At 45.1% G+C, this 72,089-nt stretch overlaps 1 long non-coding RNA gene across 1 annotated transcript; it reads left to right on the top strand.

Moving 5' to 3' along the window:
• Positions 1-18,131: 18,131 nt before the first annotated feature.
• LOC109567785 (uncharacterized) lies at positions 18,132-38,840 on the top strand. The gene is made up of 3 exons (XR_011570059.1): positions 18,132-18,380; positions 33,284-33,366; positions 35,733-38,840. It is a non-coding gene; the product is annotated as an uncharacterized lncRNA (long non-coding RNA).
• Positions 38,841-72,089: the final 33,249 nt, after the last annotated feature.

Here is a 72,089-nt window from a genome sequence, read left to right on the forward strand (position 1 = left end):
AAAGCTACAATATAATCTAAAGAAAGGAACACATTCAATAGGAGAAGGAGTTAACTAATTCTTGTCCATCTCTATGAATAACACAGTGAAATGGGAAGATCTGAGGACAAAACTTAGAAACTATGTCTATACCTAGAAAAGAGAAAAATAATCGTCAGATTATGCATTAAACATCCAAAGGTGGTGATGAGAGACAGTGGGCTAGAGATCCTTACTTTGTTTTTTATTTTACTTGTTTTTAAATTTCTGCAATATTTTATTTTGTATAGTGAAAACAAACCATGTTTAGCATGAGAAGAGGTGAAAATACTAAACGGAAAAGCCTGGTTTAAGATTACATATCAAACATGATTCCATGATCATAATTTTCACTTATCTATCCATCAGATCAGATCAGATCAGTCGCTCAGTCATGTCCGACTCTTTGCGACCCCATGAATCACAGCACACCAGGCCTCCCTGTCCATCACCACCTCCTGGAGTTCACTCAGATTCACGTCTATCGAGTCAGTGATGCCATCCAGCCATCTCATCCTCTGTCGTCCCCTTCTCCTCTTGCCCCAAATCCCTCCAAGCATCAGAGTCTTTTCCAATGAATCAACTCTTCCCATGAGGTGGCCAAAGTACTGGAGTTTCAGCTTTAGCATCATTCCTTCCAAAGAAATCCCAGGGCTGATCTCCTTCAGAATAGACTGGTTGGGTCTCCTTGCAGTCCAAGGAACTCTCAAGAGTCTTCTCCAACACCACAGTTCAAAAGCATCAATTCTTCAGCACTCAGCCTTCTTCATAGGCCATCTCTCACATCCATACATGACCACAGGAAAAACCATAGCTTTGACCAGACGGACCTTTGTTGGCAAGGTAATGTCTCTGCTTTTGAATATGCTATCTAGGTTGGTCATAACTTTCCTTCCAAGGAGTAAGCGTCTTTTAATTTCATGGCTGCAGTCACCATCTGCAGTGATTTTGGAGCCCAGAAAAATAAAGTCTGACACTGTTTCCACTGTTTCCCCATCTATTTCCCATGAAGTGATGGGACCAGATGCCATGATCTTCATTTTCTGAATGTTGAGCTTTAAGCCAACTTTTTCACTCTCCACTTTCACTTTCATCAAGAGGCTTTTTAGTTCCTCTTCACTTTCTGCCATAAGGGTGGTGTCATCTGCATATCTGAGGTTATTGATATTTCTCCTGGCAATCTTGATTCCAGCTTGTGTTTCTTCCAGTCCAGCATACATAGAAGTAAATACATCCAAAAAAAAAAAAAAAAAAATCATGGTAATGATCTGAGGGAATGTGTTACAGGAACTTTTCCATTTCCTTTTTACTGATTTTTATACTTTTCAAAATATAAACTATTTTATCTCCTTTTTCTAATAAGAAAAAAATAAACCATTTTTTATTTTTATATAAAGATAGATCTCAAGGAATCTGCTTTCTGCTCCCTGCAGGCAAAATTTAAGTGTTTTTACTGCATGTGGTTGCTGTTGTTCAGTTGCTAAGCGGTGTCCGACTCTTTGTAGCCCCACAGACTGCAGCAAACTGGGCCCCTCTGTTCACCACTATCTCCTGGAGTTTGTTCAAACTGCATGTGGGGACAAACCATTTCATCAACTTGCATCTCCGGCTTAAATTCCACAGGCGCCATCCCACTCCTGTTTGTGTCTTGTCTAAATTTCCAGGAGGAGGTGGGTGCAGCCTTAGGAGGAGGGGCTCCTTGTCTATGCATCTATGTTTTGTGATGGATGTCTCCACCACATCCCGCAGGTGTGGTTGAAGGTTGATTGCTCAAGGGAAACAGAGACAGGCTGTGGCTGGCAGAGCTGTAGGAATGCTCTGGCTCAGATGGACGTTACCAGAAGAATGTTTAGAGCCAAACTCTGGAAACCATGACCCCAGGAGAAGCTCCTGGATGGAGAATGGTACCATGTTTCCATGTCCTACAACTAGGATTTCTGTTACGTGTTGCTGGCAGCATCCAGGTCTAAAGGTGAGATGGACTTGACCATCACTGTGATGGGATTTGCTGAAAAATTTAACCCTGATGTTTGTATTTGAACACTTGCTGCTTCTAACAGCTGCAAGTTCCCTTCCTCTCAGCTGAAGCCTGCCAGCGGGAACTGCCTGCCTGTGGGCTTCTGTAAACGGCAGAGTCCAGGAAAAAATGGGGGTGTCAATCTGCCCAGCACCCATCTATCAGCAGGTCACACTCCTTCCCTACAGGATGCGTCTCCCTGCCTCCTCACTCCCTGGACTTTTCCTGACTTTGCTTTTCATACCACATTAATTCATGCCTTACGTGCCTTTTTCTATCCTGCTGTGTGGCTGTCAAACCTCAGGTTCAGTAGGTGGCCATGGAATTGTGCCTCCAACACTGGAAGGAGAGTGGAGGTGGTGTCGACACCACTCAAGACAGGATCTTTCAGCGCCAGTTGTAGGGGCTAATGATGCAGAGCTAGCATCACTTCCACCACTGAATGCCTGGTACCTCCTTCGCCCAAGCGGGCCAGGTGGTCAGACATCATCTGTGTTCCAGGAGGTGGTTCCTCTGCACCCAGGATTGACTGAGCCGTGTCCAGAGGCCTGACAGCCAAACCACAGCAGTCTTGCCAAATGTAATCTTCCATTGAACAAATCTCTATTCTGTCTACACAGTGGTGTTGCTGGCAGCTGTCCCTCCAGACCTCAGCTGCCACATGGTGGGGATCCCCAGCTCAGAAGTCTAGCCGAGGTTCTGTGCCTCTTGAACCCCATGGGGAAGGGGCAGTTCATGGGGATCTGCTGGCTGGTGGAAAAAACAAATGTTCAGTTGTGTTTTCTAGAGTGAGTTGGCTGGCAATTCCAAGCTATGGATTTACATTTTAAGACCCACTTACACGACAGTTGCATCTTCTTTTATAAACGACTTGAAGAGTGGTCAGAAGAGCTGATTAGAACCTGAGGCCCAGCAGCCAGTCTGGGAGATAAAGGATTAAACAGCAAATTACATAGGCAGACTATTAACTGCAGACAGTAAAGAATCTGCTTGCAATGCAGGACACTTGGTTCGATCCCTGGGTCGGGAAGCTCCCTGGAGAAAGGTATGGAAACCCACTCCAATATTCTTGCCTGAAGAATCCCATGGACAGAGGAGCCTGGCAGGTTATAGTCCACAGGGTCTCAGAGTTGGACGTGACTGAATGACAACATATTAACCCCAATATACAAAGTGTTTTAAACACTTTCATCCTTCCTAAATCCTTTCTGCATCCCTGAAAAAGTGACAGAAAGTATAAGCTGTTTGGCTTTTCTTGGAAAATGCAGGAAGATTGTAGCCTAGAGTAGGCTTTGAGGCTATAATTCTAACCAAGAGAGAGGCTCTGCCAATGGATGGAGCCCTATAGTTTCCCCAAGGATCCCTCTATGGTCAGGGTCCTCGTCTGTCCTGTAACAACTCTGCTAAGTCCCTATTCTTTCTTCAGTTTTTCTCATGCCCACTCTCTTTGCCTCTGACTTGCTTCTCTGATGAAGACTGCGGATACAGAGAAGTGAAGTGTGGTAAGGATGGGCCAGGTCTTGCCAGTGGGCGCTGAAAGGTTGTTTATTTTAGCACAAGTTTTACATAGGGTTCCCTTCAGAAGCCTCTCCAACTGGGCTGTCCTTTGAGAGGGGAGTACTTACTCAGAGAGGAATAGAATTTAATATAAACATTCCTTGCCCCCCAAAATGAACCAACACGAAAGACGAAAGCCTGGTCTCAGATTGTCTATAAAACTGGCTGTTTCAATACCTAAACTCACAGAATTGCCTTCCAATTAATTTTGAGATTGGATGGAAAACATGTTCAAACTTTTGCCCTAAATCATTCAGCCAGCAACTACTTCTGTGCCCTTCATATAAGCCTGGTACTGTGTACTTAGGTTTTATTTCTCCAGAGCCAAAAAAAAAAAAAAAAAACAACTACGAAATTGCTGCCTAGATTGGTACACCACATGCAGAAGCTGTGGTTCCCTCATAGGGCATCACAGAGCCCCTTCTCCCCCTGCAGAATGCAGACCTTGTCTTTTCTTAACAGAACTTTGTCACAGTTCTGCAGGTGCTTTCTTTGACAACAGAAGGATTCTTATTTGAGGGAGAATTTCCAAAAGGACTCAATCCAGATTTGCTCTGAAGAACTGCAGGATGGTCCAAGATTTGCCTGACAATAGCTTTGAAGGAATGGCTGTGCCAGAAATCCCTGAATCTCATTTATGACCTGACCTCCCTGACAGCAGAGACAAACGAAATGACACCAGCTCTCTGACGCCAAAAGGAGAGTCCAGTCAGCAAAGGCTTGGGTTTAATTCCATCTCGTCTTCCCTAATGAGGAAAAGTCATCTAGCGTAAAACTCCTTTATGTTATCACAGATCTTGGTCCCTGATTTGAAGCAGTCTATCTAGGAAACTCCAAGTTTGGGGTCAAAGTAGTGAGGAGTGTCCTGAAATGTGATGAGGTGGGAAGTGAGCGACATTTAACTTGTAAGAAAATCTACCAATTGAAACTGTAATTAGGTCACTTAAAAAATAGTGATATAACTTGAAGATTAGATGATCAGTGTTGAGCTTTTGATTTTCTCTCTCTCTCTATATATATACACATATGCAAATGTATACAGTTTATAATGTGAGTCATTACAGTTCATGATAATTGTAATCTCTGCCAATCTGACATGGAAAACTCTAGAACTCTTGGTGCTTGTCTGATCCACTATAGAGGGCCCTTTGAATAAGTGTGTGCACAGACCATATATAACAAGTGTCCACAAGTGAAGGAAGTTCAAAGATAGTAAAAGTGCCTTTAATAATTTTGTCTTATGTAATTATCTAGTAATAATTTTTATTTTCCTAATAATAGTCTGTCTATCTCAAAGTTTAAGCATGAGGATTTTTTTTAATGCATGCTTGTATCAATTTTTATAAGCCATAATTAAAAATAATATGTGGTATTGTATTTTACTGTTGTTTTAGTACTGTTTGTATTTCCTGAAATGTTAGCTATACCATAGGGGAGAAAAACATGACTCAATTTTCTTGGCAAGACATCATGGTAACAGAACCACTGCAACAAAAGAGGACTTGCAGGACAGTATTTGGGTAATCAGTTTAATGCTAATCTAAATGATTCTATTTCTCTGCAAACTTCATTATTTCCACATCAAGAGTCCCTCTTTTGTACATAAGAAACAGGCAGTATGCAAGCATATACCTAACACTGGTAAAACACCACCCCCTCACCCCGCGCCAAAACAGAACACATATTACATATTCATTTATTATTTTTTAACTACTCAGAGATAGTTAAAAATACCATAACATTCACAGCTTACAAAGAAACTAATTTTTTTACTTGTCTGAGGGAAAAAACCAAAGAAATCTTTTCCTTAAACTCTTTAAAGTTTTCTGTAGTCATTTACATTTTTGAGAAGCCATTTCCTTCTAGATTTTTAAAGCAATATAAACATTTATGTGCTACCAAAATACTCTAAGCCTAAATATATATTATATTTCTATATTTTTTTATGGTTCTGAGCTCAATTTATAGGCAATGTAATTTTGGGAAACTCATGCATACTACATGGAAAATACTTTTGAATTTTATCTTATTAATAAATGGATTTTCAGTGTAAATAGAAAAAAAAGATATAAAATATCTAGAATGAACGTAGTTTTTGTAACCAAGCAACTCTGTGGATTTGACCCCTGGTGGCTCAGAGGTTAAAGCATCTGCCCCCAATGCGGGAGACCCGGGTTCGATCCCTGGTCGGGAAGATCCCCTGGAGAAGGAAATGGTAACCCACTCCAGTATTCTTGCCTGGAAAATCCCATGGACAGAGGAGCCTGGCAGGCTACAGTCCATGGGGTCACAAAGAGTCGGACACGACTGAGCGACCTCACTTCACTTCACCATGTTTTAAGTTCTGCCCTTTCCCAAATCCCAAGTCCTACCTTCAACTTCTGGCTTCAAACATGCCCAAGGAAACAAGACCCTGGAAGTCTGAGACTGAAAATGAAAAAGGCAAAGTAAAGTTCTTTAAAGCATTTAGTCATCTTGAAAACAATCACATCAGAGAAACATTCACGTATGTGTTTCTCTAGTTAAAAGGTGGTAGAAAGTGAAAGTAGAACATTGATTCTGAATTCTAACAGGCTTGATTTAAATTTTGATCTCTTGATGTCTAAGCATTTTTTCCTTCTGTGTCTCTAAAAGATGCCTGACTCAAAATCTATTCCGGTCTTGCGGATGCCAAACCCTGTAGTTTGGGAATGTGTGGGAGAGAGAGTTAAGGCTGTAGAAAGAGGTAAATACAAAATGCAGCCATTTCGTCTCCAAAGAGTGCAACAGTTAGTCCTACCACTTTAGCAATGATAGTGTTTCAAAACAGTATTTTAAAATTGAAAGGGGCCTTTTGAGTTCAGGACTGTGTGTACATCCGGGCTACCTTGCCCAGTCTTCAGTTTCTCGTGTGTAAATAGATGAGCAGACTCACCCATGGGACCTGGACCACCACAGCATCCCAGCATGGCTCAGGGACACAGGTTACAGGTGTCGACTAAAAAGATACACGACATGAGAGTTGCAAGTTAAATTCTATCTGGGGCAAAATGAGGACTGCAGCCTGGGAGACAGCACCTCAGAGAGCTCAGAGAGACTGCTCCAGAGAGGCAGTGGGGGAAGGTCAATATACAAGATTTCCATGAAGGAGGAGTTCAATGCAATCAGTGCTTACTTTACAAAAGGTTTTCTGATAGTCATGAGGAGCTGATGTCACCACCAGGGGATTTAGTGCTTTTCTAGATGAGGAAATACAAAGACTGGGATCATGATATCAGTTCCTGAAAATATCTAACTATCTAATGACCTGTTTCTTTATTTTCTTGGGCTCCAAAATCACTGCAGATGGTGACTGCAGCCATGAAATTAAAAGACACTTGCTCCTTGGAAGAAAAGCTATGACAAACCTAAACAGCATATTGAAAAGCAGAGACACTTAACCAAAAAAGGTCCATCTAGTCAAAGCTATAGTTTTTCTAGTAGTCATGTATGGATGTGAGAGTTGGACCATAAAGCAAGCTGAGTGCCAAAGAATTGATGGTTTTGAACTGTGATGTTACAGAAGACTCTTGAGAGTCCCTTGGAGGAGATCCAACCAGTCAATCCTAAAGGAAATCAGTCCTGAATATTCACTGGAAGGACTGATACTGAAGCTGAAGCTCCAATACTTTGGCCACTTGATGTGAAGAACTGACTTATTGGAAAAGACCCTGATGCTGGAAAAGACTGAAGGCTGGAGGAGAAGGGGATGACAGAGGATGAGATGATTAGATGGCATCACCGACACGATGGACACGAGTTTGATCAAGCTCTAGAAGTTGGACAGGGAAGCCTGGTGTGCTGCAGTCCATCAGGTAGCAAGGAGTCAAACATGACTGAGTGACTGAATTGACTGAAAGACCTGTTCCATCCGTTTCCCTGGAGCACAGAGTGCCTCACTCTCCACCCTGAATTCGCTTCAGGGAGTATTGAAGGTCAGCAGCTGCAATGGCACAGGCAGATGGCAAATGCCCTTCTTGTTGTTGTTTAGTGGCTGGTGAATGCTCTTGGCAAGTGCCAATTAGTAGTTGACACAGGAAAATAGAGAGGGGATATGCGAGATGTCTGGGGGGAAGTTGGGGACATGTCCATTCTTTCTCTTTCTTTATTACGTTTTCTACAAGTGGGTGAAGATTCAATTCAGCCTCTCATTCATTTCAAGAGGGAGGTGTCAAAATCGCAGCAAACAGAAAGAGCCCACCTCCTCCACCTGCCTGGCATGAAGCAATAATTTCCGGGTCATTTTCTGTGTTTCATTTTGTTTTGTTTTGTCTGAAGGACTGAGTCCCCACCCCATGAAAGTACTAGTGAACTAATTGCTGAGTTATTTTTCTTGCAGCGATTTTAGTGTTTTATTAGTTTTTCTACTTCACATTACTAGTGATTTAAGTCCACTCCAGCATCTGAAATGTTGCAGTTCGATAAAATAAGTAAATTAATAAAATCTAAAGTGCTTCCAAGCTGGGCAGACGCCTTTCGGTATGCTATGCTTTTACTGCTCTTCCCAGCTGATATTTATAACTCAGCCCATATGCGGTTATAAAGATTTATTATGAGCCTGTGGAATAAGTTCTGTTAATGTGTACAGTAAACGTCCAAGTTTTGACTCTGTGAGCCTTGGAGATTTCTAATAAGATGAAGCCATCTTGACCAGGGGCCAAGCCATGCACAGTTGGAATGAAGCCTTGTATTGACGAGCGCTAAGCTGTGCACCCCAGACTGTACACACCATGTGTGTGTGTGTGTGTGTGTGTGTGTGTGTGTGTGTGTGTATGTTTGCCGAAAACATCTGTGAAGGTCAGGTAGGTATTTTTCTTCTTCATCACCGTCCTAAGCTGAGAAGAGTTGAAGTTGAAGGATCCATTGACCAAAATTTGAAATGGAAATTTTTAAGATGATAAATAAAAGCTGGACTGCAAAGCCAGGCCAGAGCCAGCCAGAAGTACAGTGAATGGGGCGTCTGTCCACGACCTGGCTGGCCGAGTCCAGCTGCTGGGCGGTCACTCCAGGCTCATCAGGAGAGAGAAAGTTGCAGCCACCAGCTGGCGTGGATCCTTACCACCTCCCCTTCCATGGCCCAGCCCTCTCCTTTCACCTACTTCGTTCATTTTGTGACACTTCTCTTGTCCTTAATGTATGTGTATTTTTTTTTTCAAGTGAATATCTGCCTTCTGGGGAAGAGAAAGTTCTTATAAAACGATAGCATGAGATAGTCTCAAAAGGTTTGCAGTACTTTTCTTGACCTTGACTGCATTAGAATCATCTGAGAAGCCTTTAAAAATATAAAAACGTCCTCCCCAAGTGCTGTTGGAGCATGTTTTTTTTGTTCATTTTCCTTAGAGAATCCCCAGCTGCTAATATGCAGTTCAGGTCACAAACCTCTGACCCAAGTACCAGTGCTAATTCTGACTCAAAGATTAGAGAATGGTGAAAAAGTGACCTTTCATAGAAGTTTTGAAAATAAGTAACACTTGAGAGTCCCTTGGACTGCAAGGAGATCCAACCAGTCCATTCTGAAGGAGATCAGCCCTGGGATTTCTTTGGAAGGAATGATGCTAAAGCTGAAACTCCAGTACTTTGGCCACCTCATGTGAAGAGTTGACTCATTGGAAAAGACTCTGATGCTGGGAGGGATTGGGGGCGGGAGGAGAAGGGGACGACAGAGGATGAGATGGCTGGATGGCATCACTGACTCGATGGACGTGAGTTTGGGTGAACTCCGGGAGTTGGTGATGGACAGGGAGGCCTGGCATGCTGTGATTCATGGGGTCACAAAGAGTTGGACTGAGCGACTGAACTGAACTGAACTGAACATTTGTCTACTCCCCAGAACTTCACAATATCTGAAGATAGCTTGAGATGCCTGATTAATTCAACCTAAAATTTCTCTGTGTGATGATTTAATATGTGATAATATTATCATCAATATTCTAAATGGACTTTTGTCCCAAATGAGCAATTAATGTAAAATTTCAGTGAGTAAATAAACCTGGACTGATGCTAGAAAAATTCTGAGGACCTCTCTACATGTTACTTCTGATTGAACAACAGTCTTCTCAGACGGCTATCCATCTTTGAAATAAGCAGAGAGCTCTGGATTTTAGCTGGACCTGTTCATGGTTGGACAACATGATCTTCTCTGTCAATTTCCTTTCCAAAACATGCCTGAAATCTATACATTCTCCCCACCCCATTTCCACTGCTGCCACCACCTACCCAGGCAACTGTGGTCTCCAGAGCAAAGTATACAAGCATTTTCTACATCTCCCTCCAAACCTGGTCTCCACATGAGCTGTGTCACCGCCTTCCATTGATGTCCACTTAAAGCCCTTCATGCCTTTTCACGGCACTGAAAACAAAATCTGGACTCCTCATCGGGCTCCAGGCACCACTGAGTCCTCTCAAACACATGGACTGTGCTCTCTGACCTCACCCATTGTGTGTTCTCGCACTTCTTTCTCACTGGGAGACTCTCCCCAAGCTGCTGCTTCCCCTGGGTGTGCTTTCTGCCTCTTGCAATTTTTAACACCCTCTGTCTCAGCCTGTTTTTTCGCTCCTTTATAACATTTCAAGTTTGCAACCTTCCATTGCATTTTGTCTGTTTAGCTCCTGTTTCAAGCCTGTCTCCTCCATTTCAAATGGAAGTCCTAGACTTCCCAGGTGGTGCTGGTGATAAAGAACCCACCTGCCAATGTAGGACACATAAGAGACGTGGGTTCAATCCCTGGGTCGGGAAGATCCCCTGGAGGAGGGCAAGGCAACCCACTCCAGTATTCTGGCCTAGAGAATCCCATGGACAGAGAAGCCTGGCAGGCTACTATCCATAGTGTCACAAAGAGTCAGATACAGCTGAAGTGACTTAGCACCCACGCACCCACGTATGCTCCAAGCCTGTCTCCTCCATTAGAATGGAAGTCCCCTGAGGACAGGGACAAAGATGTTCCCTGTTTCATCTACAGTTTCTTGAACATGCCTTGTGTGTATTGACTGCTCAAGAGAGATTTGTTAAATGAGAGGAGAAATAAAAGAAATAATCTTTCTTCTTTCTTGTCCTTTACCTTAAAACCTGTCTCTGTGTTGCTCCATAGTGCCACTGAGATGGAATCCAGGTGACAACCTCCACTAACCTTCTTCTGGAGGGCCCATTCTTAACTTGTGGACTTTGAAAGTAGGAGAGAAACCCCAGATGGGGTTACAGCACCAGCCAGCTCACACTGATTGTATCATGCATTCTGGAACTCTGTAGTCCTCACAACAATACAGTACATTAGGAACTATGATTGTTCCCATTCTATAGATTTATAAACTGAGGCTCAGAAAGGAAAAGTATTCACCCAAGCTCACCTAACTAATAAGCGTTGGACCAAGTGTTTTGACACCAAATCTTCCAGGCTAACCCACTTTTCTATGCCCCTCAAGGGAGGGTACCATTTATTAATACACTTCACAAAAGTGGCCAGGAAGGCAAGACTAATTTTTCTTGGCAGTTGTGATACCTTGCAGGCTTATACTAAGAATGCCGGCTGTTTCAAATCTTCCCCTGCGCTTATGCAATTGTGTATTTTAAAACCAAACTGTAGGATTTTACATTCATTTCCTTTGAATAGTATCACTTTTATTTCAGTGCTCCTTTGTTCAAATCTTCCAAATATCAGTGAATGTTTAGAGTGAGAAGAACATGGACACCAGAGCAAGACAAACCTAGGTTCAAACCCCCGTCTGCAGTTCAGGGAAGTGTAATGATGGGCAAGTTATTTAACTTTTCTGAGTGCTGGTTTTCTTCCTTAGTAAAGGGAGAGTGCCTGTGTAGAGCTCTGTGTGAGGGCTGAGAGAAATCTACCTGTAAAACACGGCACCCTGCACTTAACACGTGGGGCCAGCCCCAATGCTGGCTTCCGGTCTCCTGCTCCACACATCAACCAGCTCTTCCAGCTGTGTTATCTGAGCTTCTTGAACACAGTAGACTGTTGTTCTGTAGCTTTTGAGTCATCCATCAAGTAAACTGCTCCCAGAGGCAGCGGGCTTTTAAGGGGAGCTGTCTCTTCCCCTGAACGCTTCCCTTCTTCATCCCAGGGATCAACTCTCACACACTTGTAATCAAAATGACCTTGATTTGTAGGGAATATGAGCCATGTTGCCCTACTGAAACTAGGTTTATTTGAGGGGATGTTCGTGGCTTTACACTCTATCTTAAGGTTCTTGGACATCTGAATAAACACTTTTTACTATGAAGCATAGTAAAACAAATGTATCCATCTATGTGAATAGAAAATTCAGAGCTGGGAAAAGTAAAAAAAAATCCATGAGCTTACCTTCCATACCCGGAAGTGACCTCATGCAGAGGACAATCAGCTGCTATTGACCATGATTTTGAGAAACACAGTGTCTGGTGTGTGAGGGCCCCTGTTGGACTGCCCAGTATTTCTAAACCTTAACAGAATGTGACCATTAGCAAAGGATATGACCATAAACACCTGAATATTTTGCCTGATTTTTAATTATCCACTATCACCCAGGCAACATTAGGATGGCTAAGCTTTGATGCAAGGGGGAAAAGTCTAGAAGGAAGACAATCAGTGAATCAAAGGAGAAAAGTCTGGACTTCTGAAAACAGAACAAGCCTGTGTAAGATATGACAATGCAGAAGAGGCTGCAAGAGAACCCGGCAGTGAGCGACAGGGGAGGAGGGAGTCTTAACAAAGGACAGGTTCTAGGCCAAGATGAGAGGGAGGCCAGAGGCTAAACTGGCTGAAGGACCTGTGAGAACCTTCACATGTTGTGGAGAAAATGTGAATCAGTGCATCCACTTTGGAAACCTCTGATGGTATCTACTTATACGCAGCTTCAGGACTCAACAATTCCACAACTGGTACATTTCTAGCAGATGTCTGTTCACTAAAAGACACATGCAAAATGCTCACAGTAGCACTATTTATGATAGTTCTGCAGGAGTTTGCTTTGGATGCCATAACAAAGTACCATCATCTGGGTCACTTCAACAATATTTATTTTATCATAATTCTGGAGATGAGAAGTCCAAGATCCAAGTGTTGTCAGGGTTGATTTCTTCTGAGTCCTCTCTCCTTGGCCGTCTCTTCCCTGTGTCTTCACATGTGTCTGTGTCTTAATCTCCTCTTCTTATAAAGAGGTCAATCATATTGGACTAGAGCCTATCCCAATGACCTTGCCATTGTTGTTCAGTCACTCAGTTGTGTCTGACTCTGCAACCCCATGGTCTGCAGCATACCAGGCTTCCCTGTCCTTCACTATCTCCCAGAGTTTGCTCAGACTCATGTCCATTGAGTCAGTAATGCCATCCAACCATCTTATCCTCTGTTGTCCCCTTCTCCTGCCCTCAATCTTTCTCAGCATCAGGTTCTTTTCCAGTGAGTTGGCTCTTCGTATCAGGTGGCCAAAGTATTGGAGCTTCAGCCTCAGCATCAGTCCTTTCAATGAATATTCAGGGTTGCTTTCCTTTAGAATTGACTAATTTGATCTCCTTGCTGTCCAGGGGACTCTCAAGAGTCTTCTCCAACACCACTGTTCAAACGTTCAAAATCCCAATGACTTTATTTTACCTTAATTACCTCTTTTAAGCCACTGTCTCAAAATACAGTCACATTTTGAGGTACTGCAGGTTTTTTTCAGTGTAAAGTTTACACCTCAGCAAAATAGGTAAAGGGGGGAGAAAAAAGAAACCAGAACTAAGAAGTTGCAAACCAGGGCAAAACAATCCGAAATATGTCTGCCAAGGTGGTCAAGTAAATCATTCAAAACAATTTTTGTTGTACTTGGCTCATATTCTCCGAATTGGGACCTTACAAAAGGGCAGGTGTCTATGCTGATGTAAATACCCTTTGAGAACCTTCCTAAATACAAGATACTACCTCAGGATGTTACAGAACACCAAGAATAAAGACAGAGGAACAGAATGAAAATAACACCAAAAAGACTCCTCATTTATGGATCTGACTGTGAGATGACAGTGGATTGATGCCCTCCATACTGAGAAGAAAAGTCATTCTGGGTGTGGAATCTACATTCAGAAAACTCCCAGGCAAGGAGACAGGCAAACTCAAAATAATGAGCCGTGAGAATCTCTGAAGCTTACCTTAGAAATAACTTTTCTCCAGAATGTAGTAAATGGTGTATGGAACAATGGGAAGAATGTGGACTCCAGCTGTGAGAAGGGAAGAGAAGTCCAGAGATGACAACTGGGTTGTGATCCAGGGAGACGTTCCAGGTTGGATGTGAAGGACAGAAGCTCTGATGGGGGGAGCATCTTGGTTAAAAAATTATTTGAGAACAAAATGCCATGGATTGGGCCCTCTGACTGAGATGAGAAGGTAGAGCAACTTGAAAATATGAGGGAGACACATTATTCTCTATTCAACAAGAAAAAAGAAAAGCAATGAAATACTTCAGGGAAAATAAACAAAAGTGAAATAAAAAAGTCATACTCCAGATAGAAAGCAAAGAAAAAACTGCCATGATTAAACAACAAATGGAATGAAGAAAAAGAAAAACCATTTGGATTTGATTTTAGGATAAATTTTACTTAATGTATATATATATAGAAGGTCATACATATATATAATACATTATATAATATAATGTGTTATTCTTATATTTATGTTTTATAATATTTTAGTATATATAATGTATGTAAAAAGCATTATGCATATGTAAATAATATATATATTTTGTTTCTTATCCTTAAATTTATGTATTATATTATTTTGTATATTTACTTATACTATATTTTTAAAACAAATAGTTTAAAAAATCATCAGAGACTTTTAAAAGTCATCAATAAATGTATTTTAGAGGCTGCCACATATGAAGCACCCATTTGTGTGTGATGGTGAATAATTTAGGAGACCTTCTCCCACAGAGCCCACACTGGTGGATGTTGACAAATCCTTAGCCAACTACACCGTGGTGGGGGGTGGGGGGCGCGAGTACGAGGGGCAACGCTTACACTAGGTCTTGGGGAAGATGACAAGATGAGTGACAAGTGAGCACTGGGAACTCGGAGGGAGAGAAGGATTCTAGCCTAGCAAGCGATGGCGTGTGCCGACGTCCGAAGGCAAGAAAAAGATGGCTGAAGGGAACAGTGGATAGATCAGGGTGATTATGTTTAACGTATGAGTGGTGAGGTCAAGGGCCAGCAGGGGCTCTGGACATGTTTAGGGCATTTAATGGTGCTAGACTGTCATTCAGAAAAGTTCTGCCAATTTATTTACACTCCCATCTGCTGGGTGAGTGCCCTCCCCCACTCCTTCTTTCCTTTTCTTTTTTCTCCCTCCATTTTCCACATTGAAATTTGGAATGCATTTTACAACTCGGGTTGGCCAGGCAATAGTAATGATCTAACTGTTACTCCCTGCACAAATTTCTCAAAATCTGTAGAATGAATTTTATGAGCCTGGAGGAAAATATTGAAGACAATAGCAGAACATCCTTTTAAGATGTGCTATAGCCTCAAAGTTCTCAGTGGCCTAGAGGATGACCCTGTGTGGTGGCAAAACAAACACACAGCAACCCCGCAGGAACATCAGTGTCTCTGAGCTGAAATGAGACTGTGCCATTTGCAGAGATGTGGGTGGACCTAGACCCTGTCACACAGAGTGACGCAAGACAGAAAGAAAAACATATCATATATTAATGTACATATGGAGAATCTAGAAAAATAGGATAGATGAACCTATTTGCAAACCAGAAATAGAGACACAGATGTGGAAAACAAATGTATAGACACCAAGGGAGGAAACAGAGGTGGGACGAAATGGGAGATTGGGAGACCGGGATTGACAAATATACACTGTGCTGTACTAAGTCACTTCAGTCGTGTCCAACTCTTTGTGACCCCATGGACTGTAGCCCGCCAGGCTCTGCTGTCCATGGGGATTCTCCAGGCAAGAACACTGGAGTGGGTTGACACGCCCTCCTCCAGGGCATCTTCCCAACTCAGGGATCAAACTCACACCTCTTGTGTCTCCTGCATTGGCAGATGGGTTCTTTAGCGGTAGTGCAACTTGGGAAGTCCCCACATATCCCCTGGAAGTGGACACATCAGTTGCTCAGTTGTGTTCAACTCTTTGTGACCCCATGGACAGTAGCCTGCCAGGCTCCTCTGTCTATGGAGTTTTTCAGGCAAGAATACTGGAGTGGGTTGCCATTTCCTCCTCCAGGGGATCTTCCCAACTCAGAGATGGAACCTGGGTCTCCTGCATTGCAGGCAGATGCTTTATGTTCTGAGCCACCAGGTAAGCCCCTATGTATACACTACTATGTATAAAAAATGCATAAAATAGATAACTAGTGAGAACCTTCTATAAAGCACAGAGAACTCCACTCAATGCTCTGTGGTGACCTAAATGGGAAGGAAATCCAAAAAAAGAGGGGATATATGTATATGTGTGGCTGATTCACTTTGCTGTACAGCAGAAAACAACACAACATTGTAAATCAACTATATTCCAAGAAAAATTTTAAAGGAAAGAAAGAAAAGTGACCCAAAAGAGGCAAAATCAGAATATGAACAGATTTTAGGAAAAAATGTGAATCCATTTGTGTACTTATACTGTCCCTTTTCATCCATTAAAGGGTGATATACGATAAAAATCTACATTCATGTCTTAAAAAGCTCATTAATTATAAAATTAAATTCTGAAAGATAAGAAATAATTGTGTCAAATTTAATTGGTAACGTGTTTTATTTGATGACTTGTAAGATTTTAAAGCTTTTAATAATTGATGACATTTTATAGTCAATAAAATAAGACACATATACATTCTTGTTTGGAAAAAGTGGAATTACATTTCTTATAACATGCTTTTTTTCTTTTTATGCTGAACAAATACTTTTTGAATCGAGTCAAATGAACAGCAGGTGTTAAAACAACAGCAAAATGTTTCTGGCTAAATTCATTCACCAGAAGGTGCAGCCCTCCAGGATACTACACACTCTTATTCTTCATTTCTCTGCTGAGAGTTACTGCAAACCTGTCTCCTATGGTGCCAGTCAGCAAGTCAGGGGCAAACCAACAGAAGGGTTGCAGGGCCCAGCTGCATTATCTGTTAGCCCCTAATAGGGTGTCCTGGGGAACGAATATTCTCCCTGGCTGAGTGCTTTCGATCTGTGAAATGATGCTAGGTCTGCTTTCCCTTTGCCCACATCCCAGACTTAAGCCCCCGCTACCAGCCACTCCACTGGCTTTATAGTGGTCAGAGATGCTCCATTGGGAAGGGGTTGTGGACATGAGGTTTGCACCGGGTGGGTTGGGGAGACACTGAACTCGCTGGAAGAATTCCCACAGGTGGGGGCTACTATCAGAGAATTCATTCTAATCCCTAAAGTATCTTCATTGCCCAAGGCACCTTAGGAAAATAAACAATCCTGAGGTTGCTAGTCTTGGAATGTAATTTCCTTTCTGATATTTGTTTTTGAAAGGCAAGTGGTGTCAAGAAAGCAGAGTGAGTGTGAACACTCCCCAGCTTCAATTCCATTCACCCTTTCCGTTTTCATGCCCTTGATGATGTAGAGCTCAAGACATAATTTGCAGGGGCCTCAGTTTCCCCCTTTGGACCTGGGGAAAACAATACATCATTTGCCAACTAAGCTTGAGGATCAAATGAGATCCTCCACGTAAGGCTTGTTTTCCAAGTAGAGAGGGAGGAAGCGTGGTGGTTGAGAAGCACACAGCATTATGCGTGTTTAGACTGAAAAGACCTGAACAGATCATCTAGCCCAAACCCCTTATTCTGCAAACAAAGGAAGCAAAATTTTGACGCAGACTCTCCTGAGGATGGAGAAAGAATTTGATGGTAAAGCTGGGTTGAGCATAGTCCTCTGCCTTTTGATCCAAAGCTTCCTCAGTATACTTTGCAGATATTCCCTCCAAGTCCTGGAGTAACCACAAATGACCTTTGGCTACCTGAAATGTTTGTTTAATATCACAGCCTGAGGTGGCGCTAGTGGTAAAGAACCCACCCACCAATGCGAGAGACATAAGAGACATGGGCTCCATCTCTGGATCGGGAAGATCCCCTGGAGGAGGGAATGGCAACCCACTCCAGTGTTCTTGCTTGGAGAATCCCCACGGACACAGGAGCCTGGACGGCTACAGTCCATGGGGTCGAAAAGGGTCAGACATGGCTGAAGCAACTTAGCACAGCAAAGCACAGCCTGAAGGAGTGAGGCTCAATGCCCATTTTAGCCAAACACAATTAAAAGAGAAAACTACAGCTTTCTTCTTTTAAATTAAAAATTTAAAGATAAGGCCAAGGTAAAGATGGGGATTCAGATTTAAAAGAGCCAAAGAAAGAATACCAAGGAAGTAGAAGACAAACATTTTGTCTTTCACAGGGAAAGAATTCTCCATTCTATTTTACAGCCAACCATAACTTGCAAGATGAATGATCCTTTCGGTTAATGTCATGCTTTTCAAGTTACATAAAAACCTGGTCTTGCATGAGAGGCTCTGGTGAAGCAGTTATTGTCAGCAGCTGGGCCTGATTCTGCAGGACATTGTGTCCTCAGCTTTCCTGGCTTCCTCCGAAACCGAGGCTGGTACACAGAGCACCCGGACTTGATAAGCAGTCTGGCTCTGAATTCAAACTCCCAGCACCCCGGATGCAATGGCTCTCCTCCCTGAATTTCACCCTGGACCACCCCCTGCACATGATTCTGAGGTCAGACACGGCGGAGAGGACAGCATTCCCAAGGGTTCAGCCTTGTCTCTCAAACCCCCAAACTTCTGCATGTGTAAGTAATGCATCTCCTTCCCTCCTTATTTTCTAAGTGGATTTTTATGACTTACATATCAACTTCTGGCTCTCAGGTGATAACACCAGGACAAACACAGATGTCTTAGGCTAGTTAGCTCTTTTCCTGATATGGTGAAATAAATGAGGAGGAAAAATAAGCAATGCCTTCCTGAGACAGAGATGGAGGAAGGGTTGAGAAGCAGTGATGCGCCATCCCAGTTGTGTCCTGGAGTCACAGATATCTATAGTCGTGTTAGCACTCATAGAAACATATTCTCCAAAATGGCTTATTCTTCTATATGTTAATTTCAAAAGGAAAGCTATTGTCTTCCTCATGTGCACTGAGAGACTAAGAAACAGATTTGATTTGGCAAACTTGGAAGGCTTCCTGGAGGAAGTGACATTGAACAAGACCCTAAGGCTTGGCTCCTGACTTGGATGCCAACAGGGCCTGCGGTTCTTGGCCCTGGCTACACACTCCTTGGGACCTTTGAAACCAGATTGCTGCCTGGGCTGCCCTCAAGACACATTATATCTGAGACACTGAGGAGTACCTGGGCATCTCTATTTTTAACCTTCCCAGGTGCTCTGAGGTTTAACTGAGTTGGAGAAGGCTTGAGCTGGAGCAGAGGTGGGTACAGGGACCTGGGGCTGGCATGGCCAGTGTTCTCTGGGGTACGGTGAGCAGGGGAGTGGGCAGGTGGGCAGGGGCAGTGCACTGAGCACAGGCAGAGTGGGCAGGAGGCATCCACAGTATCCAGTCCCGAGATGAGGGGAGGACTGAGAGAAGTCAACCATGTGGGGAAGCCAGTTCAAGGGTGATGTCACCCTGGGGCCAGCATGGACCCGGAGGAGTTGAAGGATGGGTCAGTCAGGACCCTGCTAGACCCTCAGAAGGAGTCGCAGGAGCAATTTGTGGTCTGTGGGCTAATTGATTTAACGTTATGCCATTCAGGATAAAACCGAGGGCCATCGGCAGGAAACTCACCTGAGTAGCAATCAACAGCCCTGCTCTGCAGGCTGGCCCAGCCAGGGGGGGTACAGGGCTCGCCCGTACTGACCTCCAGCGTGGAAAGAAAAAGAACGTTCACATCCTGACTCTAAACTTCTCTCCTCGCCCCGTGAGTCAGTACATAAACTTTAATTCAGATGTTGGCAGGACTGTCAGCAGCTCGTATGTCACGAGGAGCCCGAGGAGGCTCCCTGTGCCCGCCAGCAGCTGCCTCTACCGCCTTCCCCCGAGGTTGGAACCTCCTTGATTTGTGGAAATTCAAAGACGAGGGCCTCCTCGACTGTGGGAAGCAAAACTTCAGCGCAGATCTCTGCCTCTGGTCCTATTCAGAGACCCAGCCGTCAGGCCCAGGCTTGTCATCCCCTTCCCCTCTGGGTGCATGGCCGGTCCCTGCTGACAGCCAAGCTGGGAGAAGCTGAGCTATTAGCCCTGAGCAGTGTGGACACAGGGGCTGACAACAGACAAAAGCATAGGCAGGAAACAGGTAACTTCCGTTCCTCCTGGGGCAGCAGCCTCTCCTAAACTAATTCTCCCTGTCAGCCTACCTGCAGGTTCCTACTTACAAGTGAAAGTGAAGTGAAAGTGGCTCACTCCTGTCCGACTCTTTGCGACCCCATGGACTATAGAGTCCATGGAATTCTCCAGGCCAGAATACTGAAGTGGGCAGCCTTTCCCTTCTCCAGGGGATCTTCCTACTTACAAGGGCTTGGATAAAAATGTGGAAATAGGTATTACCATATGTAAAATAGATAGCCAGTGGGAATTTACTGTGTGACTCAGGGAACTCAAAACGGTCTCAGTAACAACCTAGAAGGGTGGGATGGGGAGAGAGGTTGGAGGGAGGTTCAAGTGGGAGGGGACATGGGTAAACTGTGGCTGATTCATGTTGATGTTTGGTGGAAACCAGTGCAATCCTGTAAAGGGATTATCCTTCAATTAAAAATAAATAAAATAAAATTTAAATTAAAAACAAACAAACAAAAACCCCAGTGTTGGTAAATGCCTCACTGAAGGGCAGAGCCTGTGACCTGTGGGTGGAGTCTGTGACCTGTGGGTGGGGCCTGTGACCTGTGGGTGGGGCCTGTGATCTGTGGGCGGGGCCTGCAATCTGTGGGTGGGGCCTGTGATCTGTGGGCGAAGCTGACCTCCAGAGCCTGAGTCCCCTTCCCTTCTCCTCCCTCACCTCTTTTAGGTGCTACCTGGTGGGGACAGTTAAATGACACAGCCGACTGCTGTGACGTTAAGACAAAACTCAACACACCTGTTCATGAGTTAGACTCACCACTGCACACAACTTCATCTTTGTCAACTAAAACCTGGCCTGATCCGCAGTGGGTGACCAGGATGGGATGCCTGAATTGCAGCTGGAAACACACACTCTGTGTCCCCTCTGGAGAAATCGCCCAACCCAAGCACCCTAAAAAGGATCTAAATATAAGATGGTCTTGTTATTGTAAAATGAAGCTGAAGAAAACCAGAAGCATGTTTAAGGTTTTGAAAAGTCTCATTATGTTCAAAATAGCCTGTGTTTGGTCCTATAGAGTTTATGAGCCTGAAAATAAAGTTACAGGGCATAATATAGAAGAGATCTAATCAATATCATATTCCAGGAAGCTTGGAAATTGAAGGGAAATCTCATGTGTGCTGCTCAGGACTGCCAAAGCCAGGACAGGGCACATGCAGAGGAAGTCAGAGCTTGTACTCAGCCCAGGTTACCTCATCCAAGTGGAACACTTCTTCCAGGAGCCTGACTTCCCAGACGTGGACAACTCCTGCCCTACTCCTTCTCATTTGTGTCCTTATTTTTTAATGGCAGGTGGGCTTCCCTGGTGGCTCAGACAGAAAAGCATCTGCCTGCAATGAGGGAAACCCAGGTTCGATCCCTGGGTCAGGAAGATCCCCTGGAAAAGGGAATGGCAACCCACTCCAGGACTCTTTTTCTACAGTCCACAGGGTCGCAAAGAGTTGAATAGGACTGAGTGACTTCACTTCAGACTCCATGAGAAATGGCTAGTTCTTTTATCATTTGGAATGGGTTAATGCATCTCTATCCTGTTTAAACATGAGTAGTTAATTAATATGGGGCTTCCCCCAGTGGCTCAGCAGTAAAGAATCAGCAATGCAGGAGATGCAGGAACCAAGGGTTCAGTTCCTAGGATGGGAAGATCCTCTGGAGGAGGGCATAGCAGCCCACCCCAGGATTCTTGCCTGGAGAATCCCATGGACAGAGGAGCCTGGTGGGCTACAGTCCATAGGGTTTCAAAGAGTCGGACACGACTGAAGCAACTGAGCACAGCACAGCATAGCACAGTAAATTATTAAGAGAGATTATTTTCTGAAGACAAAGGGAGGAGAAATGTCTCCTTTCCCTTCATCATAAATGATAACTTGAACCTCTGTAGATCTGTCCACGTCCAAGCCCACCTCCATCCCAACTTTTAAAACTTGGGGCTTTGGTGAAAGCCTAGAAGCAAGGTCCAATGATCACAGTTCCTAGAAATATGACCTTGGACGAGTCACTCCTTAAACCTCACTTTTCTCAACTGATAGTGGAGACAGGTCTCCAATCACATATTATTCCCTTGGAGACCCCTGACCCAGCAACCTGATCAATGATGACCTTAGGCCTCTATTTAAAAAATTTTTTCTTAATCTGTTTTCTTTTTAGTCACTTACAGTGTACTGTATTTCTGTGTGTTGATTTGTTAAAAACAGAAGATAAACCCTGGGGATGCCACATTCCCATCTCTGGAATAAGGCCTAAATTTGACAAGAGCCAGTTTAATGGTTGAATTATTATTAGTCAACTGCTGGCCATATTTAGAGGAAAGAAAGAGGCTGGGATAAATTTAGGGATGGCAGTGTGTCTGGCTGGAAATTTTCTTGGGCTCCAAAATCACTGAGGATGGTGACTGCAGCCATGAAATTAAAAGACACTTGCTCCTTAGAAGAAAAGCTCTGACAAACCTAGACAGCATATTAAAAAGCAGAGGCATCATATTGCTGGCAAACGTCCATATAGTCAAAGCTATGGTTTTTCCAATATGGTTTTCAACTCTTAGGATGTGAGAGTTGAACTGCAAAGAAGGCTGAGCACCAAAGAACAGATGCTTTCAAATTGTGGTGCTGGAGAAGACTCTTGAGAGTTCCCTAGATTGCAAGGAGATCACAACAGTCAGTCCCAAGGGAAATCAACCCTGAATATTCATTGGAAGGACTGATACTGAAGGTGAAGCTCCCATACTTTGGCCACCTGATGCGAAGAGCCTGACTCATTGGAAAAGACCCTGATGCTGGGGAAGACTGAAGACAAGAGAAGGGGATGACAGAGGATGAGATGGTTGGAGGGCATCACCAACTCGATAGACATGAGTTTGAGCAAACTCTGGGAGATAGTGAAGGACAAGGAACCCTGGTGTGCCACAGTTCATGAGGTTGCAAAGAGACAGACAGGACTTAGTGACCAAACAACAGCAATGGTCAGAAGAGGAATAAAAGCTTGCAATGGACAAGTTTAAGTTTGGCTAGAGAGTTGGGAGGTAAGTCAGCAGAGCCAAGGGAATGGGGGGAAACTGAGGCAGGACCAAGGTCACAGTCAGTTAGGAGATGGCTGAGTTGAGTCCTACTCCATCCTTCAGGTGTCTGTCTGAAATTACAGAGAATCTACATACTGGTCTCTGCCTCTGGTTCTGGCACACAGTTCCTAAAACCCTTTTATAATTTCCCAAGTGATAAGGGCTTCTGGGAGCATGTTTTGTTTTATATTTGGCCTTTGACCTTGGTTTTTGACTCAGAGCTCCTAAATCCCTCAGAATTTCCTGTGTAATAGGAGCATCTTTTGTTTTAATGAGGAATCTCTTCATGGGCTCCTGGAGAGCTTTAGCATGGGGGCTGATTGCCAAGAAGACCAAGTCATGATTTGAAGCTTACTGCTCCACCTGTCGTCCCCTGGTGGTGGACATGTCCTACGTGAACATGTAAAGAAAACATGAGTGCCTTTCCCAGACCCTATGCAACATCAGGGTGTACTGGCCAAGTGCCCTTGAGGTATAACATCAAGGGCTGTGGGGAACCTAGAATGGTCGACTAAAAATCATTCACAATCTGAAAGTTGAGAGTTGTATTTTATTTGGTGGGAATGTTTGGGACTTCAATCCAGCAGACATCATCTCAAGTAACTCTGAGAGAACTGCCCCAAAGAGGTGAGAGGGGAACCAGAATATATAAGAGTTTTGCAACAAATGGGCAAGTAGTCTGAGATCACTGCTAATCAAAGAAAACCAGACATCTCAAGTTAAGGAATTTACACTTTTCTATGTATGGGAAGATGCAAGAGTCTGGACTTCCTGAAATAGTTCCTTTGATATGCACCTCACCTATCTGGGGCCCTATATTCTGTGTTTTCACATCCTTCGGGCTCAACGTGGGAAGTGGCTGCTATCTGATGGCTGCTAGATGGCAGGTATTCTTTTCCTTCCTGAGTTCCCTCAGGGCTCACAAGCTGGTGGCTCTAATTGCTGATGAACGTGATTGCCTTTATTTACTGATATGGCAGGAAACATTCCATTTATCAGGCTGTGGTGGTGGCTCAGACGGTAAAGAATCTGTCTTCAATGAAGGAGACCTGAGTTCAGTCCCTGGGTGAGGAAGATCCCCTAGAGAAGGGAATGGCAACCCACTCCAGTATTCTTGCCTGGAGAATTCCATGGACAGAGGAGCCCAGCAGGCTCATGAGGTTGCAAAGACTCAGAGACGACTGAGCGACTAACATATTCCATTTATCGGTGTGAACAATTCACTGGTTATCATCTAGGTGGAGAGTGGAGTGACCACAGTCCCAGCACCTACATCTTCTTGCTTGAAGCATCTTCCTGAAGGTGTCCCCTGATTTGCTCCTTCACAGGCACCTGCAACCTGGGAATCAGGGGAGTCAACGCTCCCAGGAGCAGCAGGGTCAACCCTCGAGGCCAACGGGCTTCACTGGTCAGAGCCCCAGGCTCCCTCTTCTCCAGCAGGGGATTCCCAGCTGGGCTCTGTGCTTCCTCAGAGGGTCCTGTATGCGACTGAGCTCCAGGCACCCAGGTGGTAATGCCCACTGCCACCTTGTCAGGTTTTCTCCCTGTCCTGCTTCATCTCCTCACTCCCTCCCCCACCTACTGGCATCCCCTCCACGTGGACCACCTGCCTCCATATCCCTTTAGGATCCTGCTTTTAGGGAGACTTAAATGAAGAGTGTACACAGTAGTTGATGACCTAGAATACTTGCTGTTAAGCCACGAGCATAGAATTATTGTTGCACCAAAGAAGAACTGAACAGATCTGAGGAAAATATGATTCCTCTGAGCGATGCTCATCCCCAGAGGGAAGTTCTTTCAGGGAACCACAGCGAAGGGTGGGTAGGGTTTTCACTGTGAATGCGGGAGAGGAAGACAAGAAGGTGAGAATATGTCAGGAAGGAGAAAAGATGAGGGAAAGAGGGCTTAGAAAACAGAAACTTGACACTGTGATGAGGAGGAAGTGTCAGTCGCTCAGTTGTGTCTGACTCTTGTGGCCCCACGGACTGTGGCCCACCAGGCTCCTCTGTCCATGGGATTTCCCGGGCAAGAATACTGGAGTGGCTTGCCATTTCCTTCTCCAGGGGATCTTCCCGACTCAGGGATCGAACCTGCGTGTCCTGCATTGGCAGGTGGTTTCTTACCACTGAGCCACCAGGAAAATTTTGATGTCTAAACTGAACCAAAACAATCAAAAATCATCTTGTGATTTCCAGCCACGAAACCAAGTGTATCTGTATAACTGAGTGCAGATGAGGGAATCAGTTCATTCAGTCATCTTTTGTTGAACTTAGAGGGTGACAGACACAGCGCTGGGGTAAGGGGATCTCGGTGGGCCTGCTGAGTTTCTATCCCGCTCAGTTTATGGACTGAGCCCCTGCTGGCACTGTATTAACTGCCTCATGTTAAAAAGAAACAGAACTCTGGATTTATAGAATGTTTGAAGTGGAAGAGAATTCAGAAGTAGGAGCTTTTAGCCTCCATAGTCCACTAAAAAGGAAAAGAGAGTCAGAGCGTGAAATGGCAAAGCTGGATTTGAACGCAGGTCTCCGCTGGGCCCTGGACCCATGTTTTCCCCCAACAGCCCACGTCTCCTTTTGGGAGACGGATGGCAGATGCATCTCAGAGAGTTCAGGTCTTGTGTGCTGACTGCTGGTTTATAGAGTTCTTTTATAGAGCCATGTTTTATTACACTAATTTTTAATTTGATTCAAAAGCCCCAGTATGAAATATGAGAGTCATAAACTATCTTGAGGGGGAAATATTAGGAGGAAAATTGTGGCAATGGTAAAATTCTTTCTTGTGCTGTAGAATCCCAAACAGAGAAGGCAATGGCACCCCACTCCAGTACTCTTGCCTGGAAAATCCCATGGACGGAGGAGCCTGGTAGGCTGCAGTCCATGCTAAGGGTCGGACACAACTGAGCGACTTCACTTTCACTTTTCACTTTCATGCATTGGAGAAGGAAATGACGACCCACTCCAGTGTTCTTGCCTGGAGAATCCCAGGGATGGGGTAGCCTGATGGGCTGCCGTCTATGGGGTCGCACAGAGTCGGACACGACTGAAGTTACTTAGCAGCAGCAGCAGAATCCCAAAGGGAAAGGAAGTGGGAGGAGAGGGGGCTTTTTCTGCCTCATCACCTCCATTTTGGATGTTCTTTAAGAAGGAGAGAAACAAGCTTTTGGAGCATCTTGATGGTGGCTCTCTACCATGAACGTGTACCAAAATCTCTCATGGATTCCTATAGCCACACAATTATTATTTGATGAGTCAGAGTAGAGTCTTGGTAATAATTTTTGGAAACTTTTCCTTACAACAACATCACGAATCTTGCCAAGGGACCTATCACAAGATTGATCAGTGACCGATTTCCAGGAAATCGGAGGAAGGCATTGAACGTGGAATGAGGGGGCAGCCTGTAAAAGTCAGACCTTGGAAACTATGGGATTCCAATCCTGGGTATTTGATGGATAAATTGAAATAACAAGAAAAGAAGAGTATTGGGAAGAACGTGTATATGTGTTAGTCACTCAGTCGTGTCCAACTCTGCACCCCATAGACTGTAGCCCGCCAGGCTCCTCTGTCCATGGGATTCTCCAACAAGAATACTGGAGTGGGTTTCCATTCCCTTCTCCAGGGTGTCTTCCCCACCCAGGGATCAAACTCTGGTTTCCTGCATTGTCAAACAGATTCTTTACTGTCTGAGCCACCAGGGAAGCCCCATGTGGGAGAATGGATACATGTACATGTATGGTTGAGTCCCTTCGATGTTCACCTGAAACTACCACAACATTGTTAATCAGCTATACCGAAATACACAACAAAAAGTTAAAAAAAAAAAAGGGGGGGGTGGGAAAGGGACTTGTACATTAGAAGAGACTTGAACAGTGTTTCGGCAGCCACAGTCCACGGGGTCGCAGAGTCGGACATGACTGAGCGACTAACACACACACACACACAAACAGTGTTTCATGTTTGAGACAATGTGAGGAAGGAATTAGTATTGAAATAAAATGATGTGGATATTTGGAGGGAGATGTGAGCTGAGCCCAGGATGGGACATGAAGGACAGGGTCTTGCTCCTTCCCCTGAGTACCATTTACAAGGCCCCTCGTTGTCGTTATCACTGTTGTCATCTACTTTCATAAGGCTGATTTCACCTTGGAAGGAAAGCTGTGACCAACCTAGATAGCATATTAAAAAGCAGAGACATTACTTTACCAACAAAGGTCTGTCTAATCAAAGCTATGGTTTTTCCAGTAGTCATGTATGGATGTGAGAGTTGGACTATAAAGGAAGTTGAGTGCTGAAGAATTGATGCTTTTGAACTGTGGTGTTGGAGAAGACTCTTGAGAGTCCCTTGGACTGTAAGGAGATCCAACCAGTCCAACTTACAGGAAATTAGTCCTAAATATTCATTGGAAGTACTGATGCTGAAGCGGAAACTCCAATACTTTGGCCACCTGATGCAAATAACTGACTCAGGTCTGGAAAAGACCCTGATGCTGGGAAAGACTGAAGGCAGGAGGAGAAGGGGACAACAGAGGATGAGATGGTTGGATGGCATCACTGATATGATGGACATGAGTTTGAGCAAGCTCCAGGAGTTGGTGATGAACAGGGAAGCCTGGTGTCCTGCAGTCCATGGGGTCACAAAGAGTCAGGCACAATTGAGCCAACTAAACTGAACTGAACTGAATGCAGGGGAATCTCAAGGTCGAGTAGCCTTGCTTCCATGTTTTCTACCAATGTGCATATGTTCCTGCTTTGCTGCAGCCTTTACCAGCTCTCCGTAACCTTCCACATTGAGGCAAACTCCCTCCTTGGTGTTTGTGGAGCTGCCTCACATCTGCTGACTCTCTGTTCTTGTCCAACCTCATGATCCAGCCCCATTTCTGAACCTTCTCCAGCCAGACCTCTTCTTTGAAATTGTGCTGGCTGCTCTGAGGTCCTTGCCTTCTTTCTCTGCCAGCTTTGTGGACAACGACATTCAAATGTTTTGAGATCCCATGAGAGCAGGGATCACGACTCCTTTCTTTGCTGACATTCTCTGGCAACTGAAGGTTCCTTGATATGAAGAGAAAAACTTCCTTGGTAACCAGTGTAAGTCAGAGTCTGTCCTGCATTTTCCACCATTGTGCACTGGCATCTCTTAGCCCACCCTCATGTCCACCGAGAGGAGGGCTACAGCCTCCCAGTCCAGGACATGGAGCTGGGGACACCAGGTCCAGGCAGGCCAATTCTCTGGGGAAACAAGGAAAGCTGGATTTTTCTCCCAGAACCTTTCCTCCACCTAGCCTTAAGGACCCCAGAGAGACCCACATGGAGACGTCTTCTTTCCTTTCCCTGTTCAATAAATAACATTCTGAGTCTTCAAGAGAGGTGGTGTGGAGAGCTACATCTTTGCAGTGGAAGCCCATCCAGGCTGGATAAGCAGGAAGAAGTGGAGTGAAAACAAAGCAGGTAAGGATGATAACGAAGATGCGTACTCTGGCTGGAGAAAAGAGTGTGGCCATGACATGGGTGAGCAGAGCATGGGGCCCGTGCACATGTGTGGCTGAGGCAGGCTTTAGTGCAGCAGAGTCTTGTCCTTGTGGGGGGAGGACTTGACCAGGACGACAAGGAGTGGATGGTGACGGAGCTCCCCCTCAGGACCAGATACCACCCCAGGTTCCCATCATTCCATTCATCATTGTCCTTGGATACCAAGGGATGCTCAGAAAGGTTACATTCACTTTGCCCCCACATTTCCCAGACAAATGGAGATTGAAACTGATGTTCGTTTTTGGCTTCCAAAGTCTGTAATCCTACTGTGCCTCTCAAACTGTTCAGGTATATCTACTTCTTTCCTACTGTGTAGATCTCTTGGAAATTGTGGTAGGTCAACCCTAGAATAGCTAAGCATACATCCAGATCACATCAGATGCCGTCCACCTAACCTAGATGCTATTTAGCAAGTGTTCAATGAGTTTTGAAAATTTACAGGAAACAAACAGAACAGCGTGAAGTGAGAAAAATTGATTCATTTGATTGTCCTGTGACCCAGGAAAAAAAGATCACCTCTAAAACTGAAGGATGAAATAGCTCCATGTCCAGCCTGTGGACTGCAGTTCTCAGAAAGAGGGAGCAGAGAATCCCAGCCGCCCTGCTCCTCCCCATGGCACCCATCAGGTCTCCTGAAGCTACAAATGCCCACCAGAGAAGCAAGACAGTGATTTGGTTTTCAGTTCAGTTTAGTCACTCATTCATGTCCGACTCTTTGTGACCCCATGGACTTCACAAGGAGTGGATGGTGACGGAGCTCCCCCTCAGGACCAGACACCACCCCAGGTTCCTATCACCAAATCCCGGAGCTTGCTCAAACTCATGTCCACCGAGTCAGTAATGCCATCCAACCATCTCATCTTCTGTCAGTCCCTTCCCCTCCTGCCTTCAATCTTTCCCAGCATCAGGGTCTTTTCAAATGAGTCAGTTCTTCTCATCAGATGGCCAAAGTATTGGAGTTTTAGCTTCAGCATCAGTCCTTCCATGAATATTCAGGACTGATTTCCTTTAGCATGGACTGGTTGGGTTTTCTTGCAGTCCAAGGGACTCTCAAGAGTCTTCTCCAATACCACAGTTCAAAAGCATCAATTCTTCAGCACTCAGTTTTCTTTATGGTCCAACTTCTTAGATTTTGTCATTTCCTTTTTATACAAGTCACTTAAACATCTTGTGAGAAATTTGGAAAATACAGGTAAACCAAGAAAAACTTCCAATGGAGTCATCATAAAAATTTTCCGCTAATACCTCAGCACAAAGACTTTTGGGTCGGAAATCCTTCAGACGATTTTCCATGTGTTGGTATTCTGTGGATCTCTGCTTTTGCATGCCTGCTTTTCAGTCCAATTAACACACAGCTGCTTTAGTGTTTCTCAAAGATGGGCCCCCACCAGGTGTGCAGTGAATTACCTGAGGTGCATGTGCAAATGCGGATCTCTAGGCCTTTTGTTCTACTGAATCCAAATCTTGCAGGTTATGGAAGGAAGAATCTGTTCTTAACAAGACTTCTGGCACAGTTGTTGTCTGCACTTCACTTTGACAGCCATCACCTTTGTCACGCTTATACATACTACCCTAGAGTCTGGGTTACTTAGTGCCCTGCTGGTGGACACTTGGGCAAGCTCATTTTTCTTCATGATGCTACATGTATCAAAGCATGTGTGACATTAAATAGTGTTTTCTTTGGACAAATTGCTAGAAGTGGGATTGCTGGATGATGGGGTCATTGCTATACGTAGAAGCAGCTGGAGGTACTGAGATGAGAGTGCCAAGTAACAGCTGTGGAGCCAGCTCAACCAGTGCCCTACCTTGACCTGGACCCTGCCCTGCCCACCTGGGTGGTCCTGCAGCCTCCCCACCTGCCCTGCCCAGAGATGGTCCTAGCTGGCCACTCCCACAGTTCTCCAGGTGTCTGCAAATGAATCTCCATGGGGAGGGCTTGGGAAGACGCCACGTTGGGGAGGAGAGCTGCCCCCCCGCCCAGGAGTGCTGGGAGTGACAGCTCACACTCCACTTGGGGCTCAAGCAGGTTGATGTTACACACCCCTCTTCATCTCTTCCACTCAGCAACACTGAGAACTCCCTCCTGGGTGGCCAATTGCGCCAGGTGCTGGGACCACAGTCTGGGATGGGACTCAGTCCCAGCCTTGGGTTCCTTGCATTCCAGCTGGAGAGACAAAACTGAAGACGAAGGAGATAGGGTAGAAGCCAGGACCTCCTGGAGGCCACAAGAAAATCACCAGGAAGATGACATTTTCTCTGTTATTTCAAGGGAAAACTTCTTTAGCTATGAAAGGAACACACAGTTATCTAAGTCACAGAGAAGCACAGAACAATCTTAGAAACCCATCACTGCCTCACACTCCTGACATAGCTACTATTAGGTTCTGGACTCTGAAATTGCATATTAAAAATTATGTACGTATGAATGTACAGAGTGAAGTCATACTTCACAGGCTTTTTTCATTAAACTGGTTCTTCCACTCAGCAATATGACTTGGGCACCTTCTCATGTCCATACACTGATGACCTCTTTTTAGAATTGTTTTCCTGGCCGTAAGGTTGTGTATGTTACAGGTGGTGCCTATGGCCCACATCCTTGTTTCTGGTCAGTATTGTATTATGGGTTTTATGGTCAGGCTCTGCTCCTGACCTGTTGGATACCCCACCTCCTGGGGCATAGGTCCCCTGTTTATAGCCCATGCTTATCAGCATCTATTTGTGTCTTAATGAAAACCTAGCATCTTAATAGATTGTTGAGTTGCTGTACATATTATTTTAGAAGCAAACCTGGAATGTAAATAGCAGGAAAGCTCAAGTTACTGATACTAGTGCTGTTGGTGAAGACACGAAAGCCAGAGAAACGCTTTCCTGAAGAATGTTCTAGACTTTGAAGTCCGTCAGTGGGCACCACGTCTCAGGGAATTGGCTACTGCTGACCTCTAATGGAAACTCCAGGTATTACACCAAAAAGAACTTGGAAACCCAGAAACTTGTGTTATTTGTGGTTGATCCAACGGAAGTTGTGAAACCCTGGGGTCTCGGAAAAGGTGCCAATTTTCTCATGATTAGAGGAAACTTAACAGAGTGGATGGCCTAGATCCAGGGAGTCACGCCTCAAACTGCAGTGCGGACTTTTGGCTGGAGCCAATGCTGACCATTTTCTTAGATCTGTAATGTTTGTAGCCCCATGATACACAGCACTGGAAGTTCACGTGAGCGCACTCTCTAGTTGTATATCAGGCATCATGCTCCCCCTGTGTCGCTAATGCTCCCTCTGTTTTCTAGGTGTTCCTGGCTTCAGTCCATAACTGCCTGTGACCTCTCATTATTGCTGGACTCATTTTCATCCTGGTTGGGTAGGCCCCACCCCAGGAGAGCTTTAGCTCCTAGTCAACTGATAGCTCCTAGTCAACTGATACCTGAAGCTGGGCATCCTGGCTGCCCTTTTCCAGGCTCAAAAGCCCAAGAAACTCTCATCCTGATTGGGTGGAGGCCATCCACTTGCAAAAAAGCCAACAACAAGGAGCTCACGATGCTAAATGACTAAAGTCATTACCTTACTGGCTTCAGCCTAGCTGTAAAGTCCTTTGCTGACTACTTTTGTAGGAAAAGAGTGAGTCCAGAAAGCAACCAAATGTTTGTCTTTGGATTGTGTTTATCTTACACCAAGGATGATGTGGGCCATTTGTGGGGTCGGGACTCGGACACTTGTCTGGAGATGCTGGGCCAGAGGAGGTGGGCAAAGCTTGGAACTGCGGGGGTCCTCAGTGAAAGGGGGAGGGGGGCTGAGGTACCAAAGGAAGGTGGAGAAACAAGACGATGCTGTCCTGAAATGCAGCCAAGAGAAACTGTGTAGGTGGGAAAAGCAGGCCAACAATGGTACATTTTCATAAAATGTGATGACATTTTAGTGATGTGTGAATTCACTTATGTTTTCTGCTCCAAAACTTCAGAGTGAGACCACCTGAATTAGTATTCTGAGTTCCTGCATGGTTTTTTTTTTTTTTTTTTTATCATCAGCAGGGGGAACACTGGGTGGGTTTCACTTTTTCAGCCCTATGTGTCTCATTTGGCCTCCAGAGGATGACATTTAATAAGCTCCACTTTCTGTGGCTGAGATGCTGAGGCTGACACGATCTCTTTCTCCAACTTCAATGAGTTACCTTAACCCCACAGCATCTTTTCCTGCCCTTGGAAAAGGAGGGCCTGGCTGTGATGTAACAAAAAATTAAGGCCAATGTTTGAAAATACATAAGATAAATCCTTCATGGTCTAGGACTGCCATATTTTTAAATGACCTATATGTGTGCTGGCATATATATTCACTGTAGAAAATATAGGGAATACATAAAAAATAGGGAGGAATAATTGAGCCACTGGGTTCTACTACACAGCAAGAGTAACATCCAGTATTCTATTGTGTGTTCTTAGAACTCTTTAAAAATTTTATTTATATTTATTTCACCATCTCTGGTTCTTTATCTATATCTGTATCTACAGAGTTGGGAGTCAAGTCATTCACAGTGTTTTGCAAAATTGGTTTATTTTGGTTAAAAATGATAGAAATGCTTACTATGTATTCTTATGAAATGTGACTTGAAGGGATATATAATATTCCATCATGAGTCTACCACAATTGCCCTAGTGTTTAAGCTATTTGGGAGGCTTCCCTGGTGGCTCACATGGTAAATAATCTGCCTGCAGTGCAGCAGACCTGGGTTCGATCCCTGTGTTGGGAAGATCCCCTGGAGAAAGGAATGGCAACCCACTCCAATATTCTTGCCTGCAGAATCCCGTGGACAGAGGAGCCTGGTGAGCTACAGTCCATGGTGTTGCAAAGAGTTGGACATGACTCAGCGGCTAACGCTTAAGGTAGTTTTATTGCTTTATTACTGAAAATGAGGCTGTAATGGACATCTAGTAAGATTTTCTTTGTTTACTTGTACATTTTACAATTTATTAATAATTCTGATAACTGAATAAGCAAAGGCTAAAAGGGCATCCCTGGTCCTCAGTCAACAGATGAAGATGTTTGAGTTCAAAGGTGATGAATGACTTTCCTAAGGTACTTTGAATAAGACTACAAGTGCTTTACAAAAAAAAAAAAACATTTCAAAACTGATCAATAAGACAGGCCTTAGGAAAGTGGGCAAGGCCTCTGTGTCTGTCTGCTCCCAGACAATGTCTTGCATCCCTGCTGGTCCTGAAGCTGAGAGGGCCTGAGGTTGTGAGGAAAGCCTGGGTGAAAGGGAGGAGCCCGATAAGGTCAGGGGCCTTTCCACAACTCAGACATCCTCCCAGCATGAAAGGAGGGTGCTGTTAGTCTTTATTTGCCAGGTAAGGATTATGAAGACCCGTGGCAAAGACAGGGTTCCGGGAGCAGAGCAGAGATGGGACCTAGTGTGTAGCATGTTGGTGGAGCCTCCTTGGAGTCAGCACCTTTGAGGGGAAGGGGAGGAGTGAAGGATCGGGAGCAGGAGTGGAGAGTGATGGGGTGTAGAAAGGGGATGGGATGGAAGAGGGGGAGGAGAGGGGAGGAATAATACTAAAACCTAAACTTTTCCATCTCTGTGCTGAATACGGGGTTTCACTTTGAAATGACAAAATGTAAGAATCACAGGAGGGTTTTGTTTTTTGTTTGTTCTGGGACTTTCACAGCCACAGTGTGTATGATACATTTCTACTCCAAGTGGGGATGGTTAAATACTGAACTCCAAATCCCAGATCCTCAGCCACCATGGTTATAAGGAGAGCAGCCTGTTTATCAAATGAGACTCTCTCCTTTCTAGCCTCTCTGATTGGACCAGGCAGAAGCACATGACCCAAGCTGGGCCAATGAGCCTCTTCCCTATGAAAGTCACAAAATCTGGAGGAGAACACATCCTTGAACTGGCTCAGTCTTGACTGCTGGCCTGGGTAGTCCAGAAGTTGCTAGGAACTGCTTTGTTCATTGGGAAGTGGAAAATCAAAGGCTGAACTGCACCAGAAATAAGAGTGAGCAGCCCCAGAGAGGGAAGCTTGACTGAGAGACACACAGAGAATGTCCTGGGGTCTTGTGAAAGCTCTGAACTATGGTTTATTACAGTCCAGAGACCCAGGGCATCTGTGTTCACAGGTTCCAAGAGCCCCTGCCTCTTGATAACCCATCCCTTTTCCTTTTAATCCCCAAAGCCTCCGCTCCCATCCCCTGCCACTAAATCTTCTGCTGTTTTGTAACCCAAAGAGCTTTGACTACAAATCACAGTATTAAATATTTGTATTTTTGAAATCCAAAAGATAAAAAGAGAGTGTAAGGTTTAATGATTACTCACAGCTGGCCTGGGATTTGAGGAGCAGAAGCTGCAAAAGTAATAGTATCAGGAGAGGTTTCCCTAGAAGCATCTCAGCTGCAGTCTAGCCACCCTGACGTCCATTCTGTGTTATGGCCCAGGGCAGCGTTTTTCACGGAAAGATGAGGCCACCACACAAGTACTTTTGGAATGAACTATCTGAAATTGTCTTCAATTTCAACAATTCCTTTTCTCCATCTCATGGGAAGGGTAATTGTGCAACTCTTATCTCAGCCCACACAGCAATTCCAAGATAAGAGCATCTTTTCCCTTATTTTACAGATAAAGGAAAATAATGGAGAATTAATTTGCCTTGGATCACTCAGCTAGTTTAGGGCAAAGAAAAAAAGACTTGCACTCAGTTCTTCTGGTTTTTAAGCAGGGTGCTTTCGTCTGTGACACACAGTGCTTTTCTTGATGAGAATATCAGTCTCACTCCATTTAAAGATTATCCAAGTGTTTAATGAGTAATTTTATTATTTTGGTAGAGGATGTGTTGAGGAAAACTTATAATTGGTTTTCATTCATATTTTTATGGTGCATAAAAATTTCCACAAGACAAGAAGCAAGGTATTTTGGCTTAATGTTTTTTCCTTCCAAAGAATCCCTAACTTATAGCACCCCCCGAAGAAGTTCGCCTGTAGATATGATTTTTCAGTACATTTGGAATTAGGCACATCCAGATACAGGAAAAAGAACTGTTTATAACAACCAAAATAATGAGGTAACACTTCTTAACAGTAGCTATCACTTAATATTTTCACTGGGCTAAAGGTTAATGTGGATTATTTAATTCACTCCTTTAAGCAATTGTATAAGGCAACCAAGGTAGCTTTTCTGATGTTACTGTAGAGCATCTAAAAATGCAGGCTATTGCCACTTTTCAAGTTGGATATTGTGCTTTTGCAGACAAAGGAAACAGGAGAAGCACCACCAGGGAATCTGTCTTGCGCCTTCCCAGTGCTGATCACGGACGACGTCACAGTGTAAGGATGACACACTGCCCTTGGCCTGAAGCTGCGTGTTACCCTGCTCTCTCGAAGTGGAGAGGCAGGACCCAGGGCTGCTTCATTAGGTCCAGTGAGAGGTGAGGGCTGGGTTACCAAACCACAGACTTATTAAAGAGTGAACAGAGGGACTTCCCTGGTCATCCAGGGATTAAGACTTTGCTTCCAAAGTGGGGTACCTGGGGTCAATCTCTAGTAGGAGAGCAGAGATCCCATGTACTGCCGGGCAGCTAAAGCCGAGCACTGCAGCTACTGGGCCCACACACGCTCATGCTGCCAAGCAGTGAAGCTCCTGCACTACGTGACTGAGACCTGACCCAGCCAAGCATATGAATCTGTTTTTTAAAACAGGCACAAAAACATTATAAGCATGGGGCTCATCAGGAAATCCTTGATTTTTGGTCCAAGGGGTAAAGGCAGCCGAGAACTTCATTAAAAAATGGCCCTTGCAGCAGCCCCCCAAAAATCAAAAGCAAAAAATAGTGGTCTTTTTATTTTTTCCAGTACAAATGAAAATGTTCACTGGGGGGGATGTGACTTTCAAACTTTATTTTGGACGCTTTCAGTCCATCATAGCGTGGGCTTCTGACACGCCTGCCATACAGTGGCCACCTTATGTGTGCAAGTCAGAAACTAAGGCCACGCTGAGGCTGCAGGCCTTACCAGGGCCATCCGGCCTTCTCCCCAGGAAGGTAAACAACATCTCACTAATAAAATAACCAAACAAATAGCAAAGTATTTGGAAGCAATGTAGGCTAAAAAAAAAAAAAAGAGAGAGAGAGAGAGTCCTGATGTATAAGCAGAGACATTACTTTACCAACAAAGGTCCGTCTAGTCAAGGCTATGGTTTTTCCTGTGGTCATGTATGGATGTGAGAGTTGGACTGTGAAGAAGGCTGAGGGCTGAAGAATTGATGCTTTTGAATTGTGGTGTTGGAGAAGACTCTTGAGAGTCCCTTGGACTGCAAGGAGATCCAACCAATCCATTCTGAAGGAGATCAGCCCTGGGTGTTCTTTGGAAGGAATGATACTAAAGCTGAAACTCCAGTACTTTGGCCACCTCATGGGAAGAGTTGACTCATTGGAAAAGACTCTGATGCTGGGAGGGATTGGGGGAAGGAGGATAAGGGGACCACAGAGGATGAGATGGCTGGATGGCATCACTGACTCGATGGACATGAGTCTGAGTGAACTCTGGGAGTTGGTGATGGACAGGGAGGCCTGGAGTGCTGCAATTCATGGGGTCGCAAAGAGTCGGACACGACTGAGCAACTGATCTGATCTGATCTGATCTGATGTATATAAATACTATTATCGTGATTAACTTAACAGGAATTCTTAGCTAAAGAATGTATTTTTATTTCTTTTTTTTAATATTCTAATTTATTCCGTTATTTGGCTGTGCCTGGTCTTAGTTCTGGCATGCGGGATCGAGTTCCCTAATCAGGAGTGGAACCCGGGCCTCTCCGTTGGGAGCGTGGAGTCTTAGCCTCTGGACCACTAGGGAAGTCCCTGTACTTTGTATTTTTACGAACGTCTCAAACTGCTCTGTATGTGAGTGCTTCTGAAGGACGGTAGGCTGAGTTATTTTCATCAGGGAGCTCATTGACATGTGTACTGTTTATCAGTGTCCCCGTCTCCCTGTCAGTGGGCAGCCAGACTGAATAGTAAAACAGACTTCAGTGGTGGAAGGGACTTTTACCCCAGCTTGATAGTTAAATCCATGTGAGCATGAGTTTTTGCAGAGATGGTATATGATGCAATTCGACAAGTTTGTTGTAGGAGTCAGGATGCAGGGTGCCTGCCAGCCACCCAGCCTGCGTCAATGACAGTGTCCTCTGTGTTTTATTTAGTTTATATGAGATGCTTCCTCCTTGCTGCATCTTCATCTGAGCTTCCGGCAGAAGGGTGACATTTCTGCTGTCTTAGCCACATGGAAAAACAGGTAGCCTTTGTGCAAAGACTCTCTTTCATTCTCTCTGCCTCCTCTCCTACTACTGGTGACCACCCTGCTTGAACCAAGTTTGAGCTACTTTACTCCTGATGAATTTCCCAAACTCTGTCCACAACTGGCAGTTAAATGTCCTGCTGCCAGCTTACAAAGAATGCAAGTTGGATGGCCTCCCTCTCCACCCCCAAAGTTGCATGTTTATCCTTCTTCACCTTGATTCCCGGAAGAGTCAAATATCTGACACTCAGGTCAAGCCTGAAGGAAATGGTTGTCCCAGCTGAAAGTAGCCTGGATCTCAGTTTGCTTTTTAATGCTCTTACTCAAGATCAATGTCTAATATTTTCTTTGTGTGATGCAGTGCTTCTCAATAAAAACAAAAAGAGGTGCTTGACCTGAACTTTAAGAGGTCCAGGCAGCAGCGATGTTCAGTGGAGAGAATAGTATTCCATTACATGTGTCTGATGAAAGAAATGATTCTGACTTGAACATCCAAGCACAGCTGAGATGGTGGAGACTTATTCCCTCAGCAGAACAACGCGCCAGCAGGCACTTAACTCCAGACTCTCTCTTGCTTGTATTCCGTTCTCTCAGGAAGGATGCTTTAGATTATTTAATGGAGAAAGGTAGCACTTTGAACTCCAGGAAAATCAAAATGTTACAGCTTTGAGGTTTTTATTTTTTGGTCTCATGATACCTAGTGAATAAAACCAGCGATTTTTTTTTTTTTTTAAACTAACAAGCAAAGTTTTCTCATCTTTTAAAAAAGCAACTTCAAACATTTGGTATAGATGAAAGCTGGTCAAGCATGTAAGCAAATCATTTCGGTGTCTGATGGTTATATAATAAAAGGCATTTGATTCAAAACAGTGTGTCATATTGGTCAGCAAATCCCTGCTTCCACTAAATAACCAAAATACACAAATTGAAATAAAGTGAAATTCTTTTTCCAGAGTTAATGAAAGGTTCCTGTTTGTGAATTGTAGGCTTTGAAGTCCAAACCTTCCCAATAGCACCAGGAATTCACTGGTGATTTATGACTATTTGGACAAGTGGTGACCAGAGCGTTACTCTATGGAAAGCTGACATTCCCTACCTGTCAAGGAGGCCTTCCTACAAGCCGGGCTCTGACTCCTCTGCCCGCAGCTCCTGCTCGCCTTGGCCCCGGGTGGGGTCCGAATGGGCTGTGTGCTTTGGCGCGGCCTCCGCTCTCCTCTGGGCCCTCGGCTTTTCTCTCCACCTGCCCCCACTCCACACTCCACTCTCCTTCGCACCAGCCTGCTCACTTGCCCCAGGCCCAGACAAAGCCCACTTGCCTTCTGTGCCATCTCTCTGGTCCTTTCTTTGTGACACGTAGTTGATCCAGGACACTAACCTAAGGCCAGTTTGCCTGAGTGAGTAGGGGGTACTCGTTGGGTCCAAGAGGCTCTTTCAGATCATTCCAGAAGTTCCCCAGATGGACAGTGGCCATCTGGATAAACAATTAGTGGCCAAGTTTCCCACCCCATCTTTAAGCCCTATCCTGGGAGCTGGCCAGGTCCTGGGATGGTCCAGACCAACAGACCCTGTGGGAGACCCAAGGGCCTCACAGAGACAGGTGGGTTCTAGGAAAAGAGCACCCTGCATCCTCAGATGCTGGGGTGTGCGGTCCTTGCTGGGTGGCATCCAGGGCAGACACTCAGCTTGGAGGTGAGGCTGGGTTTTGACACTATCTGAGTTGGAGTGTCTGAATGGCTCCCCTAATCCCCCCATGCCCTATAGCAGTGCGGTCATAAACAAACAAACAACAACAACAACAAAACACACCAAGGATCCCAGTACATTCATCAAAACTAATGTGTGTTTCTGAGTTGTTTTCTTTTCTTATTTTGATAACTTACTTGGAAGCCACATGATTTTTACGACCATGAATATAGACTAGTATGAACAAGACATAAAATGACCCCCTTTACCTCAAAGTTGATCTTCCTATGTTTTTAGGCTCTGGTTTTCTCTGTCGCCACACTATCTTTCATCTCCGTCAGCTGGCGTTTCTGGTACATTCCTGCACATCTCCTTTTGTGACGCAACATCCGGATGTAAAGAAAGCCCAAGATGAGAGCTGTCATCGAGGGCTTCACGGTCGAGTGGGAGATAAAAGAGTAAGCCTGAAAGGAGGAGTGAGCGAGGTGGCGTGGAGGACGGGGTTGCTGGAGAGAGCTGAGCAGCTGACCTCCTAGTTTTGTCACTTACTGATTGCGTGGCCTTGACACCAGGGACAGCTTCTGGAGCCTCTGATTTTGGTCCACACATCTGAAAAGTGACGATTTTGTGGTTCCTGCCTCGTAGGTTTCAGTGAATGTTGAATGCAAGGATGGAGCCATTCTTGGCTCTCTGAGAAACATGTGACACATGTCACCAGAGTGCCCTGGAGTCATGAGAAAAAAAGTCTGGCTCCTGGGAAAAGTTTTGCCTGGTCAGTAGAAGGTGGCCCAAGTGGGATCAGGATGGGACTGTCCCTTCTGAGAAAAAGAGAAGAAAGAATAGCACATCTTTAGCTACCTTTGTGTCCCAAAGTTACATCTTGTTTTCTGGGTCTGATGGAAACACCTCACTCATTGAAGGAGAAAATATGAACATATTCTTATTTTGGGTAAAATACTTAAGATGGAAGGCACCAGGCACAGCTTTTCTGCATACAAAAAGCATAAAAAAAAAGACAAGAACAGAAAAAATGTTGTTTGTTTAATGTGCATGGAGGGTGAAGAAAAAAAAAAAAGATCTTCAAATAGTTCAGCGTCCTGTTGCTTGGCTGCAATTCATTTCCAAATAAAATTCTTCCCAATACCATCCTGGCTCTGCCTGCCAGCCCTCACTCACTCTTCCCAGAACCAGCAGCATCTTTCCCGAGGCGGCACCAAAGAAAAATAGCACCTTTGTCTTTCTGCACAACTTCCTAACTAAAAACACGGGACCCCTTAGAACTGAGCTCTGGGTAAGGAGTCCACGCTCAAAAACGTACCCTAGAAAAATCAAGCTTGTCAAGATTTATGAATGTGATGATATGGATCATAACTCCACTGTAGAATGAAATCAGGACATTTGAATCTGAAATTTATGTCTCCACGATGTCAACTATCTGGAAAGAAAGGAGTTTCCAGAACAAAGGGATGCTCTTTCACTCATATTAGACAAGTTGGAACGGTCCTTGAGATGTTGGTGAAGAGAGAGTTGAGAGGACACATGGCCTTGCGTGGACTTTGGGCGACATACCGTGCATCTCCACTTTGCACTAGACTCTGCTTTTTACCCTATGTTGTATCTGGCTCCACTTTGAGTGTGAAAGATGAATTCTTTCAAAACTCTCACTGCTGTCCAAATGAGATGGGAAAATGCCTCAAGATCACTGCTTATTCAGCTGTTTCCACATAAGGTACCTGGAATGCTGGCCAGAGATTTTTCTTCTTTATGCCTCTCTGCTCTCGCTTTTATTGCTGTTTCTTTAGATTATGTGAAGAGATAAATAGAAGGGGAGGATGTTGGGCAGGGAGTGTCTTGGAATACCCTGGTGTTTTCATGAGCTCCCAAACCCAGCTTGATTGAAAGACAGATGTTAACTCTGGGCTGGTGGGTTCATCATCAGAGCCCCCAAGGCCACGAGCATTTTCATGCATGCTATTTCCCCCAAGATCCTGTTAATCTTCTTTAGGACCAAGAGCACTCAGAGATGTTCCTAGAATGTCCGCTGTGGTTACAAACTACAACCTCTCTGCATAAAGATCTGCAGCTGCCCCCATAAAGGAACATTTTAAATTGAAGCAGCATGAGAAAAGTGGAACTATCAGGTTTGCAGTTAGCATAGAATATTGGAAAGAGTCACAGAGCTGGTAACTAAAGCCACAAGCATGGATGAGTCACTTAGAAAGAGAAACGGAAAGAGAGAAGGCGGCCCAGGACTAAGTGGCAAGGGTCTCTAACATTTAGAGCTCAAGAAGGTGGGTTATCCATGTACGAAATATAACAACTCAAAAATCTCTGAAGTGTCAGATATTGCTCTAGCTCTGTGGTGGGTCAGTAGAATAAGAACTGGAGAGAGACCCCCAAGGAATTGGACATCAGATACTGAGTGAATGGGGTGGAGAAGTGGGGGGAGTACAGGGGGATGTGAATATGGAACGACCACTGCCAACTTCATAGGTGTTGAGGTTGGTATTACCTGCTGCCCAGGGTAGAGTCTACATGGTTCACACCTTTTTACCTCCAGAAGCAAGACTCTTTTCTAACCATTTTTACAACCTTTCCTGAATGCAGAAAAGACATTCAGAGGCTTTGGAGGTCACCAAGGGGATATTTATATTCCAGAAATTATGGTAGTACCTCACAGCCTGCCATAAATACCAGTACACTAGAACATTAATTAGTACATTACCAAGATTGCAAAACAGAGTCTATTATGGTGATTTCACACTCTGTGATGTGTGTGTGTCTATTAAATGCCAGATGCCTCTGAGTCACTGCTGCTGCTAAGTCGCTTCAGTTGTGTCTGACTCTGTGCAACCCCATAGACGACAGCCCACCAGGCTCCCCCATCCCTGGGATTCTCCAGGCAAGAACACTGGAGTGGGATGCCATTTCCTTCTCCAAAGTGGGATGCCATTTCCTTCTCCTCATGGTTACTCTTTGCAACCCCATGGACTATACAGTCCATGGTATTCTCCAGGCCAGAATACTGGAGTAGGTAGCCTTTCCCTTCTCCAACTGATCTTCCCAACCCAGGGATCAAACTCAGGTCTCCCACATTGCAGGCTGATTCTTTATCAGCTGAGCCACAAAGGAAGCCCCTCTGAGTCACAGTGGCTTTTATTCTATTTGTTGATCAGTTGTTAAGTCATGTCCAACTCTTTGAGACCCCATGGACTGCAGCAAGCCAGGCCCCTCTGTCCTCCACTATCTCCCAGAGTTTGCTAAAATGCATGTCCATTGAATCAGTGATGCTATCTAATCATCTCATCCTCTGCCTTCAATCTTCAATCCCAGGATCAGGATCTTTTCTAATGGGTCAGCTCTTCAAATCAGGTGGGCAAAGTATTGGAGCTTCAGCATCAATCCTTCCAATGAATATTCAGGACTGATTTCCTTTAGGATTGACTGGCTTGATCTCCTTGCTGTCCAAGGGACATTCAAGAGTCTTCTCCTGCACCACAGCTCAAAAGCATCAATTCTTCGGTGCTCAGCCTTCTTTAATAAGGTCCAACTCTCACATCCATACATGACTACTAGAAAAACCACAGCTTTGACTGTACAGACTGTTGTCTGCAAGGTGATGTCTCTGCTTTTTAATATGTTACCTAGGTTTGTCATAGCTTTTCTTCCAAGGAACAAGCATCTTTTAATTTTGCAGCTGTAGTCACCATTCACATTGATTTTGAAGCCCAAGAAATAAAGTCTGTCACTGGTTCCCATTGTTTTCCCATCTATTTGCCAGGAAGTGGTGGGACTGGATGCCATGATATTAGTTTTTTGAATGTTGAGTTTTAAGCCAGCTTTTTTACTCTCCTCTTTCACCTTCTTCAAGAGGCTGTTTGGTTCCTCTTCTCTTTCTGCCATAAGGGTGGTGTCATCTGCGTATCTGAGGTTATTGATATTTCTCCCAGCAATCTTGATTCTAGCTTGTGCTTCATCCAGCCTGGCATTTAGCATGATGTACTCTGCATAGAAGTTAAACAAGCAGGGTGACCATATACAGCCTTGATGTACTCCTTTCTCAATTTTGAACCAGTCCGTTGTTCCATGTCCAGTTCTGTTTCCTCTTGACATGCATACAGGTTTCTCAGGAGACAGGAAGATGGTCTGGTATTCCCATCTCTAAGAATTTTCCACAGTTTGTTATGATCCACACAGTCAAAGGCTTTAGCGTAGTCAAAGAAGGAGAAGTAGATATTTTTCTGGAATTCCCTTGCTTTTTCTATGTTGGCAGTTTGGTCTCTGGTTCCTCTGCCTTTTCTAAATCCAGCTTGTACATCTGGAAGCTCTCAGTTCACATACTGTTGAAGTCTAGCTTGAAGAATTTTGAGCATTACCCTGCTAGCATATGAAATGAATGCAATTGTGCTGTAGCTTGAATTTTCTTTGGCATTGCCCTTCTTTGGGATTGGAATGAAAACTGACTTTTCCCAGTCCTGTGGCCACTGCTGACATATTGAGTGCAGCACTTTAACAGCATCATCTTTTAGGATTTTAAATAGCTCACCTGGAACTCTGTCACCTCCACCAGTTTTGTTTGTAGTAATGCTTCCAAAAGCCCATGTCACTTCCTTCTCCAGAATGAGTGAAAAATCAGGTGAGTGAAAAATTAGAAGGGAGGAAAAGCAGGAGAAAAGAGTCATGAGAGTAGAAGAAATTTTGCTTTCTATCAGAGTGTGTCACCTTTTCCTGGTGGGGGAGACTCAAAGGAAAAAAAGAATAAATACTGATAAAGAATGGGTTGTGGTCTTAAGGAGGAAGGCCAGCTGAGTTCAAAGTATTCTCTATGACAGTGAAAGACATCTTTACTCCTTGACTATGGCAGAGAATGAAGGAATCAATGGTGACAGAATCTGAACTGGAAATAAGCGAAGTCCAAAAAGGTCTTAATAAAAACTCCAAGCTTCCTAGAAGTAATGAGATCATCCTCTGTGAGAAAAGGCTTAGAAATGGGGACTCAGGGAGAGGGGAAAATAGGATCCATGGCAGACTTTAATGGATCTTGTTAATGATCTGACAAAATACTGAGCATTTATAAATCTTGTTGTTAAAACCTCCATTTGTCTGAGCAGCATTCAGCTGGAATCAGCTCACATGGTGAAGACTCGCAGGCACATCTAGATCAAGATCAAGAATCAAATGCACGTTGTCAAAGCATGTGCATCTTGGGCAAATGTTCACACGTGACTTCAGAGGAGCCAGGTGACCTGGTTGTCCCTTTGCTCACAACAAGAAGCTCAATGGAGTGGAGTGGAAAAACTGTGGGCTTTGAGTCACCCAGGCGGGACTAGCATCTAGCTCAGCCATCCACACCTGGAGGACATTGGCCAGAGGGCTGAGTATCTGCCCATCTCCTGTGATGCCAGGTGTGGACACGACAGTCCTCACCACGTAGGCTTGTGGAGAGGACTCATGGGAGTAGGAGGCGGAAAGCATTTAGTGCAGAACAAGCACCCACCACATCACTGCTCTGTCTCTGCTTTTTCAGGTTTTGCTGTAGAGCGGTCGATGGAGCACCTGCAGATACTCTGGGTTCAGATTTCACTGTGGTCCACAGTAGTCCTGTGAAGATGAAGCCTTTGCTGACAGTCCATTCTGTGCACATTGCAGAAATGAGCACTGCAAGCTGCTCTGCCTAGAACCTAACTTATTCACCATAGCTGATTTCTCTATCATCTCTTTATCATCTATCATCTCCTTATCATCTGTCTATCCCTTTGGCTGTCTGTTTATCTATATATCATCATCTGTCAACTCTCTCTCCCGATCTACTATCTGTGCGTGTGTGTGTTTTAGGAGGTTTAAAGTTTTTTTTTTTTGGGGGGGGGATTTGGTTATTGCTATGCTTCACCTTTTCACTTCCACTTAAAAAAAAAATTCATTTCCTCCAAATTCTCAGTGGTTGTGTGAGCAAATTATTAAAAACATGAAGAACAGGCATCTGCACTGTACCTTCAGTACGTCAGCCCAGACACTCTGAGATCAGTCGCCGATACAGATCCATCACTCCAGGCCATCCAGCTGTATCTCTGCCTCCCATCAGACAGGCAACCCTCTCCTGAGTCTGTGATTCTAGGAGCTTCTCTCATTCATGTTGTAACCACCAGGTCTTGGCTAATGAGTATGTGTATTTGGAGTGATGCTTGAGGCTTGTTAATAAGTTGCTACCTGTGGAAATGTGTTCTCATTTGGAGAAATTGAGGAAGTCAAGAGGGGTGTGTTGGCTAACCTATCCTGGAGACCCTGCGTGGACAGAGTATTCAGTGTCCTGGGGGACCCTGCTCAAGCGTGGATCTTTCCCTGCTTCTACAGACAGTGGGAAATCCAGAGGTTTCCCTCGCCTGAAGAGGGCCACCCTGTGAGCCAAAGCCTGTGTATGGGATCATGTGGACTTCAATGCAAGGTTGAGGACAAGGCGCCTGCAAAGACCAAGCAGGGGCTGCACTGGGCTCGCAGGGCCTCAGCTGCTTCTGTGCTGCTTTGGTAATGACTACTTCACTGGAAAGGTCTACCTGAGTGTCAGAATTTTATCTGCAACTGGCTTTCCTTATGTCCTAGGAGCCAGGTTGTGGGGGAGAAGTCCAGACTCCTGTCATTTCCCACCAAAAAAAGCCCTAAGAATTTTGTATGATATAATCACCTAAGGTCAGCTGGTACTATGAATAAAAGGAAGTAATCATCACAGCAATAATCACTATTGGTCCTTATCAGGGAAAAGTCTCCCTGAAATCCAGGTAGAGGGATTTCACCAGTAGAATCAGCCCTCTGGCCAAGATGCTGGAAAAGTTCCGTATAGACATCTACATCCATCAGTGATTCCACATGGTTCTGGTTCTGGCTGATGTTGGTGCTCACCGAATGTGCCTTCGCCTTGCCTTTTCTGATCAGCTTTCAGTCTGGGTGAGACCTGTTAGTGAAATGAGCTCTCTGGTTTGTTTTCATGTCTGATGGTCTCTATGCAAATCTCTGCCAGAGAGACGCTGGTTTGAGTCCTTGGAGGAAAAGGCCACGACTGTCTGGCCCATCCCCAAATTCTCAATACACGGTATGGTCTGGCCCATAGGAGGTGCTCAGTAAATCCCGGTTAGATGGGTGACAGAGGCAGGGAAGGAGTGAGCTTTGTCCCTCCCTCCCATCCTTGAGTAACCTGCTGTCTGTCTGTCCCATGGGAGGGTGTGTGGTAGGACAAACAGCAAGTGGTGCTGAGGGGTCAGTTACTGCTGATGAGTCTTCCCATCTCCAGTTGAGTCTCCACAAGAGTCTTGGACAGAATTTCCCTCAGAATTTCCCTCAATCGCAGATTTAAGGACTGAAAAGAAAATTGGACGTTTCTGGCAATTATCATGCAGTTGCTTTAAAGGGAAAAATTAAACTTATACCGATGAAGGGCTGCTTAAAAGAAAAACAAATACATGAAAATCCTTTATTCTACTCAGTTTTGGAAGTCAAGCTCTTGAGTATACAAAGCAAAGGACCTTGCTCTGTGGTAAAGGGGGTCACATTCAAACAAAATAGAAAAGAATGCTGCAAGAACCTCTTCGACTAACCGGGGACATGCCCTTAATAACAAACTCACATCTCAGTCTCCATCCCTTCCTGTTGGTGGCTGCTGCCTGCCTAGAATCGCTTTGGATCGAATGTGCCTTCTATGGAGAGAAAAGGGGAGATTTCATCTCAGTAAAGTCCCTCGTGTTATAAATGAGGAAACCAAGGCCCAGAGATGTCACATGATAGAGTTGTGCAGCCAGCATGCAGTGGACCCGAGATCCATAACGACCTCCAGCAGCAGCTATGAGATGCCTGTTGTGTGCATCACTGGGGCATTGAGGTAGGACAGGAGTAAGAACAGTTCCTTCCTCCTGGGAGCTCGTTTCCCAACCACACCCACAAAAACTCTGAGAACACACAGCACATTTAATATTCTGTTTTTTTTTTTTCCTGATAGAGGACCTTGCAATTAGTTAAAGGAATTTCAATGTGCAGGTTGTTACCAACTGTCTCTCCCGTATGGGATCCTGGTGCCCTAAGGAAATCCTTTACCATCTAGAGACTCACGTGCTACCCCTGGTGCCTGCAGCTACGGTGAGCAGGTGGGGCTGAGTGCCTGACTTGGGACCCCCAGCCCCTCTTGACCATGGACAGTCTCAGGCTTGGCAGCCGTGATCTCCTAAGCGTTAACCACAGGCTCCAGGGCTGGCGGTAGATTTCCGAGAGTCACCGCTCGCTCGCAGGGCCAATGCCAGCACGACATCTGGTGTGCACCTGAACAAATCCCAGACGTTTCCTTTGAGATGTTGAACAAATCTGTGCCTTGACTCCTGGCTCTGAAACCCACTGTGGTGAGCACTCCGGCAGGCAGGGCAGTGTCTCCTTCACACGAGGACCACGCCAAGAGGAGCAGCGTGACGCCGCCTCCACCCAGGCTGCGCCCCAAGCCGTCATCTAGGCTCCTTCTGCCAGTAATTCCATTTGGCTCACTCATGTTTTGAAGCCAACTTTTCCATCTGCAGATGAGTCGTCTCTTTTTCTCTCCTTTTCTCCCTCTTCGAGACTCAGTTTCCCCTCCAGAACCCCACCCCTCCCACCCTTCCTTGTGCATTCCTGTCCACCAAGTCTCATCCCTTAGGGTGGCTTGAATTAAAAGCAGGCCCTCGGGAACTTCCCTGGTGGTCCAGAAGTTAAGACTCTGAGTTCCCGGTGCGGGGGGCCTGGGTTCCATCCCTAGTCAGGGAACTAGGTCCCACGTGCTGCAGCTGAGTTCACATGTGTGCATGCTAAGTGGCTTAAGTCGTGTCTGACTATGCACCCCTATGGACTGTAGCCCGCCAGGCTCCTCTGTCCATGGGATTCTCCAGGCAAGAATACTGGAGTAGGTTGCCATGCCCTCCTCCAGGGGATCTTCCCAACCCAGGGATTTTTTTTTTTTTTCCCAACCCAGGGATTGAGACCATGTCTCTTACGTCTTCTGCATTGGCAGGAGGATTCTTTACCACTAGCACCACCAGGGAAGCCCAAGAGTTCGCATACTGCAACTAAAGATCCCACATGGTGCAACTAAGACTTGGCACAGCCAAATAAATACAAATAAATAAATATTTTTAAAAAAGATCTACTCTAAATAAAAGCAGCCCCCAGAGGGGCACTGACTTCCCTCACACTCTTCTTCACTCCAACCTTGTGCTGAAGGGGTCTTGTCAAGCATCAGTGGTCCATAATCCTGGCATCTAGTTACTTCCCCTGAGTGAGAGTTAAATTGCAGAATACTGATTATGAGCAGGCTCGATAAAGTTATTCAGACCCATAGCCCCATGGCACAGATGAAACGAATGATGCCCCAGAGGATCCCATTGTCCCCCAGGTCTGCAAGCGTCCTCAGGTCTTCCCTTTGTGGGTCCTCCCTCCTCTGTGTTCCAGAACCCCTTCTTGTAGCCACAGATTTTGATGAACTCAGTTCACCAGCTTCATGAGGGCTATCGGGACTCCATCTGGAGAAAATGTCTTCCTCCCACCCACCCTCGCCTCACCCCTGTGCCCTGGGATGTGCTGTTTCTTGTTGCCTTCCCCTGTTCTGGGCAGCACTTGTGCTCAGCATCCTGTGCTGTAGGACATGAATGCTGTCTTAGTGTGCGCCCTGCCCCCAAGAAGGAAAACCCAGAGACCAGGATTCCAACCCTGGATTTGGGAGGTGACCCTGGGGGCCACTGGTGAGAGGTGGAGAGGAGAGGAAAACCCTTGAAGGGTGAGTTGTGGCCCCAGGTGTGGGGGATGGGTTCAGGGTGAGAACAGCCTCCAACAGCAGACGCATCAAAGAGCAAGGAAGCACACGTGTTCACTGGCCACTGCCAGTCCCTCCTTCTGTGGGGTTCCTCGAGGAACACCAACTCTCTGGCATCTCCAGCTTCCCTCAAACTCTGGGCAAGTTCTCAGTCAGAGACACCTGGAACCATGTGCCAGGGTGCCTGGCATGGACTGAGGGGCCGTCAGTGTCACCTAGGGTGCTTACTTGTCTGTGTCCCTCGAGGAGCAGAACTGGATTGGGTGTACCTCCATGTCCCTGAGATAGGGTACATAATGGGCATGCTGCTTGTTTTAATTGAACTAAAACCTGAACGAAACCAGTTAGTAAACCTTCCTCCTCAACTAAGAGAGAGGTGGCAACCCAGAAGAACATGAGAAAGGCCTAGAGTTTGATGTAAAGTATCAAGAAGTCCCAGTTTTCTGCAAGGTGAAAGGTCTAGACCATTGGGTCAGGTGTAGATTGAATAAGATATAATATACACATATATGTTTACATACACATGTGTGTGCATGCACATATACACACACACATGTCTCACATTTATGTGTATATAAATACCTGCACACAAACAAAAATGACCTCTCATCCCATGTGGTCCACTCTCTGCCCGAAGTCAACTCCAGAGAACCTCAGTCCAGTCACCCTCAGGGACCCAGAGGAGTCCAAGTTGCAGCTTATGCTACCATCTCACCAGGGATGGGGATCAAAGTTGTTACCCATGGCCACATGCCTCAGAATCTTTAGGAACTTCCTCACAGTGCCCTGGACGCTTGCCCAGCACATTTCATCCCTACCCTTCCCTCTGTGACATCCCCCCATCCTTTCTCCTCTTCTGTCTCTGCTCTCCATCCAGAGGTTGACTTAAGAGATAGTCCATGGGACTTCTCTAGCTGTTCAGTGGTTAAGACTTCACCTTCCAAAGCAGAGGGTTCAGGTTCAATCCCTGGTCTGGGAGATAAGATCCTACATGCCAAGAAACCAAAACATAAGACAGAAGCAATATTTCAACAAATTCAACAAAGACTTTAAAAATGGTCCACATGAAAACAATCTTAAAAAAGAGAGAGAGAGACTGTCTATGTTTGTGTGTTGAATCAGCCACACTGGCCACCTTAGCTGTAACAGAAGCCTATCTCCTTTTACCATAGAAACATGGCCTCCACTCCCACGTATTTTCTGAAAGATGCCCAACCAGTAATGAAGGGATGATGCCAATTAGCTTTGTTTTCTTTCTATGACTCTAAAGATAATAACTCTCTCCTTTCATGTTTTATTCAAAACTGGCCCACACATTCACAAGGATCCATCTCCTTTTAATGTGTGTTCATTCAGATGCCCAGCAACAACAGCAGAAAAGATAAGTTTTTTGACGTGTGTTCTTTTTAAATGCTTAAGATCGGAGAAGCCAAAGGCAAAATATGCTCAGAAATAAATGAAAACACGTGAAGCCAAAAATGTGCATTCTGGCCTCTGAGTCTGATCTTGCTTCCTGAATGCCCTGTCCACCTTCCTCTCCAAAGTGTCCCTCAGGTCAAGTCTTCCAAGGAGCACCGTCTGGTCATCTTAACCCCTCGTGACTCCCTTCTTGTCTGATCACCTAGTAATTACCTTGTGTGTCTGCATGTGTGCTCAGTCACTCAGTCGTGTCCAACTCTGTGCGACCCTGTGGACTGTAGCCCGCCAGGCTCCTCTTACATAGAATTTCCTAGCAAGAATACCAGACTGGGTTGCCATTTCTTCCTCCAGGGGATCTTCCCAACCCAGGGATCGAACCCGCATCTCCTAAGTCTCTTGCTTTGACAGGCACATTCTTTACCACTGCGACACGTGGGAAGCCAATTATCTGGCGTTTGGTGGTGTTGTTTAGTCACCCCGTCATGTCCAACTTTTTGTGACCCAGAGATGGAACCCAGGTCTCCCACCTTGCAGGCAGATTCTTTACCATTTGAGCCACTGGGGAAGCTATACTGTGCTGTACTTAGTTGCTGAGTCATGCCCATCTCTACGACCCCATGGACTATAGTCCACCAGGCTCCTCTGTCCATGGGATTTCCCAGGCAAGAAGACTGGAGTGGGTAGCCATTTCCTTCTTCAATTGTCCTGCACGTCTGTTATCTCATAATATTACTTCGAGGAGACACACAGGCTGGGGCAGCTTTGTAGGATCTTGTCCAGAACCTGCGCAGCACCTTGTATGACTTTCAGCTCCCATTTCTTCCTCTTGCCTAACCTGATGTCACAGGGTTGTGTGGATGAGTACGTGAAATGCTGTCTTGGAGGCCGACCCAGTAGACTTTAACACTTATTTTTCCTTCCTGAGTCTTTGCCGTCCTCATGTCACCCATTATCATTTCTGTTCCCACAGTGTGTGTGTCATGGATTCCAACATTATTTCCAGCTACTCAGGAGTAGAGTGTCCAAGCACAGGGTGATCCCAGGATGGCCTGAGAAGAGTGGGGAGGTGAGGCTAAGAACGAGTTTCCAAGCAAGTTATCACTGTGGGTCATTACAGCTTAATGCTATGAAACTCTGGATAAAGGTATAAAACATGCCTCTCAAAGTCGGCCAGCCTGAGGTGCTAAGAGGCTGGGGAATCAGCCTCCCCGCAAATCAGTCATAAGTTAAGCGCTGTCCCAGGCCACCGCTGTGCTCTCAGACAGAGTCACCTTTCAAGGTTTCAGGGAATGACCCAATGAAGAGATGTAGCCATTGGCTGCTTGAAATTCTGCACTAAGGCAGCCCGCCTGAAGGAAATGGCTGGGCCCCGACAGAATCTGCTACAGGTGTTGTTGGCTGAGAAATGAAGCATGTAATAATGACTGACACCAAAACAACATTTTTGAGTGTAAATATTGACCTTTTCTCAATGTGGTGCATGGAGTTAGCTGTGGAGTTACCGACAAGAGAGGGTAAAGTCTCGATCCTGCACCAAAGATCTTACTTAGATCTGACTACAGGACATCTCTTCACATCTAGTTAGCTTGATTCTTTACAGCATAGAAGAACAAAAGTGCATTTGTGGGTTTTCCCTGGTGTCCCAGTGGTGGAGACTTTGCTTTCCGCTGACGTGGGTGTGGGTTTGATCCCTGGTCGGGGAGCTAAGATTCCACGTGTTGCAGGGCAAAGGAATGAAACATCAAGCAGAGGCAGTATTGTACAAAACTCAGTAAAGATTTAAAAACAATAGCCCACATCAAAAAACCTTAAACATGCACTCGCTTGTGTGTTTCTTTATGTGTGCATGTAGTACAGTAACAAGCCCATTATAAAATCTCCATGCAGAAGTTTAACCAAGAAGCCATAAGAGTTCCCCACATTATTATAAGGAAATGGATAAGTACAGGCTGAGAAGGAGGACAGAGAGTGATGTGACAAGCCCTGAGCCTCGTGAAGCATCATGGTTGAAGGAAGTAGCGCTGGCCTGAGCACCAAGGGCTGCCTGGGAGTTAAACTGGTGAAAGGTATGGGGAGGGGATGTTGGACATCTTAGGAAGAAAGGTCATGGGGAGAGAGACCCACAGCAGGAGGAACATGGAAGGAAACAAGTGAGATCCCACGACTGTGGGAGTTTTGACTCAGAGTCCTAAAGGGGCATGCATTCGTACTGTGACCCTGGCCAAGTGGCTTAGCTTACCTGCAGCTCACTGTTTACATCTGAACAATGAAAAGAACAATGTCTACTTTATATTAAAGTAGCACTGCCCAATAGGAACCTCTGGAATGATGGAAACGTCCTGTATCTGTGCTGTCCAGGACAGTGGTCACTGGCCATCTGTGGCCACTGAGCATGTCATACCTGTCTACTGATGTGGAGAAATTGAATTTTCATTTCATTTCAGTTTAAACTTAAATGTCCACAGGTGACCCATGGCTGCCACAGTGGACAGTCTTGCTTTATTAAAAACATAGTTCTGGGGATTAAGTGAAGCAACAGTGCTCCATCCATGCCACCCTGTGGTGATATCCTGGGTTCATCAGTCAGGTCTCTGTGCTGCTGCTAAGTCGCTTCAGTCATGTCCGACTCTGTGCGACCTCATAGACGGCAGCCCACCAGACTTCCCTGCCCCTGGGATTCTCCAGGCAAGAACACTGGAGTGGGTTGCCATTTCCTCCTCCAAATAATGACCTGCTAATACCCAAAGCTCTGAAATGTAAGTGTTGAGCAGTCTCGAGGATCGTCCACACCCAAGAGCAGTGGGGTATAAAGCCTTCTCCTAAGAGCAGTCTACTCAGAGGCCTTAGCAAGACGTTGGAGCCCACGGGCTGGGTTGTTCCATCCAGGTTCCCTCTGCAGGGCGGGGCTGCGTCTCAGATCTGAGTCTTTGGAGAGGCTCCTCTTTGCCCGGGTCGGACAGTCAGCTCTGGAGTACCCCTTTTCTGAGGACGACGACGAGAAACACATCTGCCAGTTGGGTGGTGATCTGGAGCAGATGGACCTGGCATCCGCGGCAGGGTCTGGCGCGGCTCCTGGGCGTTGCAGGCGATCCGGGTTCCCCAGAGTGAGTGCACCTCCCTCCAGGCGCTCAGCTCCTGCCGCCCAGAGCCGAGGCTCTGCGTGGTTCGCCACTGCCTGGTCCTGCCCGTGCTCCAGCTTCAGGATGCACACGAAGGTGTCCATGGAGAAGGCCACCTGCACCTCACCACAGCTGCACTGGGAGGCCGCTTTGCCATAATCAATCCAGCATGGGGTGGCAAAATTGATGGTGTCTGTATCCAATGCTAATTTAAAATTGGCTCTTGAACAGAAATGTGTTGATTTCAGTGTGGCTGTGACCAGCCGTCCCCACTGATAGCAATGACTTTCCTGGCTGGCTCTCTTCCAGCCCCGTGATTGACTTGGTCAGTTGAAAACAAAATTCAAATGGCAGCCACTAAATGGTATGAAATATCTTAATTTTAACCTAAACAGAGGGCAACAACAGCCTCCAAAGCTACAGAAGCCAGGGCTCAGCGGATGATCCAAAAGACAAGAAGAAAAGTCAGTTTAAAGAAAACAATCAGTGGCTGAAAGCTATTAAGTTCACTCTTCTAGTTCAAAGAGATTCGAAATGGCAATTTGTCAGGCAACTGTTGTCACTTTAGACGCCCCTGGTTGTTTGCTTTGAAGCCCTTGATTGACTGCAGGAGCCTGGGCCAGATTCTTCTAAGGACAGGATTTCCACAGTTGAACACATTTATGTCACAGTAATTATGACTCTTCCCAAATTTAATCAACAAAGGCATAAGAGTGCAAGTTTGAGAAATTATGCATGTGTTCAGCAGGGTCCAGGGAATAGCCTGGGTGAACGTGGATGAGTCCAGACAGCCAGCTGGATGGTTTTGGTCACCTAGTTGTATCAATCCCAGGCTGGAGAAGGTTGTCTGTTGGTGAGCCAACAATGAAACAGACTTCAACTTGAGAAGGATCATTTCTACAAATGAGCAACTAACAGAGAGTAATCAAGTGTGCTAACACTGTATTATCTCTCTAGCCAGCCAAGCTGGGGTCTAGAAGGATCTCTTTTGCTAGTCATTTCTGAAAATAGATGCAAAGGTGAGTGCACCCCTGGGAAGCAATGACAGGCTTCCATAGAGATATGAGTACAGGAAAACCAGCGTGGAAGAGCTGTACGTGCGTCTATGCTCTTGACTCACACTTGCCTCTGAAATCGAACAGAATGGAGAGAGTATGGAGAAGCCTTCTGAAGCATTTTGACATCAAGAAAATTATTTGCAAAGTTATTTGCTATTTTCAAGGCTGTCAATAACCTCCTCAGCAATGGAAGTGTGTCCGTGGGTGTTTGCAGAGGAGGTGTGAGGGGTGAAATTTGTCAGGCAGGGGTCCAACCTACGTGTCCACAAGGAAGGTCAAATCAGAGGTTTGAGACTGAAAGAAACATGGCTATCTTCACAGACCAGCCCCGTTTCCAAACTCTTACATACCCACTGACCTAGGCAACAGCAGTGTCCCAGGTAGAAACATGGAGGGTGATACAGATTAAAGATGGGAGCTGAGGGGCCCTGTGGAGAGCGCCAATGAGGTAGACCCTTGCCCAGCAGCTGTGTGCCAGATGTCCCCACAATGCAGCCTTGGGGACACATCCATGGCAAGTAACTCCAGCAGAGAAAAAAAAAAGTGATTTCTGCATATGGCTCGTGGGGCCAGGGGCAGGAGTGAGGTCGGAAAAGCAAGTCAACAAAGGCGGGAAGGACAGATGGGAAAAAGGTGAAGCCAGGAAAGATCTGGAAAGCTGGGAAGGGAGCTTGTCACAGTCGTGTACCCCCAAGTACAGGAAGCCAGGCGACAACATGTGTGGAGCAAAAGCTCATATCCATACCTGGCAGGAGGTTCCAAGGTCAAAGCCCCAGGACTCTTGGCATTCAGTCCACAATGTGACTGTGCAGACCGCACAAGGAGCCTGATGGGAAGGCAATAATTTTAATCATCTGGAACTTTCAGAACTCACTCATTCATTCATCCATACCTTTAACTACATGATCTTGCCTGGTGGCACTGGTGGTAAAGAACCCGCCTCCAGTGTAGGAGACTCAAGAGACAAGGGTTCGATCCCTGGATCAGGCTCCTGGAGAAGGGAGTGGCTATCCACTCCAGTATTCTTGCCTGGAGAATCCCATGGACAGAGGAGCCTGGCAGGCTACATACCACAGGGTGGTGAAGAGTTGGCCACACCTGAAGTGATTTGACACATGTGCTATTGAGGATCATCCCCGTGATGGAGAGCTGGAGGGCATATGTGACCCGGGAGTCAGGTGGCCTGTTTGGAATCCTAGCTCTGCAGAGCATCGCTTCACAGTCTCGGGTAAACAGCTCATTTCCTCTGTGCCTTGATTTCTCTTCTGTAAAATGGGGATAAAAATTGTGCATCTTTTATAGGGCAGTCAAGATGATTAAATGAGTGGATACATGAAAAATGCTCAGAGAAGCGCCTAGCACAGTAAGTGAACTGCAAGATTTAACTATTTTTATGATGTGAACATCAAAAAAAAAAAAAAGCCACCAGGACACTTACTGGTATGTATAAGTGGAGGAAGATTAAATAGACTTTAAGGATAGTTTATTTTTACCCTGCTTGAATCCCTTCAACCTCACCCTCTAAGTGGTCTTTCAGATTTTAGTACCTGAGCAACAGAGTTTACTGCAACCTGGGGAAACCTTTATGTTTCTTGGGAAAATCTTTTGTATATTGCGTGGTAACCTGTGCCTGCAGTTTGTCCTTTCTTGCTCAGGTTCTGTCCCTGGCAGCCACACCAAACCAACCCAGTCTGCTCCAGTGCAGTGTTTCAAGGACAAGAAGCCTGGCGAGGTCCTGAGTTTTCCCTTTTCCAAGTGTCATACCCACAGACTTCCTCAATACTTACCAAGACACAGCTTCAGCATCTTCCCTTTCATTGTCAGTTCTGATTATACATGGCACCCAAGGCTGAGCTAATTCCGCAGGTGATCTGACCAGCACAGTGTGGAACAGATCTATGACTTTCTTCCTTCAAGACCCAATGGTCAATTTAAGGCCACCAAATAGTGAAGCCAAATGTGTGGCTGCTGCGTCTCTTGATTCCTTTTAAAGATCTTATGGCAACAGTACCATCAAGAGGTCTCCATAAATGTCATTTCGGGATCATTTCTTTACAACTTACTTACTTAGCAGCATTGACATTTGAGTCCCACATCTAAAAAAAAGTCATTTGTCCTAGACAATTTTTTGAAGAAATTTAGTGATTTTGAACCTTATTTATATTATACAATGTCATCAGTAACCTAGTGTATTGTTAGATAACCCAAAAGACACACTGAGAATTTTCATCAAAGTTACTCACAAAATGTGTGCATCAGTAGGACAGAGCTCAGAGTCATGTGTCGCAGGGCTGGGGTCCTCCCTCTGGGCTGATGCTGTTCCATCATGGAAATATTGGGGGTGCAGCCTTGCAACTAGTTACTGACCTCCAAAATTGTCAGAAGAGTCTCTCTACATTTCCCCTTATTTTCCAAAGTGCATCATGAAACTCCCTACCAATATCTGACAGTAGTCCGGCAGCTCACAAGGGCCCCTTGGCCACTTGCCAGGTGACAGTGGCACCTTTTCAGTGGACCAAGGGGATTGTTGGGCCATCACCATGTGTGCAGAGTCCAGAAGGATCAGGTCCTTTCACTGCACAAGGTAACTTACACAAACACCACAAGAGGTCCGTTTTCTGTCCTGTGGAGGTGGAGTTCTCCAACTCAGGGCAAAAGAAATCCTGAGGGCTTGTGTGTTAACACAGATTGCAAGGTTCCAGCCCCAGAGTTTCTGACTCAGCAGGCCTGGGGCAGAGCCTGGGAATTAGTATTTCTCACACATTCCCAGGTGGTGCTGTTGCTTCATGTCTGGAGGTCACACTTGGAGAACCACTGTCTCTTTCCGCTACTCTTTCTTTTTCTTTTGGCTGCACCACTTGGCATGTAATATCTTAGCTCCCCAACCAGAGATCAAACTTGTGTCCCCTTCAGTGGAGGCACAGAGCCCTAACCATTGGACAGCCATCAAAGTCCCTCTGCCTCTCTTAAGATGGAAAGGACTAAGGACGAGATGAGAAGTTGATCTTCAGTTCTGCCCACATCTTTGAGACTCTTCAAACAGGAAAATCTCTGTACCAGAGGACTGAGTGTCTATGGAGGCTATCTTTAGCTTTTGTTGAAAAAGTTTTTAATTACCGTCTATTTCTTATCAGAATTGTATTTCTTTTTCCTTTCACTGCATCATAAATAGAGCCTCTTGATTAAATCAGATTTTGGCAAGAAAAGAAGATTCTTCTCTGATCTTTGGCCAAACGTTTCCCTAAAACTTCATGCCCACCATATAGTTTAATCCAGAATTCCTTAAAAAAAAAAAAGAAAGAAGGTTTACTGTGAAATTGCTATTTCTCAGTGAACTCATGCTAGCTTCTTGTGATCAGATTCCCTTTGCAAGGGAAGCAGAATGTGTAATCTATTCCAGAATTCTGCCTGCAACAGGCATTTTGGTGTCTGCTCCCCTCGCTGAGGTTCACACTGAAACAAAATAAAATTCAAATAATTCTCTTTCCTCCAGGTCGTCCGTCCTCTTGATACCATCATTTCTGAGTCATGGGTTGTGCCTTTGGTCATTCAAAGGTTGTGCCTGCTCTCATGTGCTCAGAACCTTTACTTGTCCAGCAGACATCACGGTCCTCCACCTATTCAGGACTGCAGATGCACCCACCCATCCTGCAAAAATTTTCTTTCTGCTCCCAGCCAAGGTTCCAGGAACAGGAAGCAGCCCATTGCCAAAGGAATCTCCATGAGTCCTGACCTGCTTCTCTGTATCTTCATAAGTCTCAGTGTTGAGAGAAAACAGCTGCAAAGGGCCAGATGGCCTTTAACTAGTGTCCATGGTCTGAGGAGACTTGCTGTACAGACTCCCGACTGTGGTGTATCTGACATCAGCAGTCTCTGGGCAACACACAGGGGTCCTTCCAACTGGTTGCATTGGACAAGATCTCAATGTAAAAAGATGCTCTATGAGGGCGGATGCTGCTTCTCCACTGTCGTTCCCCTCATCCCCATGAGCTTCTCACTCAAGATCTCTCTCAGCCTCAATACACAGGAATCTGTCCCTTTTCCGGGACATCTTTTCCCCAGAAACGTGCAGATTGGCTCCCTCATTTCTTTTGGATCTTTACCCAAATGTCACCTTCTTTCCTAAATGTTTCCCCTAAAATAACAACTTCCCCCACCTCCTCCAATCCCCCTTTCTGCTTTACTTCTCTCCTTAGCAAGTGTCACCATTGGAAATGCTATCAATTCTACCGGCTTCACTTTGTTTATTGTCTGTCCTGTTACAAATGCAGAGGTTTTTGTCTGTTTGTTCAGCTGTTGTATCCTGAGTTGGTAGAACGGGGCTTGGGACATAAGGTGTCCTTATCGGTGAATACTGAATGAGAGAATAAATGAATGAGTGAGTGAGTGAAATGAATGAGTGAATGAATGAAGTGGAAGAGGGAAGCCATGAAAAAGAACATGGGATGGAGACCCATATGCTATTTTACCTGCAAGCATATACCCCTGGGTGCATCTATTTTGAGCTAACAGTTCACACGAAGTCAGGGATTTGAAACTGGTTATCCTAAAACTTCCATGCCTATGGACTTCCCCCCAAGACACTGGGGACCTCCTGAGGCACCTCTACAGCATTTTGAGGGCATTTGATCTCAGTCTCAATGGGCCCTCCACTTACTACATTTCCTAAATCTCCAGCTACTGAGATGGGACAACAGAGCAGGGCCTTCAGTCTGTGTAAACTAGAGTCAGACCTCTTCTATCTGATACAAAGGGCTCTCAAACATTCTGGATGGGGTTGGAGAACCTTCAGATTGCATATTTGGTCAGTTCCTACTGTCAGACTCCCAGTAAGAATGTGATCCTAGGAGCCCTGCTCATAGTCAAGTAACCACTATGTGACAAGTTCTGGCATACAAAGACCATCCCATTTAATCCTCATAGTAAATCGCTTGGATCATGTAACCTTCATTTTAAAGATTAAGAAATAGAGGCTTGGTGAAGTTACATATCTTTCCTGATTATGTGCAGTTAGCAGGTTGAGGGGAAGGATGGCACTCAGGTGAGTTTGACCTCAGAGCCCTCTGTCCTCTGTGTAGGCCCAAGTCGAGTTCCCCAGGGAACTTTGGAGGATATTATGGAAATGAAAGTGAAACACCTGGTGGCTCAGTGGTAAAGAACGCCCCTGTCAATTCAGGAGACCTGGGTTCGATCCCTGGGTCGGTAAGATGCCCTGGAGAAGGAAATGACTACCCACTTCAGGATTCTTGCCTGGGAAATCCCATGGACAGAAGAACCTGGTGGTCTACAGTCCATAAGGTCACAAAGAGTGAGACACGACTTAGTGACTAAACAATGGAAATGACAGTTCTGCTGTGACTGACTCCAGAATTTCTCACAGGCACTGGGTTCAGAAAGATGAGCCCAACCCACGTGCCCTAAGCCTAGAAACCCATCCTTAGGGGGCCCATCTGTGGGCCTGTGGCAGAAACCCCTGGGGTCCAGGGAGACCTCTCTCCCTCCCTGCCCCTTACTGTCTTACATCTTTCATGCCGAGCGTGGCCCAGGGGGCCCAGAGGCACATCTGTGTTTCTACACAGTCTCCCCTTCATGTGCGCAAATAAAATAAGGGATGGCCAAGTAGACACCTGTATATACAGTCACCTTCTCAGCCAGACAGATATTTATTTGCTGTTGTATAAATGAGGGAAATTTGCACTCAGCCCTGAACACTTGGCTACCCAGGCCATCCTCCCGTCTCCCCAGCGGCTTCTTCCCTGAGAACGGCCGCGGTCCGTGACACATCATCCCGCTCTACTTGAAGACCAGGCGCCGGCTGGGGAAGATCTGTTTCACACCTGTACCCAGGGCCTTGGAAGATGCTCGGGCTGTCAGAGAAATCCCAGGCGCCATGGCCGAGTCCAGTCTTCCGTGACGGGGAGGAAGTGCCTTATAAGGCAGGTGTTCTGGTCCCATCACACACTGTTTTATGGGATGGTCCCTTAAACCAGAGCCTGTGCCATTGGGCTTGCTTTAAAGGGGTGGGCCCACCTCCCTAGGCTGAGTGGAGGAGATGTGAAAACAAGACAGGGACATAAACCATGAATGTCAAGTTCTACCCCCGTCTTCAGCCCTCACACTTGATGAAACACCAGCAGGGAAATGTCTGGATTCTCCTTCAGCTAACGGTGAAACACATGACGTGTAGGCTGTAGTGACAAAGTCAGGAGAATGTCTTAAGGGTGTTATTTTTTTTTTTTTTAATTTTTTTGATGTGGACCGTTTTTTACTGAATCTGTTACGACAATGCTTCTGTTTTCTGTTTTGGTGTTTGGACCCGAGGCTTGTGGGATCTTAGTTTCCTGACCAGGGATGAAACTTGCAACCTTTTGCATAGGAAAGAGAAGACTTAACCCCTGAACCGCCAGGGTAGTCCTAAGGGTGTTCTTATAGGAAGCGGGGGATGGCAAACTGAGTTTCAGAATTGTGAGGAAGGGCATTATTTTTCTTGATGAGTTGTATTTTAAAATGAAAATATTTTAATCAATTCCTATTTAATTGCAGAGTTTCTAGACCAAGTGATGGCATTTTTAAAAATATATTTTTTTAAAACAGCTTCCTGTGTTAAGACCCTGCTTTCACATGACGTGTCATCAGGAGCCCCTGGAGTGACTGAGGGGCTGGACTGACAAGAAAGTCCCATCATTTGATTTCGTGATTTGCAGTTCCCTTGCATGCCTGTGTGCTCAGTCGCTTCAGTCGTGACTCTTTGCAGTTCCCTTATGCCTAACCCAGTTTGGTTGAATATCTTTCGTGTGTTTAACCAATCGAGTTTTGTCCTACGAAGTTCCTCTTCAGATGTCTTCCTGTTTATCTGCTGTGTTTTGCTGTGGTTGTCAGCATTTTGGGCATAATTTATACATTCTGTCTCCTACCCCTTTGTCTGTCATCTTTGCTGCAAGAATCTTTGCCCCCACAGGCTTTTCATTCTTTTTACCTCTATTTTTTACTAACATTTACTTTTTAGTTAAAATATGACTGAATTTGCTTATCTCTTTTCTTAAAGTTGGTGTTTTTGGGGAATTATTTAAGAACTCCTACCCCCAAGGTCATAAGAACTTCCCTGGTGGCTCAGATGGTAAAACGTCTGTCTACAGTAAGGGAGATCCAGGTTCAATCCCTGGGTTGGGAAGATACCCTGGAGAAGGAAATGGCAACCCACTCCAGTACTATTGCCTGGAAAATCCCGTGGATGGAGGAGCCTGATAGACTACAGTCCATGGGGATGCAAAGAGTCGGACACAACTGAGCGACTTCACTCACCCCCAAGGTCATAGAGATATTTCCTTATATTATCTGCTGAAAATACTGAGGTTCTGCTTTTTACATTTAAGTCTTTAACCCACCTTTTTGTTTGTTTGTTTGTTTTGCCTGTGGCCTGAAGTAATTTTCACTTCACTTTTCTGTGGATGACCAGTCTCCTGGGCATCATTTGTTGAAAGCCCTTTCCAAACCACTAACCTGGGGGGTACCTATGTTCGATCCCTGGGTAAGGAAGAGCCCTTGGAAAAGGGCATGGCAACTCACTCCAGTGTTCTTGCCTGGAGAATCCCATGGGACCGAGGAGCCTGGTGGGCTGCAGTCCAAGAGGTCGCAGAGAGTCAAACACTACTGAGCAATGAACACACACACACACACACAAGCTGGGAGAAACAGCTCTGCCACCAGGGTTGCTGATACATGCATGGATACGTAAGTCTATTCAGTACTTTTTTTTTCTTGTCTATCCCTGCACCTATACAACATTTCTTAGTGACTAAACCTTTAATTAGAAGGCTTCCCTGTTAGCTCAGAAGATAAAGAATCTTCCTGCCATGCAGGAGACCCAGATTTGATCACTGGGTCTGGAAGATCTCCTGGAGGAGGGCATGGCAACCCACTCCAGTATTCTTGCCTGAAGAATCCCATGGATAGAGGCACCTGGTGGGCTACAGTCCATGGGGTCACAAAGAATTGGACATGACTGAGCAACTGAGCAGCATGCAAATTATGGTCTCCTCATTTGAAAACTTGGATTAATGATACCCAACTTATGAAAGTGCTAAAAATGAACTTAGAAAATGCATATTCATGTTTTCAAATGTTTCTTAGCCACAGGAACTCCTGTGCAAATGTCCTTTAGTAAAGGACAAATAGGCTTCACATGTCCTTTGAGGCTCAGTGCATTCATTTGTGGTGGGTGGATGGTCAGTCACCACGCTATCCCTTCTCTCTTCTGGTCCTCCCAGAGCACCTGGCAATTGGCCATGTCAAAGAATCAGGGTCATGGGTAGTCCTCAGAGCACAATCCAGGACAGAAAATTGTACAAGTCAATGAGACTAAGTACTTTAAGGGAAAAAAGATAACATTACTGGTCAAGAATAAAAGAATAGAGCAAGAACATAAATGAAGCAGAAAAGAAAGACAAGAATCCATTCTGTACTCAAGAGACATTTTTTTTCTGTCCAGACAAGAAGAGATGAAAGTGAAGAGAATGGAAAAAAAAGAGCTTTTAAAGAAATAGATATCAGTGCCATCCCTTAGAGCAGCAGTCTCCAACCTTTTGGGCACCAGTGACCATTTTGTGGAAAACAATTTTTCCATGGACTTGGGGAGGTGGGTTTTTGAGATGATCCAGGTGTGTTGCATTTACTGTGCACTTTATTTCTATTATTATTGTATCAGCTCCACCTCAGATGACCAGGCATTAGTTCCCAGAGGTTGGGGACCCCTGCCTTAGGGCATTGCTTGAGAAAAGGAAGCAAAAATTTAAATGGTCTTGTAACTGGGTTACCTTTCTTTGGCTGTGATTTTGTGTTGCAACTGAGCCTCAAAGTAGCTGATTCTTACATGGGTTATTTGTGAAACTCAGGAAGGAAAAACTGTCCCTGCTGAAAGGCACAAGGGGACAAGGGGGCAGGTCTCCCAAGAAGCTGCTGGTACTCCCTGGGGCTCCTTGAGCCACTAAATGTCCTTGAAAACACTTTGTAACCTTGAAAGTGACCTGCACCTGAAGCCCGACTAATGATGAGAAGTGGCTGCTGCCTAGACAGCTGCTTGCTGACACGAGTCTGCAGGTCCTGAGATGCTCTGTGAGATGCAGACTCCTGGTCTGTCACCCCCGTCACCGCTGCCAGCCTCTTCCTTCTTAGCAGGTGCCTTGGATCATTGTTTTATGCCCCATGTTTGAGAGCCATGATGCTTGTGAAGCAGGGAATTTGGAAGCTGCCAAGAAAGATTTGCACAGGGCTCAACTCCACAGCAAAGAGCAAGCTTTGTCGCTTCAGTGTTTTGAAATAACACGTTGATTTCACTTTGCTCAAGTGAACCATATTTTTCCCTAGTCTTCAAAGTCCCTGGAGAAGCAGAGTTATTGGTGGAATCCATAAGGCCATTTGTGCATGGGGTTTGAATGGATTCTTTGATTTGCACCTATAGATACTATAATTTGCCAAAAGTAAAAGGATTTTGTTGTTATTCATGCACAAGTTTATTAGACTTTTTGTTGCACTTAAAGTAGTAGAACAAAAAGTTATTTGCTTCAGTTATGTGAGGCTTGAGAAAAAAAAATCATTGTCTTTTCCCCCCCTAATTTGAGAGATACTCACTGTCTCTTTTTTAAAACTTAATTTTTTTTATTTTATTGAAATAAAGTTGATTTATAATGTTACATTAATTTCTGCTGTACAGCAAAGCGATTCAGCTTTATATACATATATATTTATATATATATATATATATATATACACACACACACATGCTTTTTCATATTCTTTTCCATTATGCTTTATCACAGGATATTGAATATAATCCCCTGTGCTGTACAGTAGGTCCTTGTAGTTTGCATTGGCTCGTCCCAAACTCCCAATCCATCCTTCCCCACACACCTCCTCGGTGGCATCCACAAGTTTGTTTTCTACGTACGTGAGTGTTTCTGTTTCGTAGGTAAGGTCATTGGTGCCATAGTTCAGATTCCGCAGGTAAGTGTCTTTAATGAGCAGAAACTCTCAGCGGGAGCAGAACTTTCAGTGTAACTCTGACCACTGCCCTCTAGTGTCTGCACAGGCAAATACAGCTGAAGAGCTTGGAGCAGGAGTCCCAAGGTGCTCTATCCATCTGCTTGGAATTTCCTGGCCATGTGATTACCACAGACAGGTTAGGCTGTGGCTGCCCCCACTGCTTCTGGTCTCCTTCCCTACGCCACTCTAGGGGGTCAGACACGTGCCACTGAAGTTTCGGGAACCACTTATTTACCTGAGTGATTCATGTGACTTCATGAACAGAAATCAGAGATAGAAACAAACAGTCCAGTTTGGTCTACACCTTGGTCAAGAGATGGACCTTGCATATGGGGTTTCTAGTGCTTCTGAACTTTGACCAAGCACTAAGTGTTAGTCACTCAGTTGTGCTTGACTCTTTGTGATCCCATGGACTGTAGGCCACCAGGCTCCTCTGTCCATGGAATTCTCCAGGCAAGAATACTAGAGTGGATTACCATTTCCGTCTCCAAGCATTAAAAGGCACTTAAAAGCCAACTTGTTAAGTACTGTCGTTAAGTCACACAAACAGATTTGTACTCTATTTTGTAAAAAAACATTTGGTGTGCTAAAAGGAAAAAAAAAAGGTCCCAGCAGACAAGAGGGGATCCTTCAATCTGTCTGCTTAAAAAAAGTTGCACAATTTGAGAGTTGCAGCTTAAGTTTTATTTGGGGCAAAGTGAATACTGCCCTCCAGGAGACAGTACCTCAGCGAGCTCTGAGAAACTGCTCCCAAGAGGCAGGGGAAGAAAGCCAATATAGATGTGATTTTGATGAAGTGGGAATACATGTGATCAAGCATGTATTTTTCCAGAAGGTTTCTACTCATCTTGTAAAGCTTTTGCTAGTTCTGAGGAACAGTTACCACCGTGAAGAATTTTCCTGCTTTTCTAGATGTGCAGAGATATAAGAATTGGGGCTATAAAATTGACTCCTGAAAATACATAACTATCTGAAGACCTAGCTGGCCAGTTTTTCACCCAGGACTGAAGGTCTCATTCCTGCTCTCCACCCTGAATTCCCTTCAGGGTGTGTTGAAGGTCAGCAGCTGCAGCAGCACTTGATTTAATCCTTGTAAGGGTAGATGGCAAGTGCCTATGGCAAGTGCCAACTTGTAGTTGACAAGTCCACATCAGATATGAGGAAGGTGTGGTTAACCTTTCAATGTGTTAATATTCAGTTAGAGATTGTCTATATTCTTATACTCATTTTATATTTATTTATATTTATATTGTATACATATTTATTTTATATATATTATATATGTTTATATTATATGGACAGGGAGGCCTGGCATGCTGCAATCCATGGGGTTGCAAAGAGTCGGACATGACTGAGCGACTGAACTGATATTTGTATTTATTTATATTCATATTATATTTATTTTGTCAAGTTATCATAACTCAAATTATTAGACCTTAAAAGTTTAAAACTTAATGAAGCTTTGGTGTGAATGAGAAAGAGATTTTGTAAAACACACACACAACACATACACAAGAACACACGAAACAAGAGTTTCAAAGATTTCTGTGTTTCTTTTCACTGTGTATTTCTTTTCCTCCAGGAAATGGTAGAGACAAAAATCTTAAATATTTAAAAGCCAGTAGTTCTATTGAGTGACTGATACTATTTTACCCTTCTTTTTAGTCATGCACCTAAATCTGTAGACAGAAAATGAGGAAGATGAGAGCATTCTTATGGAAAAGACTCCAGTGCCAGCTCAGATTACATGCAACGAGAGATTTTCACAAACCAATCATTCTGTTTAGATTCATAGAGGTGATTGAGTTGGCTTCTCTAGCAATTAGCATTTTCCAGGAGAAAAGGAGTTCCCCATTGGGTCAGATGATAAAGAATCCACCTGCCAATGCAGGAGATACAGGAGGCCCAGGTTTGATCCTTGGGTTGGAAAGATCCCCTGGAGAAGGAAATAGCAAGCCACTCCAGTATTCTTGCCTGGAGAATTCCATGGACAGAAGAGCCTGGCAGGCTACAGTCCTTGGGTTCACAAAGAGGTGGATACCACTGAGTGAGTAACTACACAACTGTTGGGAAGCCTGCTGATGAAACTACTGGAACTAGTATGCCACCTAATGGTCACTCCACACATTGCAGCTTACTAGGTAAGAAGAAATACCAGAAATTTCCTTTAGCAAAGGGCTTCCCAAGTGGCTCAGTGGTAAAGAATCCACCTGCAATACAGGAGACGTGGGTTTGATCCCTGGGTTGGGAGGTCTCCAAAGAACTGGACATGACTTAACTACTAAAGAACAACAACAACTCTTACTTGACTCAGGTTAAAATTCTCATCAAATACTAAATTTTGCTATTGGTACTAAATATCCATTTACTTTTTATGGAAAAAAAATCTTATCCATGGCCTCAAGCCTTATCCGCTATTAGACCATTTGAAACAGTGCTGTTTTCTAGACCAGAGACTAAAGTCAAGTGTCATCATCCTTCTTGGCCATTTCCCTCAGCTCAGGACCCAATCACACTTGGATTCCCGTGTCTGGGTTTGAGTCCTTTGAGCCTTGGCTCCTGTTTGTCCAAGGGGAGACCAATTTCCTTCACCTGTTCTACAGCCATCTCTGTCCCAGGAATGTCCAAAGATCAAAGTAAGAATCAGTCTCAGAGTCAGGAAAGAGATGTGGGCCCTAGGTGGAGAGAGGGTATTGAATCCCCTCACAGTCAAGGGTGAGAAGTTAGGAGAGGGTGTGTCTACACAGCCTGGTGAAATGAAGTCAGGTCTCAGGACAGAGTCCTATGCACCTGTGGCCATTCTCAGCCCCCAGGGCCTCCCTTCTAGGCTGTCTCTTCAGATACACACAAGGGCTTTGCAAACCATGGATGAGGTCTTATCAAGGACATCGTATGCTTACCAAGGATCATACCAACACTAGAGCAGTGCTCATATGTGAACAGTGATGGCTCAAGTTAGTTTTGTGACTCGTCCAAGCAGGTGGGGTGAGTTAACAGTTCTGTGGTCTCCTGCAGGGTCACTGCCCTGGGTTGGATGCAGGATTCTCAGTTGGCAGCCTCACCTTAGTATTTTTTTTAAGATGTTTATTCGGGTATAATTGATTTACAATGTTGTGTTAGTTTCAGGTGTAAAGCATAATGAATTGGTTATACGTACATATGCATGTGTGTGTGTGTGTGTGTGTGTGTGTGTGTGTGTATAAATATATACGCATGTATATATCCATTCTTTTTCAGATTCCTTTCCCATATAGGTAATTATAGAATATTGGGTAGAGTTCCCTGTGCTAACAGTAGGTCTTTATTAATTATCTATTTTATGTATAGTAGTGTATGTATGTTAATCCCAATCTCCTACTTTATCACATTTCCCCATGGTCCCCCTTTGATAGCCATATATTTACATTTGAAATCTGTGGGCCTAGTTCTGTTTTGTAAATAAGTTCCTTTGTATCAATTTTTTAGACTCCACGCATCAGTGATATCATCTGGTCTTTGTCTTTCTCTGATTTCCTTCACTTAGTATGCTAATCTCTAGGTCCATCCGTGTTACTGCAAAGCTGCCCCCTAGTTAGTGCCTTGGTAAGCATTACGTTAATCCTTACTGAGTTAAGCGTCTCAGCATGAGGACTGAGCTTGAATTACTCCAGACCAGGATCGTTGGCTCATCCCCACCACTTCCTGAGCACAGTGAGACGTGACCAGCCTGGGCCTCAGTTTCCTCATGGTTTCATGCGTTTAACCACATATTCATGTCCAATACGAGACATGGCATTGTTTGGTGTGTCGATTAACCATCAGTTAGTCAGTTCAGTTGCTCAGTCACGTCCAGCTCTTTGCGACCCCGTTGACTGTAGCATGCCAGGCTTGTAAATTTATGGAAGTATCACATCGGTGTAGAGAGTGCTGTGTCCCAAGCGTTCAGTCCATGTGCTTTCCCAGTGGGACACATTCGTGTAACCCTCACCAGGATCATGACAATGATCAAATCCCTCCTCCTGTATCACTAATTGTGTCCATGCTCTTCCACCATTTGCAGTATTTTACAATCAGCATTGTGTTTCTGAGGTCTAAACGGTTGCCTTGAATTTAGTTCAAATAGAGAATACTTTTCTATGAAAGATTTTTAGCAGTTTATCATTTAATGAAATAAAATGATATACAGAGGAGAGAAGGGAGGAGAGAGAAGACATGAGAGGGATACAGGGGCAGGGCAGAAAATGGAGTCTTAAATCATTCCCCTGCCACCTGACACGGTGAATGACCGGACTAGGCATGGCCTGGGCAGTGCTGGCCTCCCCTTGAAGATCCTGCCTCCCTGGTCTTTGTTCATGTGACAGAGAATGTTCTAGAATATCCACTTGCATGGGGCTCTCTGGTCCCTGTATCCACCATCCGGAATCCTCCATTACCTGTCTCTTTCTCATAGCTCATTTTCAGAACCCAGTGGATGCTCAGCAAGCACTGATTATATTCATCTATCCTTTCTGATGAATCCTGGCCTCTGCTGCTTTCTCAGCCAAAGTGGACTAGATACAGATTCTGGCTGAGGTCCTGGCTACCCATGCTGGAGGGCAGTAGGGGTCACTGGACTGTGGCTGAAGTGGAGATATGACCCCCACCCTATTCTGTAGCAGGTATAAAGACCATCCTCAGGACCCACTGCCCAGAGCCTCATAGAAACCCAGCAATGTCAGGGGCCCTTGGTCACACATGAGTGGCCTCTTGTCTGAAAGCACAGCCATGATGGTTCCCAACTCTGTTCATCCTTCCTTCTGTGACTTAAAGTCCTGGGTGGTTTGGGAGGGACCAGTCAGGCCCCATGGAATGCATTTGAGCTGGGGGTCCCCTCACCAAGCGCATAAACATCTGTCTGCCTGTTCCCGGGCTCCTGGTCCTCTCAGCAAGGTAGAGGAAAGAGGTCAGGGGCTCTGCAGCCAGAACACGTAGGGTTCAAGTACAGGGGCCTCCTAGTAGCTGTGTGACCTTAGAATGGGGTTACCCAATCCAGAAGCAATACTCCTACCTGTTCCCATCTTGTAAGAGATTGAAATGAAATAGGGAATAGAAAATACAGACCATAGAACTTGACCCATGTTAGACACCCGGAGTATTTCCTTTCCTTTCTTCATTCCCGTATCTTTACATCTTCCACCTGCCTTGCCTTCCCTCCCTCCTTTCCTTCTTTCCTCCTTCTTCCCCACTACCCAAAGCAAGGGAGCATGTTGCAAAGTCTAGGTGGTGGGTCCAAGGATATGTGCTGCGTATTCACTGCATGCCTCTATATGTTTGGAATATTCCTTTATTAAAAAGTAAAATATTAAAACAATACCCACTTGAAAATAAATGCCTAGCAGTCCACACCAGACAAACTGAAGCAGAATCTCCTTGGCTGGGCCTCCTTGCCTTTTTTAGGTGCTCACAGTGATTCCATTGGGCAGATGGAGCTGACCCTCATTGCCCAGTCCCTCCATCAAAACTGCTCGATTGTGAGAAAAGTGATTCTGCTCAGTCCCAATTGAGTTGGAGACCCCAATGGAAGGCAGCTTCTCTTAGCTGACATAGGTTTGTGTGTCAGAAGAATTGTTGGAGCAAATCTTGAAGATTTTGGCAATAGCAATGATGAAAGATGCCCACTGCTGCTGCTGCTGCTGCTGCTAAGTCGCTTCAGTCGTGTCCGACTCTGTGCAACCCCAGAGACGGCAGCCCACTAGGCTCCTCCGTCCATGGGACTTTCCAGGCAAGAGTATTATCTATTTGTTTGGACCAGAGAACAGTGGGGACTTTACCCTAAAGAACACTAAACAAATGTAAGTCCACTTTATGTCCCTCCCCCAGGGCAGGGATGGGAAATAGCTGGGGCGGAGGGGGAACCTGGCAAACATGCTCAGTCTGAGTTCTCCTCATGTGAGTGAATATTGGGGCATCAGCATCAGAGCTGAGGTACCCTAAGTTCCACCCCAGAGTGGACCTGACTTCCGGTCAGACCTCAATGCCCCAGACCTCGGCCTTGACCACAAGCCAGGTGCTTGTGCCCCAAACAAAACTCGATTCAGCTTCTGGGCTCTGCAAATCTGAGGATGTGGGAGACATGGGAAGACTGGCTCAGTCAATGAGATGCTGTACTTTATCTTCCGTACGATGGACTTGCAAAGAAAAGCAAGCGCGGTACCCTGTACACTCTGGACAAAATATTAGGGCTAAAAAAAAGTGAAAGTGTTAGTCACTCAATTGTGTCCTACTGTTTGTGACCCCATAGGCTATAGCCTGCCAGGCTCCTCTGTCCATGGAACTCTCCAGGCAAGAATACTGGAGGGATAGGCATTTCCTTCTCCAGGGGATTTTCCTGACCTAAGAATCTAGGCTGGGTCTCCCACATTGCAGGCAGATTTTTACCATCTGAGCCACTGGGGAAGCCCTTAGGGCTAAAAGGCAGGCTTGCTTTCCGTTAATCTATTAATGTGAAAAAAATATACAGCAAAACCATGCAGGAGTGTTTTGTTATATGCAGCCCCAAGGCCATCACAATGATGGTTATTATAAGAAAGTGCTGACCTGAACTGGGACCAAGTTCAGGAATTAGAGGGTGCAGATGATGCAAGATTAAGAATTTAATCTCAGCCCTAGAGGGAGAGGGTGACTGTCTTGTGCTGGCCCTCAATTCAAAGAAACAAGTGATCATAAGGCATTATTAACAAAAATCTATGCATCATTACAATGAAGATGTTCACAACAGTTTCGTGTTTTATTCAAAACTATCTTTGACCTGGGTGTTTTGAGACTCAAATGCAGCAGATAAAAGAGCTGTGTCTTTTGTGTGTTTTTGTTTCATGGTTTTAAGGGGAGGGGTAAACTTTCCTGAATGCACTCCCATTCTTTTTAAAGTAAGAGTGACCAAGGTAAGTCACCAATCTTTTCTTTCCGCTGATATCAACCCCCAGGCAATGTCCCCAGTATTTGCCCCACAAGCTTTTATCCGAAGGCCAACAAGTAACTTGTTTCCCATCAGTGGAAGGTGGGGGATCCCAGTAACTCCAGCCTGAGCTCCCGGTGGGCCTCCTAGGACGCCGCATCTTTGCTCCAGACGCAGCCAGAGGCTGAGTGTCATCCTTCTGCAGGCCAAGTCTGCTAGTGTGGTGAGCCTGAGCGCTTTCCCCACTTCCCTAATACTCTCCCCTACC

Source organism: Bos indicus, chromosome 13 (assembly GCF_029378745.1).
Source record: "Bos indicus isolate NIAB-ARS_2022 breed Sahiwal x Tharparkar chromosome 13, NIAB-ARS_B.indTharparkar_mat_pri_1.0, whole genome shotgun sequence".
NCBI lineage: Eukaryota > Metazoa > Chordata > Mammalia > Artiodactyla > Bovidae > Bos > Bos indicus.